General features: G+C 51.1%; 1 protein-coding gene across 1 annotated transcript; it reads right to left on the minus strand.

Moving 5' to 3' along the window:
- Positions 1–10,909: 10,909 nt before the first annotated feature.
- Positions 10,910–55,128, minus strand: TBX5 (T-box transcription factor 5). The gene is made up of 9 exons (XM_035017063.1): positions 54,661–55,128; positions 52,762–52,946; positions 50,997–51,091; positions 48,729–48,848; positions 47,742–47,889; positions 43,888–44,040; positions 36,183–36,274; positions 20,971–21,197; positions 10,910–11,915 (listed from the first exon to the last, which is right to left on the minus strand). The coding sequence occupies exons 2-9, from the start codon at positions 52,906–52,908 to the stop codon at positions 11,341–11,343; spliced, it is 1,557 nt and encodes a 518-aa protein (XP_034872954.1). The 5' UTR covers positions 52,909–52,946; positions 54,661–55,128; the 3' UTR covers positions 10,910–11,340.
- Between the last annotated feature and the right edge of the window lie 15,911 nt (positions 55,129–71,039).

Here is a 71,039-nt window from a genome sequence, read left to right on the forward strand (position 1 = left end):
CCTGGACGTGGACCTCTCCTTGTGGGCTCCCCCGGTGGGCTAGTTTAAGTATCTTCACAGCATGGCGACTGGGGCTCAAGAGCGAGCGTCCCATTGCAGGGGCAAGTAAGGCAGAAATGGTCTCACTGTCCATGACCTCGCCTTGGAAGGTTTTCCCACTGAGGAGGTCACTCCGTTTCCCCCACCCTTGACCTGATCTTTGTGCTAGGGAGCATCAACCCCGCCACAGTCTATTTGCCAGAAGTAAGCCGCCACATCCAGCTCACAACCAAGAGGAAAATCAGACTCCATCTCTTGATGGGAAAAGCATCACGGTTCTAGAAGACAATGAGGGATAAAATTGTTGCTATGGCCACTTTGGGAAAAAATACAGTCTGCCACATGGGACCAAAGAGAGTCCATTGATCTGTGCTCATGACGCTTGGCTTTATCACCTTAATTGTCATCTGTGAATTGCATGTATGTTGCAGCCCAAGATTCTTTATGGAACCAGGCAAGCTTCATCAGCGCTGTTTTCCAAGTGCTTTTTATGTTTGGTGCTGTACAAATAGATCCTTCCTTCTCCTTCACCGGTTTAATTCACAAACAATGCATTTATCAATATCTTACAAGTAAAGAAACCAGAGCGCAAGAAGCTGACGAAGTTCACCAGATTCAGCTTGGTGGAGAAGAGACAGAGGAGGGGCTCCATCCTGGGCAGCCCGAAGCAGCTCTGCCAGGTAGAGTCCCCCCTACACTTTCATTCTCGTCCTTGGAGTCTCACTCAGCACCAGGCTCCTGACTTGATATTGTAACACGAAGACGGTAAAAGAAGCCCTTCCTTCCCCCAAATATCTTCTCTGACCCCCGAGTGTTCTTATGTGCAACTTTCTCTGAGAAATAAGAGAGTATTCATTGGCCTCTGCATATATATCAAGATTAACATTCTCTCCAACTTAGATCAGCCAGCCTGTGGGGAGTTGGGGAATTTGGCCGAAAGTCTCTGAGCACCCACTTCCTGCCAGGCCCTGAGCTAACTCTCAGGAATCCAGACACGAGACATTTAATGTCACACTGGCCTGAGATGCGTTTGAAGGCAGGGACCTTGCCATTTGGGCTTTGTAGTTGGGCACTTGGTGAGCACCTCGCATCGTGAATGGAGAAAGTGGAAGTGTTTGTCTATTTCAGCAATGAAGCCTTGGATGAGTGACCACCTCTCTGAGCCTCCATTTGCTCACCTGTAAACTGGGGATAAGAACAGTCCCCGCACACCTCATAGGACTGTATCAGAAATCTCGTAACTTCTAAAAAGCTCAAAAGCAAGTCTGGCGCCTGTTCCTGATCATCATGTAGAAGGCTCAGCACACAATCAGCCCTCAATCCACAGGGCTGTGGAAGCTCTTTGGAGCTGGGTCTAAGCTCAACTGAGGTTGATGGCAAGAGGAGGGAAAGAGTGGATAAGGTCATTGGTCTTCTGGCTTTCCCACCTCTGCAGGTGGCAGCCTTGATGCAATGGGATGCAAGTTGGGGACCCGGTGATTAAGGAACAAACAGAAATCCCCCATGTTCTTTTTTGTTTTGTTTTGTTGGTAAACTCTTGATCCTTTAAGCCAAGTTCTTTAGCCAGTGTGTGAATTCGTGGATCTAAGCAAATGCAGTCAATGACCATCAGAGGTTGCAACTTCATGGGTGGGTGCCTGGTTGAGGGCGCCAGGTAAGAAGGTGGACCAGCAGCCTGAAGAATCCGAGACATGAGCTCAACAGACCAGGCGTTGCTTGCTCTCTGTGGGCCCGGTTAGCACCAACCTCGACTTTTATTTTCCATGTAGAATGCGGCTGGTGAGTCAGGAGGAAAGGAGAGCTTCATTATTTGCTTTTTGTTAGCTCTTGAAAATATCAAGAATACTTGGCCCTCAAGACAAACCCCAGCTCTAGGCCTAAACGCTAAGTCCAGATATGTTATATATTTATTCAAGGCAGCAATTGGCCAGGAAACAACTATAAAACACACATTTTGAATAAAAGAGGGAGATTTATGGTGCATTTGTGAATCTGAGTCATATCTCTCTGCCTCCCCCAGGCCAGGATCCCTTAATCACTAACATACCCCCAGCTTGTACACTCGGTGGGCATAGAATTGCTTCCTTCTGGTCCCGTCCCAGTTAAAGATGTGATGGGGATCGTGCTACTTTATCTGACAGTCAGTAAATGAATTGCCAATTCATTCTGAACTGCGATGGGGGCTGGTTTTTGCTTTGGGAAGAAAAAAAGTGGGGTCCTTTCATATGTATCTTTGATCAGTCGGGACTTGACAAATTATTTTCATAGGAATTTCTCTGTCCTTAATGCCACAGGGAAAAAATGGATTTACTCTAAAAGAATAGCTTTTATGTTTCAGAAATTAGAGCAACGTAAAAGTTTTCCTGACCTCTCACTCTCTCTCTTCTTTCTTTCTCCTTTCCCTTCCACTGCATTTTTCTCTAGGGAAAAGAGGCAGGTAGCAGAGAGAGTGGCTGGGCTTCCAGCTGGTTGAGTTACTTCAAGCATATAAACATAACAGGAAAATAAGCTTCACCCCCTGTATACAATTGGTATTGAGAAAGCCAAGTCAGCTCTTCGGCCCCAAGCTTCCCTTGTGATAGCTGACTTTTTTTCTCCTCTGGATTTTTGTTTTAGGCACAAAGTTCAACCTGAAGAATACCTGAATTGTGTTTCAGTAGGATTCAACTATACTGCAACTATCTCATGCCCATGGTTTAGACATTGACTTATCTGAAGGCAGAGGGCTGGAGCAGAACATCTCTAAGTGATTTCCACATCAAGATTTTTATCAGCTATGGCACAACGTTAAAGAACAGAATTATTGAGAATATTAGCAGTACAGAGCTGCCATGAATAGTTGGGCAGGCTGCGCACTGCCACAATTCCGAGAGGCACCATTTAGATAGACTGTCATTGTGAAGGCTATGCTCTGAGGGTTGTGTCATGCTCAACCTATACAACTGTGGGTGACAGCTTTGAAAGGGAACTCACAGAAGTGAAGGGAAGATTGGAGAATGACAGTTATAAGAAAGGAACAATCCTTGGGGATGCAGGTGGAAGGAACTAAAAGAGAGTTTAGTTAGGGCCCAGGGTGAGTGAGCACTAGCAGTGTCAGTCTGTTCATTTCTCTGCTCAAGATTCTCTCTCTGGTGGGGCACCTGGGTGACTCAGTCAGTTAAGTGTCTGACTCTTGATCTCAGCCCTGGTCTTGATCTCAGGGTTGTGAGTTCAAGCCCCATGTTTAAAAAATAAATAATAAAATAAAATAAAAAGATTCCTTCTCTGGGAAAGACAGAGACAGAAACAATGAGCCTTTCTTGGGTCAAGCACTCCTACTCTCTGGTCTAAGGGGGTGGGGAGCCGTTGGATTAGCAGTTCTACTCTCTTACTTCAGGATTTCCTCAATGCAGACCCTGAAACAAGGATTTGGGAGCAGGGGTCTGTTTGGGTGAGAGAGAGCAGTGAGACAGGAAGGGAAGGGGGCAGGGGCTTGTTTGAGGCCGTGAGACTATTTAGTGGCAGAGGTGGGGCGAACACCTGCACAAAACTGTATTTGTTCTGGATTCCTCGTGTGATGGCTATTGAATATTTTTCGACCTCCTTGCATCCATTTCTCCTTTTTTTTGAAGAAGGCACCCCAGTGTTTCGGTGGGGTTTCTCTTTCCCTCATGGTGTGTGGTTTTGGTGGGTCTAAGCAGGTGCTGTGAGTGCCCGGGCCTGACTCCTGGGCCTAGTCCTGTAGGACTGGTGTCTTTCTAAGACAGAGACACCAGAGCTCAGTCTCCCTGTCTTTCCCTCCCTCCCTCCATGCACACAGAGGACAGGCCAGGTGAGGACATGGCAAGAAGGTAGCCATCTACAAGCCAGAAAGAGAGCCCTGCTCAGAAACCAACCCTGAGGGCACCTTGATCTTGGACTTCCAGCTACCAGAACTGTGGAGAAATCAATTTCTGTTGGTTAGCTGTCCCGTCTATGGTGTTTTGTTCCCACGGCCAAGCAGACCAAGACACTGCCCTTCCTAATAGTCTGCCCTACGGATTTCAGACTCACCTACCGGCCCCCACAAGCACACGAGCCAATCCCCTGCAGTAAATCTCTTACTATATATCTCCATATCTCTTACTTGCTCAGCTGGAAGCCGGGCAGAGAAAACTTAAGAAAAGGCTTGTCTATGACTTACATACACACCATATGCAGCCTGGTCTAAACATCAGAGTGATACAGGACCCCGTGGAGGATGAGAAGTCACGCAGGGCAGAATGAGGTCATCCCATCCAAAGGCCCCCTAGATCCACCCACCCCCAGCCCATCATCAGCCAATCGCAGACACCGGAGCCCAGCCGAGCCCAGCTGAACTTGGCCCAGAACCGCCAGGTCCATTCAACAATGAAACCACCCAGCGACTGCCTTTGGCTCAGGTCATGATCCTGGAGTCCCGGGATCGAGTCCCGCATCGGGCTCCCTGCTCGGCGGGGAGTCTGCTTCTCCCTCCGACCCTCCCCCCTCTCATGTGCTCTCTCTCATTCTCTCTCTCTCAAATAAATAAATAAAATCTTTAAAAAAAAAAAAAAAAAAACAATGAAACCACCCAGCCACTGTTTTGCGCGTGCACAACACTAAACAGGTGATTGACACAGGCCGCAGGGGCTTTGTGGTGGACCGTTTGGGAGCCCTCACTGGGGCTCCAGACCGTGGCTGGATGCTTGAGGTCGGGTGCTGTCAGCGTGCACTACACTGTCCCCCTTTACGCCTCAAATCTGAGGTGGCCAAAGAGGATGCAAACAAGGCGTAAGTCACCTGCCACAGAGTCCTTGACTTCTCGCCGAGCCCTGCTCTCTGAGGAGCACTTGTCTTGAGCCACTTACGAATTCATTCACGACATAGTTGGGGAACACCTTCGGAATGAAAATACAAGCAGGCAAGACTGGAACGTTCCAGCGCTCACGAAGCCCTCCCGACCCCAGGAGAGAAGATACAAGATTACGCAAGTAAGAAGAGTGAACGGCGGTGAATGTTCGGGAAAGGGGAAGGCTCTCCTGACTCATCTGGGGTACAGCAAAGCCTTCCTGGTGGATGTCAGGGCTGAGCTGAGATCTGTCTTTAGGCCTCTGTTTATTAAATGTGCAGAGGGGCCAGATGCCCTGCGGAGCGCATTCCACAAGGGCTCCCGTGTGATCCCTGTCCCACGCCTGCGAGGCTGATCTTATCACCCCCATTTCTCAGACATGGAGACAAAGCCTCAGGAAGTGAGTAAGTAGCTCACACACCCGGGGTTAGCGGGGCGTCCGAGACCAGGGAGCCCACAGGCCTTGCCCTGCTTCTAGCTGCAAAACTGCTCAACCTCCCCTACGTTCCCTGAGGTTGAAGGTCCAGAATGTTGCCCTGGCACACTCCAGCCTCCCTGTCCCTCCCTCTCTTCTCTGGGCCCCCAGGGAAGGGCAGAGACTCCCTCACATTCAGGAGTCAGCAGCACGCGATGGTGGCCAAGCCACTCATAAGCACAGTGACCTTGGACATGTCACGGACACTCTCTGCTTGGGTGCTTCCTCATCTATAAAGCAGGAATAAGACAGGTTCCTACCTCCCGATAAAGGGGCTGTATAGGTATGCTGCTTGCTGTGGGGACCAGCAAACCGTGTATGGTCAGGAGATGAAGCTGTTCTTTATTACTTCTTCTGCTCCTAATAGCAAAAGTAGGGGACGTCAGCCAAACATTAAAGCTCAGCCCGGAAGAGCCTCCCCCTGCTCTCCGGGCCACTCCCAGCGCCCAGCACTCGCCTCTCTAGGCACAGGGAGCAGGTGTTCTTAAATGCATATATTTGGCAGGATTCATATGCATGACTGCTTTTTTTAAGAGGTTGAAGAAGGCATTCTGAGGTCAGAAAAGAGATGGTGCTGGGTTGTCAGCCTTTTAGGGATGTAGAAATTTCTGGTCCCTCTTGGTTGCCACAGAGGATCCAGGGTTGGTAGTCACTTACGATGCCAGCTATTGAAATCATCCTTGAGATGGTGCCTGCGTGGAACAGCTGTGTTTTAATTATTGTTCAAAGTGATGATGATGGTGATGACGATGATGGGGATATTTTCCTAACCCTGGCTGAGCTGAGGTCCATTATAAAAATAATAGCAATCACAGGGGCCAATTTCCCAACCAGCAAAGGAGGGGCAGGGGTAAGAGGGGGAAAAGGGGACGGAGGACTAGCAATAATAATTGATACTGATTCATCTTCTTATCAGCCAACCGTTATTGCCCTAAACCAGGCAGTGTTCAGAACTTCATACTCACTCTCTCACTGCATGTCCACTAGAACAACCCCCCCGGGGGAATACTCTTATTATCCTCATCCCATATCCAATAAATGAATGAATGCAGAGTAGGTCATTATCCTCATCACATAGAGGGTAAAAGAGGTTAAGTGACTTGCCCAAGGTCACGGAAGCAGTGAGTTGGAAAGTGAATTTTATAAGCCAGGTCAGGTAGAGAACAAAGGTGAGATTCTTAAAAGCACCTGAGCCAACAAGTTATGTGTGCGTGCGTGTGTGTTGTGTATGTGTGTTTGCACGTGGGTATATGTGTCTCTGTGTGTTTATATATGTGTACATTGTGTCTGTGTGTTGTGTGTATCTGTGTGTTTGTGTGTATGTACGAGTGTTTGTGGGTCTATGTGCACGTGCACGTACCTGCCTGTGTGTTAGATTTGTTAACAAGAGAATCAGAGTCCACCCCAGGACGATAGCCCAACCCACCAAGAGGAGCAAGTCAGCAAGGGGCAATCCCAGAAAAGTGGAAACAGAGAAGCAGCTGGGTGTCTCCTTGTTTCTGAGGTAGAATGTTCCACGATTAGCGGTCAGCTGACTAGTACCAGTACCCAGCTCTGTCACTTCCCCGGGGCCAATGGTGCTCCTTATTGGATCTGCATCCCTTCGTCCTCAAAGTCGACCCAGGGGGCCCCACCTTCCTCACAAACTCGATTTGACCATGGCCAAGGAATACACTAGATTTTATTTTACCAATTCTATTCCTCATTATAAAGATAACTAATCGTCATCACAAAAAAAAAATTGAGAAATACCCCAAAACACAAAGAACATGTGAACACTCATAGTCCTGCCACCATTATTATTTTGTTCTACAAACTAAGTGGTTTTTTTTCCCTGCAAGCCGAATGAACACAGTTGCATTTAATAAGACTGAGAAGCTGCCATGCGCGTTACTTGTAATCAGCTTCTTTTAGTTACAATGTATCTTAAATATCCTTTTCCAATTGTCTTCACAAATGTATTTTTTAGTAAGCCGTGTGGTCTTCCATTGCATGGGTGTACACTAATTTATTTAACCAGCACCATATTAGTGGATAACAAGTCTGTCCCCAGTTTTGTATGATTTTAAAAATCATGATTAACTTCCCAGAAAATTAGTATGATGCACATCCCTGATTATTTCCTTAGGACCAATTCCCCCAAGTGGAATTACCAAATGAACCGATTAGTACGATTTTAAGGCTTCTGATATCTTTTGCCAAATTCTCCTCTTAAAAAGTTTATCTATTTTCATTCCGGCCAGCAGTTTCTGGGATTTATTTTCCCATTAGCAATAGGTATCATGATTACTTAACTATACATTTGCTAAGCCAATGCATACAAGTTAGGCTTGTGTTTCATTGATAAGTCTGTCTTTTCAGGCATTTATGGAACATGTACTGTGGTAGGTACTTTATGGTGCATTTCTACAGATATTATTCACTTAAACTTCAAGGGACAATAGTCCTTTGAAGCAGGTACCCTATCTCCTTTTAATGAACAAGGAAGCTACTAAGGCTTGGGCAGACTGAGGTTTATGCTGAGCTCTGCCGCACACCAGCTGTGTGATGTTGAGGGTGGTGATCCCAACCTCTCTGAGCTCAAGAATACCAATGATCTGAGTCTCTCAAAGTTCCAGTGATCCTTCTAGTGATCCCATGACTTTGAGTCCCATTCAATGTTGGACCAGGAAGCAGGAGGGGACTTTAACACTCCTCTCTCAAGTACAAAGAAGCCTACCAGCTCACAGATCCAGTCCTTTGCAGTCATGGGAACTAACTGGAAAAGAGCCTAACACAATTAGTAGGTGCTCAACAAGTCAGGGTGTCTACCACACAGGGTGGGACCTTAACACATGCTTGTTGAATAAATGAATGAACGCAGAGTAGGTCATTACCACCATCCATGAACCCTACAGCTCATTCTTTCATCACCATTTCTGCCTCAGGATCTTTGCCCAAGCTGTTCCCTCTGCCTGAAATGCTTTTCCTCCCAACTTTTCATCTGGCTAATTCCTACTTAGCCTTCAGGGCTCAGCCCAGAAGACACCTCCTCCAGATCAAGTGGGGACTCCTTGTCTTATCCCTTTATGACATCATGCATGCTGCCTTCATACATCTTGCCTTTGCAATCCATCTGCAATCTGATCATGCAGATTTCATAAGGGCTGTGTCACTAAACCATACACTCCAGAAGAATACAACCTCTATCACCTTGTTCACTACTGTGTCCTCAGCATTTCCACATGTCCAGTCCAGAAGAAGCATCCACTAAATATACTACAGGAATATGGCAACTTACACCATGTCTCTTGACATCGGAACAATAATAAAACTACACAAATATTTGCATGTGACATCCTTAAGCCTACCAATTCAGTGGAGAGATACTTTGTAACCATTGTTTGGAACCCAAAGAAGTTAACTTGCATCTGTTATGGAACGAGATGTCCCTTCTATGAAACTTGCTGCGAGCACGTTTTGAGTGATTTTCCATTGGCAGCAACTGTTTGAGCGCTGCGCTGGAGGGGTGTTAATTCAGTATTCTTGTGATGTTCTTGTGAAAAAATAAGACTGACTACCTTGTATAGTTGCTAAATGAGTTTTGGAAGGTAATTTTTTCAAATGCAACCTTTTTTTTTTAACCCAACAGAATAAATACCTATTTAGGGTACAGTCAGAATTTATTCAGTGAAACTTTAATTCATTCTCTGCGGGGACAAGAATACATTGACTAGTTTCTCCACTGTACCTGCAAGAAACTGAGTTGTCATTTCTTTGTAATTAATTCACATGTCTTGGGAGTTCTTTGCCTAGGAAAAGTTCCAGAGGGATCTGATTAAATGAATAATTTGTAATCAACAATCTAGTTGTTCCTGTTTCAAGGGGATGTGATATATCTGATGGTTCTTGATCATTTGGAAGGTACAGGCATTGAAATTATAACAATTTTGAAAAACTGCAACATGAATTTACTCACAAATCTGCTGCTCTGCTCTGCCCTATATGTATCATACAGGACAAACTCACACATCTTAAATTTGGGTGTTTTAAATAAATAGCCATCGAAGGTCCCTAAGGTTGCTTGCATTAGGACCTCCAAAAACTTGATTCCAGCAATTAATTCAAAGAAAGAGATCCTTCAGAAAATCAAGTACTAGGTGTTAGAGAGTATGACCGATATTTTTTGGTCAGTTGAGATTCCTGATGATCTTTTTTCTTCCAACGCCGACACAAATTCAATGAAAGCAAATAATTCCATCCCAGGGATATAAGCCAAGAGATAAATATATTCAGCTCCATCACACTCCAAGTACGGGATTCCAAATACTCCCTGAGACCAGTTGGAGAAAGAAGATGGGGTAAAAATTGCACCTGCAAGACAACTTTTTCCCATGTCCTCCACCTAATTTCCCCTCTATTCAGTCAGTAGAAAGAACAGGGTAAAAAAAAAAAAAAGGGTATTCAAGTCCCTTGTACTTTTTAAGCACATGGTATTTATTAGGCATTAATTGGCACACAAATATACGAAACGAGTACTTAATTCTCACCCCACCCCTTAGCAACATAAAAAGGACATAATCGAATGAGGACACTCACGTACAAACATACTCACACACTCGCACGTACTGGGACATACTTAGCCTCACATATTACCCTGTTCTCTTTATTAGGGTCAGTTTAAAAAAAAATTTTTTTTTAATCAAGAAAGCAAAGCACATTCGAAAGAAAAAAAACGCAAACTTGGTTTTGAGTATTAATAAAATTAAAAGCTCTTGGCCAGCTCTTATGCTGGATTTCATTTCATGTTATTACTTAATTAGAACTCCTATTTATAAATAAATAGTACCAGTAAAATATTACATCTGAAGAACCCTGCAATAACATTTTACTTACACGCTTATTTATTTTTTTTTAATACTGTTTTCTGCTTTCAATAACCGCAGTTTTGTGTCGGCATCTGGTGTCGGTGTGATTTCTTTGGAGAGAACCAATCGGCGAGCACGTTGGGCCCCTTCTGTAGGAACAGTGGGTTCTGCTTGGCATCCGGGGCGGGTCGTCGGTGATGGAGGTTTGGGAGCTTGGGGCTGGCTTTGTGTTTTATCAGGACCAATATTTACTTTGGCCTTTTTGCAACGCTTGTCAGCACAGAGCTTGCTCCTTGCTTTATCACAGTTCTGCCCACATGTAAACCAGGGCTTTTCAAGTTTTTCAAAGCAAGCTTTCCGGTCGGGAAGCCATAGGCCACGTTTTAGCGACAGACGGCTGGAAAGACACAGAGCTGGGAAGATGGGAGGGCAGAGGGAGATAGGAGGCCAGATGGAGGCCCGCGTTATAAGGAGAGGGCCACACTGGGCTCTGTGATGATGGGCAAGAGAGGAAAAATCGGACAAAAGCTGGGACCTAGGGAACTTTTTCAGGAACATCATGGCAGAGGTAGGTCATTTTTTAGTCAAGTGCAGGGTGGCAAATTTAGGTTTCAGGGGTGGTATATCTGGGGGGGATCCCCACAAGTACATATTTTGAAATGCACTTGCCTCAGACCTCCCCCAAAATAAGGGACTGGGTCCCATTAAGAAAATTGAAAGAAAAAAAATATATTATTATTTATTATATAACAATGTCAACATTAACACCAAGACAGGGAAGACTCCCATCTACGCCATTCGGCTAAAACACTCGGTAAGGCAAGGCTTTCTGGAGACCAAAAGAAGGAATCACCGAGGACATCTGCAGGTGGTGTGAACATGGCCGGCCGACGAGTGCGGTGGTCGTGGGGGGTGGGGGCTCCTCTTTTTTCGGTTGGTTTTGAGACAGAACAACAAAGTCACATTTTTTGAATTGTGGATTCAAGCGGCCGATTAGATCAGCGCCCAGGGCTCTGGAGTGCAGACGTGAACACTGAAATGAAAAATGCCGTCCGTGGGGTTCTTTCTGCTACTGTCTCTCTCCCTCTCTCCCGCTCTCCCTCTCTCTCTCTCTCTCTCTAGCAACCGTCTGTGAGGAAGCAGGCCTCACTTTAGCTGTTCTCACTCCACTCTGGCACCATGCCCACGCCGTGCACCGAGTGATACTGGTGGGGGGACAGGGTCCGCGGCACGCCGTGAGAATAGAGGAACTCGGACGGTTGCAGGCCGCCGGGGGACTGCAGGCCAGTCTGAGGCCCACACTGCCTGACCACAGGCTGGTGGGCCACGGAGGTCTGGTGCTGGAACATCCCCTCTCCGAGCTGCGGGGAGCCGTGGTTGGCCATGCCGGCCAGCCGGGGGACCAGGGGCCCCGAGGTGAAGTGGGCCGAGAAGTGCTGGTAGGGGAGCCTGTCCATGGGCTGCACCGTGGTAACCGTGCAGCTGCTGTAGGAAGGCATGCTGGGCCACGTGTTGCAGCTGATGTCCTCCAGGCTGGGCACCGGCTCGCTGGGCGGCCCGGCGCTGGCGTACATGCAGGCCTGCCGCTGGGCGGACTCTGTCCTGTAGGAGGCGCTCAGGCCCTGCTGCTGGGGGTAGCCGGAGCGGTAGAAAGGGTCCTCCTCACTGGGCGACGTCTCCATGTAGGGCTTCTTGTAGGGATGGTCCGCGGTGGAACATTCTTCATCTGCGGAGACAGGAGGACAGAGACCAGTGAGGCCGGGAACTGGAGGCGGACGCGGCCACAGGACTCAAGGATCCCGTCCGGGGGACTCTGAGCGCCAGCCTCCATTCTGATCACGAGCAGTGGGGACAGTAATGGTGGAGGCCTGGAGCACAGACCTTGACCCCTCTGAGCTCGGCGTGTACGTTCCACAAGGCGGGACATGCTCTGCGCTACCCACCACGGTATTCCCCAGGATCCAGAACCTGGGAGCCAGAATAATACTAAGACCGTCCACGATAACAGTATGAACGCACACAAACGGCATTTACTCCGCCTGGGGCTGTTCCGAGCGCTCTCCGGAAAGGGACCCCATGCAGCCTGCTCAGCAACCCCATGGGGTGGGCTCTGCGAGGATCCCCATTTTGCAGATCACAAAACGGAAGCCCAGAGAGAGGTCAAGCAACCCGCCCGAGGTCTGCAGCTAAACAGTGGAGCGCGGTGGGTTAGAATTCAAGTAATCGAATTACAAGTCTCTGCTCTTCAGGACCACACTACCCAGAGAGGCACGTACTGAGTATCTGTGCAACAGACAGAAGGACGGATGGACAAGTACACAGATGGACGGGAGCTCGGGCAAAGCCCCGGATCCTTCCCCAACGCCTCTGTCGGCAAGTCCCAGTTAGGATCTGTTAGAGTCGGTACAACTTAACGGGTCACCGTTTCCTTATTGAAAAAGTCACTTCCCTTCCCCCCAGACACCAGCTAGCCCCCAGTGTAGGGCCGTGGAGATCATTCTTTCTCTGAAAGAGGGTCTTCCGTAACTACTTTGGGGTCACTGCCTCCTTTGGGAACAGTCACAAGCGCTGGGCTCTCTCCTAGAAACACACACCGAAACACAACGTTTTGAAAACCGCCTGTGTGCCTAGGACAGCTTTGCACTAACTTTCGGGAGCTCAGGGAGCCCCTAAAATCCAGACCCCAAGTTAAGAAGTGTAGACGTATCTGAGTTTCAATCTGGTTCTCCTACTTCCTATCTGCGTGCCAGGAGCAGGGCTGGCCTCCCTGAGACCCACGCTCAGCTTGTCTAAATGAGAGTTAGTAATACTTACCTCACCTGGCCGCTAAGAATTCAATAAATCAAGCACGTAAATCTCCTGATACCTGTCATCAAGAGCAGCTCTTGTTGCGAGGGAAACACCACCAGTCAGTCTCTCAGCAGACCTAACACAGATTAACACACCTCCAGGTGTTTCCTCTGGGGAAGCAATGCTTGAGAGTTTCGATCAAGGTGTAAACCTCAACACAGATTCATTCCTTCGCTGGGATTTTATCCACCAACCTGGAGATTTTTCTGTCCTCATCTTCCAATCTCTTTCGAATCAATACATGTTAAGAAAAAGTGTCTGTCGTTGGGGGGTGTGAAGAAAAAGGAAACACTGGGGCATCCCTGCACCTGCTGTGATGGTCAGTGGCCTGGGGGCAGGACATGAAACTAAATAATGGGAGGAGATCATCGTGATTAGATACTGAGCACCTACTAAGCGACCTTTCCCTGGTCTCACAGTAATTCCTCCAGGTGGCCCCTCTTGCGCCTGTCAAGGGGCAGAAACTGAACTCAGGGAAGTGACCTTCCCAAGGTCACGGAACTGGGAAGGAGCACGGGCTGGAATCGAAGCCACGTCTGGCTTCCTTGCCAACCACACCTTGCTTCCAGCTCTCTCGATTTCTCACAGCGAATGCCACTCACCTAGTCATCCAACAGAGATGTGCTGAGCCACGACCAAGTGCCAGTTGCTGGGCAAAGAGCAGTCAATAAATAGCCAGGGTCCTGCTCAGTGCACTTTGGAGGTGGGGGGGGGCTCTCCATCCCACCCTGAGCAGTGACAGTGGGAGGCTGACGCTCGGTGAATGGGAGGTGGTCCTTGCATATAAAGCTTCACCCCACAGGGAGTCCTTTGGTTTTTGCACAGGATTTTAAAACAGCTCCCCAACTCGAGTAGGAGAGCTTGGGTTTGGGTTCCACCGAATGCTTCCATGGGCATCACACCCTGAGTAACACCCATAGGCGGGTAAAACTCTGCCCCATCTAAACCCATCTATGCCGGGACTGGACCCACCTCCCAGCAAGCACATTTATTTTTAGCTAGACTCTTTCTGGGACACATCTGGGCCCCATAGGACGCCCAAACATTTGTCCAAAATAAAAGCCAAAAACGCAGCCTCTCTTCCAGGTGCTTTATCTACATCATGCCAACCATCCAGATGTTTGAAGACATCCAGATGAGCCCGTGGCCACTTTTTCCACCTTTCAATGGGGCATTTGTCTTTGGTGTCTTGAAGACATTGCTACACTCGACCTTTTCTGTCTGCCCCACCTCCTCCCTCGGTTCTCTCATGCCTCCATGCTTCCTTCCAACCCCCCCCCCCCCCCCCCCCCCGCCCCAGATCCATAAATCTGAATGTTTCCATTATTGCTAGAATCATAATCTTTGGGTTTTCCATTTAACCAGGGCGTTCCCCTTTTCAATAATCAAGAGTACAGCTGCAGGGTACCCTTGGCAAGAGAAAAAAAACAAGGCAAACTAACCATTCCCGAGTTTCTGATCCCCTTCCAGATTTGTTACAAGCAAAAAAAGGAAGAATAATATGAAAAAGGCCGGAGCACATTTTGGAAAATCGTAAAATTACACATTCCAGTCTTTAATAACCCGAAGATCTGATGCAGAGTCCTAAGAAAAGCAAAAGACTGGCTTATTCATGAAAGCGGGTCCCAAGCGTTCTCAAATTCCTCTTTGGACCTCATCACATTGTAAAGAAATTCCAAAGCACAGATCTAAATTTCAGGTCGGTGGTGATCAATGGTTGGGATATAATCCCTATGTTTGTTTTGGCCATGGTTTGGTTTCTTTCTCTTTATTGGGAGCTTGATAATTGCTCAACAGCAAAGATCTCTTTCCCGGCCGAGTCGTGTTTCCCTTCCACGGCTGGGGAATAGGTAGTCAAGCATCAAGTCTTCCATGAGATGGGTCCAGAGCTCAGTTTCAGAAAGGTGAGTAGTAAGAGCGGTCAATTATATTCCACCTGTCCTGAACCCAACTGAGTCTCTTGAATAACAGGAAAGCTCTTCCTGATTCTGAGCACTGATCACCACATAGCACCGCGAAATATCCCGGCACCTTGCATTTTTCTAGTGGTTTCTGATTCTGGATAAATGGCTTTAATGATCTTTCCAGAGCACAGATTTTAGGGCATGTCTCTGACTCTCCCTGCCTATCTGACCTTGCATGGGCCACTGCACCATATCCCAATCTCAGTTCTTGACTAGGTAGGGGGATAATGCTTAGATTCCTTGCAGGAATGGAGATGATAATAAAGTGTTCAAATCTTATCTGTCCAAGGAACACGGGTCTCCTCTTTTTTCCCTCTTAGAAGATCGGATGGATGGCTGTGTGGAGGCTGTCCAATGCTTGAAGGTGTCTGGGTGGATCCCAGAGCAGGAAAATTCACAAGGCTGCTTTTAAGTTGCTCATCCCATTAAGCAAATATTGTCACTATTTCCAAATGGGTCATTTCTCTTGCTGATTGGGTTTGTTCGGATGAAAGATCTGGGTGAACCGCCACTCCTGGGCTGAGCGACCTTCAGCAAGTCAGAAGTGGAAGTATGATTCAGGCTTTCTGAATCACAACACAGTGCTCTTTCTGACAGACAGCCTAAGTTTTTCAGCTTCCGTGTCCAGGAAAGATGAAAAGATGGTAACCTTGACCTGGTGGGTGGATGGATGGGACAGCCTAAGCCTTTCGGCTTTTGTGAAACTCACTGTGTCCAGAAAAGATGAAAAGATGGTACCTTGAGCTGGTGAATGGATGGATGGATGGATGGGTGGACAGATGGATGGATGGTGTGTGTGTGTGTCCCCATAATGTTAGCTCTTAGCTCAAAGTGGAACAGACTGAATCAGTATTGTGAGAAGATTCTCAGTTGGGAATCAAAAGACTCGGGTCCAATCCTCACTGAACCACCATCTGAAAATCATGACATTTATTTATTTGCTTATTATCTGTCTCCCCAAGGAGAATACAAATTTTGGGAAAAGAGGGACCTTTGCCCCCTTGCTGTCCCCTTATCCCACGTACAAGGGACAGCGCCCGGTACAAAGTAAATGCTCAACAAATATTTATTTCACGAACGCATCCTGGATCTGCCACTCACCAGCCACACGACCTTGGGAAGCCAATCCAACCTCCTAGTCCCCTGTTATGCCCTGCAAAATGGGGATGGAGGGCACCACTGCCCCCAAGCCCGGCTCAGGGGCTGGAAGGAAGGTCCAGTGAAGGAAGTAGTGTGAAATTGGTCTAAAAAGCACACAGCATGGACAAAATGCAACCCACAGAACCCTTTACTGTATTCTCTTCCTCCCCCCGCCCCACTTCTGACTTCCCTTTGAATAGCCAGGGCAGTAGATGGCTTTGCTCAAATCTTTATTTGGGTTGCCTCTGGTTTCTAAGGTTGGGGAGGGGGGCGGTTATCAGGGTGGGAGGGGGAAAGAAAGACAGACAAGTGCTCTCCCAGGCCCCGGGGTCCTGGATTTGATTGAGTGGCATTGATAAAAGACCTTCCTGGCTCTTTCGGCTCCATCCACAGGGAGAGATAGTTTGGAGACAGCTGGGTCCAAACACAAGAAACCCTCTGGCCTGCCTGGCCCTTTGACATTTCGTTGGGCCTGCCTCCTGGGCTCGTTGGAAAGGAGACAGACAATGAGGGGAAGTCAGATAGTGGGGCAGGCAGGGGCCGCGGGGCGGGGGGGGGGGGGAACCACCCACGGAGCTATCACTTCACGGGAATCCCAAACTGGAAGGAAACCTTGCTGATTCCTTATCACCTTACAATGGAGGCTGATGATGAATTGCTTTTTGTCGGCACGCGGGACAGACAGAGCTCGGCTGGAATGCTCCCTGTCCCCGGGAGCGCCCTTTTGGGGGTGGAGGGAGGTGAGAAGGGCAGAGGTTTGTGGCAAGGTGAAAGGGGTCCTGCAGGGTGCACGCCCCCTGCAGCCCGAATGCACGGACCGTGGCGTGAACTTGGGGTGGGACCACTCACGAGCCGGGTGATGCTGGACCAATCACTCAATCTCCCTGAGCCTCAGTTTCTGCATCTGTGGAAAGGGAGTCATTCTTCACCTTGTTATCGGCAACGGGTCCCTGGGGCCTGACTGTACCCACACCTGCAGATCTTGTGCCGGCAGCCGGGGCTTAGCACTGTCATTTCCCGCCTCAGGGCCTGCAATAGCCTCTCAGCAGAGCTCTGGAGCCAATCCTCATCCCCCCACCCCCCACCCCCCAACACAGCAAAACGCCTGCTTCGAAACAGAAACCTCATCACGTCCCTCGTGGGTCAAAACCCCTCCGATGGCTGCCTGTTGGGGTCAGGATAAAATCTAAAGTCCTGGGGTGCCTGGGTGGCTCAGTCGTTTGACCCTCTGATTCTTGGTTTGGGCTCAGGTCATGATCTCAGGGCCCTGGAATCGAGCCCCTCATCAGGCTCCCTGCTCAGCATGGCGTCGGCTTGTCCTTCTCCCTCTGCTCCTCCCCCTGCTCATGTGCATGCTTTCTCTCTTTCTCTCATAAATAAACAAATAATCTTTTTTAAAAAAAATCTAAAGTCCGGGCGCCTGGGTGGCTCAGTCGTTAAGCGTCTGCCTTCGGCTCAGGTCATGATCCCAGGGTCCTGGGATCGAGCCCTGCACCGGGCTCCCTGCTCGGCAGGAAGCCTGCTTCTCCCTCTCCCACTCCCCCTGCTTGTGTTCCTGCTCTCGCTATGTCTCTCTCTGTCAAAAAAATAAATAAAATCTTTAAAAAAAAAAAAATCTAAAGTCCTTAAAATGGCTTACAAGGGCTGGCAGCGTGCTGGTTCCTGCCTTTCTCCGTAGCTCATCTGCCTCCCCTTCCCCTCACTGTGTTCCAGCCACAGTAGCCCTGTGTTTGCTCCCCAGAGGGGGCTGGCTCCCCAGTTTCTGAGGGGCTGCACCCATACCCTTCTCTCTGCCTGGATCCCGGGCCATCTCCCCTCTTTCTCCTTCCAGCTTCCGCTCTGCAGACCTTGGCTTAAACTCCCCCCGATCCCCCGGCTCCTGCATCACACCCTGCATCATACGTACGCATTGGCACATTTCTTATCTCCTTCACAGCATCGGATCACCGTTTTAATCAAGCAGTCGTATCACCGTATATAATTACACATCTGACCCACTTGCAGCCGTGAGCTTCCTAAGTGCAGAGTGGTGGCCAGCTAACACGCATCGAGCACTTAGATGTGTGGGGTACTCTTCCGGGCGCTTCGCATGAACCCTCTCGTTCCATCTCATCACGACCCTACAGGGGAGGTGCTACTGTAATCCTCATTTTGCAAAAAAGGGAGTTGAGGCTGAGAAAGCAAGCAGCTTCCCCGTTGCCATGCTGCTGGAAAGCGTCAGCTGCTGGGATGTCCTGCGGCAGACTGGCCACCAAGTCCGGCTTCCCCAGTGGCCACCTCAAGTCGACCCTGAGCTCACCTGAGGATCCCGCCAAATACCCTGTTGCGGGTCATCTGCTCACATCATCAGAAGACTTCATCCCCTTGCCTTCAAAGCCTTCTCACGCCACCCTCCAGGAGAAAAGCCTTTATAAGGATGATGCTGTAGATACTGAATCTTAAAAAGTACCTGGATTCTTTTTAACTTCTTCCTCCCCTTCTTTTGGCCTGGCATTAATTTAATCGACAGAACTCCCTAATTCAAACCTGGTGAGCTCTTCATCAGTATGTTTGACTCAGTCTCCAGGCCAATCTCTAGTGAAAAGTGGCATTCTGAGATTATGGCTGATAAGCAAAGGTAATGGGGACCGTCTACAGTGTGACTCGGAGCTCAAGGAGAGCCTGCAGACCAGGCATGGGTTCAAATTCCCACCTTCGGGAACCACGAGCACATGATTTTACCTTTCTGAGCCTCAGTTTCCCTGTTTGTAAAGTGAGTGAATAACAGCACATACGTAATAGTGTTGTCAAAAGGCTATGGCATAGAACCTAGGCAAGGCTTGCCTTCAACAGGACATAGATCCGAATCTTCATGCAGTATTGTGCCCCAAGGGACATGCTTAAACCCTGCTCATGCCTGAAGAGGCTGACATGTTTGCAGGCATCTGGTCTCCAGCCCAGGCGGCAGTGGGCATGCTGGGAGCCGGGCCAGGGGGCCCATTGGGGTGATATTATTGTTCAGGCCTTCAAGATCCAAGGAGCTTGGATGGGCTTCAGGTTAAGTCTGGAAACTTAGCCCCGCCCAGGGCAGCTCCCCAGCCCCAGGCTTGAACCAATGACAGCCCTTCTCTCCTTCAAGACGTGAGATCGGTAATGTCAAAGAGTCAAACTGTGTTACTTTCCTTGAGTAACCTCAGCTCAGAGAAGACTGCCAAAGCATCCATTTCCCATCAGTTCTTGTTAGTGAGCTGATTTAAAGGAAGAAGAAGATGAAGGAGAAGAATGAGAAGAAGAAAAAGAAGAAGGAGGAGGAGGAGGAGGAAGAGGAGGGAGAGGAGGAGGAGGAAGAAGAAGAAATAGTCGTTCCAGACACTGGGCGCTGGACTTCTAAAGGCATCGAGTTGGCCACTGAGGCTGGGAGGTATGAGAGACCCCTCTCAAAGACTAAGATCTGGGCCTGCTGGAGCAAACCAGTGACTGCTTCTTGGGTTAACCTTGTGCTAAATATGGCAAGCACACTTTCATGAGATCTTCACACCACGCCTATGGGACAGGTCTGATCATGAGACCAAATCTACAGATTAGAAAAAATAAGGCTTAGAGCAGTTAAGGAACTTGCCCCAATCATAAAAATCTGCAAATGGCAAAGGTGGGATTCATCCCAACTGTACGTGGTCCCTGCCCCCCCATATCTGCTTTCTCGAAACTTCACCCAGATAAGCAGCCTTCCCTTCCTCTGTGGATGCTCTCCCTGGAGCCATACCTGCCACTCACACAATCAGACCTAACACCTGCTGGGTGCTTACTGAGTATCAGATGCTCTGGGGATCTCAAGCACCATTTACAAGGTGAGAAACTGAGGCATAGAGAGGCCAGGACACCTGCTGAGGTCACACAAGAAGCTGGTGGTAGAGTTGAGGCTCAAGCCTGTGTCGTCTGGCCCTGTCGCCCATGCTGTCCCCACCTTGCTGGTCTGCCATTCACACAAGTGACCGTTCTATTAAGCTGAACTCAACCACATCTGCTTTGACTCTGGCTCAAAAAATATGCCACCAGAAATTTCCTTTTGTATTACAGCCCTCAACTCAGATGACTAAGGAAAAGTCACCCATTTCTCATTTGGCAAAGAAGACAATGAAGGGTCTCAGACAGAATTTAAACTAGATTTAAAGACAAAATGCAAAGGAGAGAAGATCAGTTGTGATTTTCTTTTTCTTTCTTTTTTTTGATTTTGATCTGGAATGAGAGAAGAGCTCAGAATCCACCCACCGAAGAGAAACCCTAGCACGTGAACCAAAGCACATCCAACTATAAGAAGGCTCTCTGCAGCCTGGCTTGCAATACAACCACAAACGCTAGAAGCAGCCACCTTGGCCACTCATGGGAGTGAAAAATAAATTCTGCTTCATCCTTTTGAGGCCATATTTTCTCTTCAGCAGCTTTTAAAAAGCACAAGGCAGCTCTAGGTTCATGAAAAGATCATCTACAACGTATTCCCGAGCTTAAGAAAGGCAAGTTGCAAAATACAGACAGTATAATATCAACTGTTAAAAGTAAAAAGAAAACTATTTTTATGTGTCTCTGCACACATGGTGTGCGTGCACACACATGTGTAAATGAATTAAATAGGACCGGACAGTTCAAATAAGTTTTCCCCAAGCAAGGGGCCAGAACTGGAGGAGATGTATCAAAGGAGATCCTTCCCTTTTACTGACATGGTTTGAATTTCTTACAATTTCCATGTATTTTTATATTGCTTACATTTTTTAAATAAATAAATGTAGTTGTGTGTACTTTTTTTTTCCCCAAGGAAAGGAAGGAAAAACAGAAAAGGGTCATCACACTCACCTTTCCTCTTGGTGCAATGGTAAATCTGACCGTGCTCCTGGGGCAGTGGGTATGGGTTGGGCGGGGGCAGGAGGTCCTGGGAGGGGCCGGACACACCATTCTCGCACTGGTACTGGGACCCCAAGTTGGATGAGGCAGAGAGAGCTCGAGGCTCACTGCTGAAAGGACTGTGGTTGGAGGCTACTTTTTGTCTTACTGTGCTCCTGGGAACCACAGGATATTCTTTACTGAAAGAGAGAAGATGGGAAATAACATTGATCAGTGCCCCGATACAGATCCCCCCACTGGCTGAACCACAGGGTCAAAGAATCCACCAGAAATGCATCACAGAATAAGAAAAAAAGGAGTCTTTGATGAGCACAGTGATCTAATTATACCCAAGTGCTTCAAACACCACAGACACATATATCCACGCATTAACTTTTCATGCCTTATACATTAGGCAAGTAGGTTTATGAATAGTTCTATGTGTATGCCAAAAATTAAATGAGCATCCCCCATGAGGAACCCCTCTTCACATGGCATTTTGAAATATTTCAACCTCATGTATATGTCTCTGAATTCCCTAATTCAAAAGCTAGAAGAGTGAAGCAGTCACTTAGACTGAACTTCTGGGTTTCCGTCTTTAAAACAGGGCTGAGGTCTTGGTCCAACATTAGTAAAGAAGTTGCTGACCACCTAGGATAGTCAGGTATGATCTTCGGCTACCCTAATCTGGGTCGTTTGCTGCCTACGCCTTCGAATTTCCTTTTGAGCAGGTGTACTTGTCACCACTGACAATATTTAACTTATCCTCCATGCCTGGCTAGTAAAAATTCCCAGTTCAAATGTTGCTGAGAGAAGAAATGAACTAACACGTGTGAAAAACTGAACATAGCAAGTGCTCCGCAAATGGCAAGCATCATCATTATTGCCATTGTTTTGAGAGAGTAGGAGAGAAAAAGAGAGGGAAAGAGAGGAAGGAAGGGAGAAGGAAGAGCAAGGATAAAGGAACCGAGCACAGAGCATGGGGTCTAAAATTAGGCAGATCCAGATTCACATCCCATCCCCATCACTTACAGACTGTGTGCGCTTCGGAGCTTCAATGGTCACACGAGTGAACCAAGCAGAATAAAATCCAGTGACATCCTATGAATAGCGTCCTCCCAACGGCTCAAAATGTGGTTCCTCACCCAGTTAGGATACACCATCCACACGCCCTTGCCTTCAGCTTTCATACCAGTATTTCCACTCTCTTCCTCATGATAGCCTGGGGACTTCAACTGAAACCTCTCCTGGGAAGGAGGGAGGTGTGCTCAGCAGCCCCAGGAGCCCCATAGGAAGCCAGGTGGGTAGGGAGGGTCAGAGTGGGAGTCTGCAGAGGAGCTGGGAGGAGGGGTGGCTCTAAGATCAAAGGAAGAATTGAGAGAAGCTTAAGAAGAGAATGGTCTGGCCTGGAACACGTGCTCATCCCATGCAGGGGAGGGGGCTGCCAATGTTTGGGGTGGGGAGTGGAAACTGTGGGCAGGAGAATCACAATTACACTGCACAGGACAGTGGAGGGGTGATCCAGCGCATCCTTTCTGGAAGGCAACTGGATAGCATCCCTTTTCTTAAAAATGTACAATAACGTAGATGCAGCAATCCAATTACTATGCGTTTTCCTAAGAAGTTGTTCAAGTCAGGGGCACATGGGTGGCTCAGTCAGTTAAGCGTCTGCCTCCAGCTCGGGTCATGATCCCAGGGTCCTGGGATCGAGCCCCGCATCTGGCTCCCTGCTCAGTGGGAAGCCTGCTTCTCCCTCTCCCATTGCCCCTCCCCCACTCATGCTCTCTCTCTCTCTATCTCAAATACATAAAATCTTAAAAAAGAAAAAGTTGTTCAAGTCGATGTGCAAAGACATAAGCATAAGGCTTCTCTCTGAGCACTGTTTATAACAGGGAAAAAACGAGAAACAGCCTAAATGCCCTCAGGAATGGTTAAGTAAACTCTGGCAGAGATGAGAATGGAATATTACACAGGCTTCAAAAAGAATATGGAGACTATCCATACATGGATGCAGAAAGCCGTGCGAGATGAACCAAGGTAGGACACAGAACATCATCTAACTTATGAGATAATTACCAGGGCTCCCTTCAGGAGCCAGGGATATGGGAAAACTTTTAGGGCACTTACTATTTTGTGCAAAATGGAAGCGCTGCTTGGATGAAAAGCAAAATAGAGATGAAGACAAAGATATTCAAAGGCCTCCCCATGCTTCTCCCAAGAAGACTACTTGCAGGTGGGAGGGGGAGAACTGGATTTGAATCTGATCCCAAGTCACCTGGGAAGTGCGGAAAAGCTGCTACTTCCGGGAAATGCCCAGTCTTCATAAAGTCCCCAGAAACGAGTCCCTCCACCGCCCCCCACAGCCTGTAGCACACCCAGGCCAATGTCCTTGCTAACTCTGTGAGCTCAGATAAAGCAGGTCGCCTCACTAAGCCTTAGTTTCCCCGTCTGTGAGTTGAGGAAAACACAGAGATGATGCGGAGAAACCACACCATTCTACCCTGAGCCCCCCGATACCTTCCTATCCCTGAAGAACCCACTGGACCCTGATTTCTATTTAGATATTTAAGAATCTGGACGTAGTGGAAAGAATGAAGATGTTGGATTCGGGAAGATATGTGTTCTCTAAAAGATCCGCCATCTAATGCTGTGTGGCCTTGGATGAGGCACTTAACCTCTCTGAGCCTCACGAGACTGTTGAAAAGATCCCACCATATGCCCTAGAAAATACCTGGCACTTAGTAGAAACTTCTGTTATGCCTTCACAAAAATGACTCATGCTTTCAGCCCACGGAATTTCTCAGGAGGAAGCCTGTCTCCTTGACTTGGGAGGCCTTTCCTCAGGGGGAAACTTAAGGTTCTAAATTTGGATTTGTAAAATGACATCTTTATTTTCATTAATCTTAAATTGAAATTTAGCATTCCTTTCTGTTACAAATGTAGGCAACAAGCCACGGTTGTATTAGCAGCCCTAGCGACTGTCATCAACAGAAATGAAATAATTTCATTTCCACCGCAGCTGCTGTAGATGCCTCAAGATACTATTTGTGCTTATCACAGCTTCAAAATCACAGTCCTTTTAGACCTGCTACTAGATCCCGTTACTTAAGACATTTATAAAGCGCACGTAATCCCATATTGCCGTTTAAAAATATTCTGTTAACCACGTTTCAGGAGAACTGGTTTTCTTTTTGCAATCTACGCATTTGATAGGATGCATTTAATCCCATTATTCTGAGAAGTGTGACCCATAAGTTTCACCAGACCACCAGAGAGGCCCATGGCACCAACAGGCTAAGAACTCCTCCCTAGAAGAAATACGTATCAGTAAATCCCCAACTTAGTTGTGACTTTTGCCATAAACCAACTATTCTTTTATGGCTTAAGAGTCCACCTGAAATCAGGTCAGGTACCAAGAACACTAGATCTAACACAGCGTGAAGGATGCTGCATTGGCCTTTCCATCCTTTCTGTGACCCTATGAAGTAGGTACTGGTTTTATCCCCACTTTCCGCGATGAGGCCACCAGGGCCTTGGGAGGTCAAGCAACTCGCCCGTGGTCACAGAGCTAGAAAGAGACACAACCAGGATTCTAACCCAACTGTACCCTCGCTATTCCTAGACAGGCTCCTGATTACTTCTTTCCATTTTTAGGATGTAATATACTTTTAGAGGAGCAGGGGGCTTAGGGCCCAAGATTCCTCTCCTGCTTCTCCCATCCCTCGGGGGTGCAACGATCTCCACCCTGGCCCCTGACTTTGTTTGTCATGTGAAAGCACGTCAGAGTAGCCAGGCAGGGGACACGGAGTGTCTGCCAAGTTTCCATGAGGCTACAGAGCCCTCACAACACCCAGGGGTCCCCTGGCCGAGCTTTCCTGTGGCATGTACCACTTCCAAACCAAAGCTGGAGCCATCCTGAGCAGCCACACCACTTGGAATCACCCCCTGGGGCCAGAAGTCTGAAAGGAATGATGTTAGCTTTACAGTCCTCTCTGCGGCTCCAGCTACGTAATGGAAAAAAAAAAAGGAGGAGGAGGAGGAAAATTATAATAATAATAAAACATTATAAAAGTTGTCAAATCTCACCGGCAATTCTATTTAGGTCTGCTTAGTTCAGGAACGGAGCTGCCCGAGCTCCAACAGGAAGGGGGAAATCTCTTTTTAGTTTTATATTCTTAATGGGGACGGTTATTTTTTTTAATTAAAGAAAACAACTCCTCCCCGCAAAAGAAAAAGTTGGCTGAGGGATTTTACAAGAGAATGTATCAATGGATTCCGTGGAATTCTCCCTTCCAGCGCTGCCAAATTGCAAAATTACTCTCTAGAAAGGCCAAATCCTGCTTTTGATTACTAACACTCCCAGAAGTGGAAAAGCCATATTATCCCAATAACCACTCATCCCTCGCAGCTTGTTTTTCTCCAGGGCGCTTGAAACATTCTCCCCACCGTCAATCATGAACCCATCCCCGGCTGCCTGCAATCTACGTCCCCAAGTCCAACTGACAGGTGGACTGACAGCGTGCAAGCGTGAAGTGCCTTCTCCATCAGCGTGGGGTTACAGAGGCAAAGGGAAGAAGACACCGCAATCACACAAGCTGTGAGCATTTTTACTGGGCTCCTCGATGCACCGACCAAAGGAACATGATCCGTGGCAGTACGACCCGCTGTGGACCGTCCTTGCAGTGGGAAGACAGACCCTCCCCCCCTGCAGCTCGAGAGCATCCGTGAGGAATCCAGGGCACAAAGGAAGCAAAGGAAAAGTTGAAAAGCCCCTGTGTGTCTGGGAAGAGGGGCAGCAACAAAGTGCTTCTTCCTCAGCCCGATCCTCATCCTCGTCGCCCCCACCTCCAACTCCTCATCAACCTTGTTCTTTGGGGCCTCTTAACGCCCCAGCCGCTCTACTGGTCGACTTCCTGCGTCCCCTCCTTTGATCCAGGCAACAAGCCCACTCCACTGGTATGATTAGATACACTTTAGAGGTAAAGACATTGAGGCTCAGAGAGGTTAAGCCCCTGGCCGCAGACTGCATAGCTAAGAAGAGGATAGGGTCGCGCTTGGCCCTGGGACAGTGCTATTCCCAAGCTCTTGCCAGTGAATTTCAACTTGATCACAGGAGCGGGGCTGCCTTCACACCAACTGGCCTCTATAAGGCCGCCTGGTGCTGAAAGCTGGCCCCGGGCTGCATGGGGCAATGTCAAGTTCTACTGGTCCATCTGTCCATCCTACTGTTTGAACAACCTTTACTACACCAAATGTCCAACACCGCTGCTCTCTGCCATTGGCCGCATCCCCGCCGATGCTAGCCGGGGGGCGGGGGGCCCCCAGCACCTCGACTCTGCCATGGGTGTCGGAGCCCGCAGACCAGCTCCTCCCTGGCTCGGGCCCCCTCTCACGTTCTGTTCCACGTGAGCGAGTGCAGTGAATGATGCCATTGTCGCCGGGTCTGGTTGTAAAACGTTACAAGGGAACACAAACCTGCGGCCAAACTGCATCTATAGCCCGCCAGCTAACGAACGCCCCCGAGAACGTTTCTCACTGCGGCCAACTGAATTGGTCTTTTCACAGGACAGGTGGCAGGGGCGCCGGGGTGCTGGGTGCGGGGGGGCTCACTCAAGTGTGGGCAGCCCTTCTCAAAGGACCGGAGGGAGCAGCGCGCCGGGGCAAGGCTAGGACTGCAGGATCCCCGGTCTCCCGGGAGCGAGCTCCTCCTCTGGCCAGCACCCTGCTCTGCGATGGAAATTCAGAAAGCGGCCCCACCATCCCACAAGAGCTCTCACTTATGAACAGCTCTGGGGGGGACGCTGTTCTGATCTAACGTGCAGGACCGCCCGGGCAGGACTGAGCGCGGGGCAAATCATCATCGCTGCCTCCTCCTCGTCTACGAAGTGCTTTACAGTCCTTCGAGCACTCCGTTCACACCAGCCAGCAAAGCTGGGGAAGGGCATGCTGAGAACAGGGCACACAGAGAAGCCGCACACCTTTCCCTGCGCTGATCCCACCAAGGCCGTAGGATTCGGGGGGCACCAAGAAATGCCGAGATGGGGCGCCTGGGTGGCTCAGTTGGTTAAGCGACTGCCTTCAGCTCAGGTCATGATCCCAGGGTCCTGGGATCGAGTCCCGCATCGGGCTCCCTGCTCTGCGGGAAGCCTGCTTCTCCCTTTCCCACTCCCCCTGCTTGTGTTCCCTCTCTCGCTGTGTCTCTCTCTGTCAAATAAATAAATAAAATCTTTAAAAAAAAAAAAAATAGAAATGCCGAGACATCTCCCTCTCCGGCCTTGAGCAGCCCCCACTTACGGCAACTTTGGTTTGAGAACCCGGGGCTCCCTTGTTAAATCTCTAGGTAATTTACTCTCAGGGTGGTCGTGTGGGGTTGGGGCTGGGTGGACATGCCTCACTTCTGTACTCGGCCTCCAACCTGGCCACGGTGGCGCTGGCTAGGTTCCACCTTTTTCTGAGCCTCACTCTTCTGTCTGTAAAATGGGAATAATAAGCCTCACTGCCTCTCGGGATTGTAAAATGGTACGATGCAGGGAAAGGCTGAGCATGTATTTGGGACACACGGCTCGATATACACCAGCTAACAAATCGCACAGGATTCTATTCTGAAGCAGAAGTTCTTACCTTGCAATGGCTCCGAATGGCCTATGAACTCCCTTCCCTCTCCCCCCAAATATCAGATATTTACTAGAACTTGTCGATTTTTCTAGGGAGAGGTCCATACTCACATCACCTACTCAAAAGCAGTCTGTGGTTCTAAAAAAGCTTTTGAGCAACACTATGGGGCCAGTTCCAGAATCACAGAGAAAGCCCTGGGTGGTTGCATGGACCACAGATGAGGCCAGCATTTGCTTCAGTCTCTTCACTCACAGAATGCGAAGCACAAGGTCCACGTCACACGTCCTTGTTGTGAGCCCCCAAAACAAGAGCTGGGGTGTGAAGCTACAGACAGAAACTCGACATTTTGGTGCCGACTCCTAAAACTAGCCATTTTAACAAGTTTAACCATGCTTTGTCTTAGTAGTTTTGTTTTGTTTTGTCTTGTTTCTGTTTTCATGATTTTGGAGGGAGGACGGGAAGGTGGAGAGGACTTTCCGAGGTTCAGCCTGGGTCTTTCTGGAAGCCGGAAGACTGGAAAGGCCCGGACTTAACAGACCTTTCTCAAACTGCTTCCTATACTGAAGGGGATGGTCTTGAGGCCTTGGTTCTGAGAGGCATCCCCTGGGGGCTCGTCGGTCATACAGAGGGAAGTCAAGCAGCTCCTGGTGACCTTTAGCTCAAATGATGACCTTGGCGAAGTCACCCAAAAGCAACCACTCCTGCAAGAATGCTAAGCGGCCTGCATGCTAATATAAAAATCTGTCTCTCCCCCTCAAAACAAGCACAAACATCTATGAGGGAGTGGGTCTCCAGGGAAACAAGCTTCTAATGTGAGACTTACTGGGATGGGGTAGCTGAGATACAGGGCTGAGGGTGGGGACGGGCAGAGAGACACGAATGGGTTTCAAGCTTGACTGTAGAGTGCATTCATCTGGGGAATTAAAGAAAAAAAGGCTGACTCCTGTGAAGTCGGTGAAAGGGGTTAAGCATGTAAGTATTTTGATGAGCACTGAGCAACGTGTAAAAGTGTTGAATCATAATACTGTACCCCTGAAACTAACAGAGCGCTGTATGTTAATTATACTTCAATTTAAAAAAGAAAAAAAAATTCTGCAAAGAAAAAAAATACCAAGGCACCTGGGTGGCTCAGTGAGTTGGGCATCCGACTCTTAATTTCAGCTTCGGTCATGATCTCGGGGTTGTGGGATCGAGCCCAGCATTGGGCTCCCCGCTCTTTAAATAAACAAATAAATAAAATCTTAAAAAAAAAAAAAGAAAAAATACTGACTCCTTAGCCCACTCCCACCTCAAGAGTCTGATGCCATTGTTCTGTGGTGCAGCCTGGACTTGAGAAGTTTTTAAAGCTCCCCAGGAGAAAGAAGCCTTATGTGAAAGAGAACTCGCCGTAAGAATCCATTTACACAAAATTCTGAACAGACAAAAACTAACTTATAGTAAAAAAAAAAAAAGTCAAAATATGGATTGCTTCTGGTAGGGAGGAGGAATTAACTGGGGTGGGGCATGAGGGAAATGTCTGGGGTGAGGGAATGTTCTATATTACCACGGGGGCTTGGGTTTCATACGAATGTGTATTTGTCAAAAAGTGAATTGTGCACTTAAGATTTGTGCATTCCACTGTATGTAATTTTACCTAAAACAGAGATTCGTGAGCAAAAATTGAACCTTAATGACGTGCATACAGAAGTACAGAGGAGTGAAATGTACTCATGTCTGCCACTCAGTATGAAATGCTTAAAAAAAATAAGATGGATGGATGGATTGGTGAATGTCTGGCTGGATGGACAAATGGATGGATGGGTCAGTGGATGAATAGATGGATGGTGGATGGATGGATTGATGGATGGTAGATGGATGGATGGGTGGATGGATGGATGGGTGGATGGAATAGGGTAAATATATAGCAAAATATTAACTGCAGAACCTAAGCAGTGGGTATGTGGGTGCTCACTGTACATTTCTTCCATGTTTTCTATATGTCTTACATCTTTCATAATAAAACATTAGGGGAGCACTGCAGGTACTTCTCATGTTCAGCCAAAGTTAAGCATTTAGAGCAAAGGGTTATTTTTTATAAAACAGCCCAGCACATGGGATCTATTTCCAGATCTGTTTCACACATTTACCTGAATGCCCTTGTTCATTCTGCAGAGACAAGGGATTACCCAGGTGCAAGCAGGGGACCCCTCCATCAGAAAACCTGTCAAAGGGCAGTTTCTGAGCCCTCCCTAGAGCCACCGATTCAGAACCTCTGAGGATGAAATCCAGAAATCTGCTTTTCTTAACAAGCTCCCCCCACCCCCAGGTAATTTCGATGTCTGCCAAAAGTCTGAGAAACACTGCTTAAACACGAATGAGTGAGATGCCCACGGACACTGTCCCTGAAGAGCAGATATGCTGGGGCAGAGGGTGGGGGAGGAGAGGTGAGGACAGTGCTGCAGATGAACAGGAAAAGTTCGGGGTGGGGGTGGGGGGCTAGGGGGCATGTTCTCAACATCCATATCCTCAACGGACAACCATGAGCCAAGGTGGGACCCCTTGAGACAAACCTCACTTTCACAACTTAGGCTGGCTTGGCTTCCCAAACAAAACCCCCTCTTGTTTTCCATAAATTCACACTTCTCTGGGGGAAACTGTGTGGCTAGCCAAAAGTATGGCAAGAAGTAGAGAGTTAATGCCATCTCCAGAATGTTGTCTTGGAAATCACTCCTCATTAACCAGGCATTCCGATTACCTTTAACCACAAGCATGGGAATACAAGAGTGCTAAACTGTTTGAAAAGTGACCATTTGAGGTTAAGGAGCTGAACATTCATTTAAAATCAGGAAGCTAGGCCTGGAGGAGGAGGGAAGGTGCCGATGGAACGCTTTTGACCTTTTAGGGGCCCCAGACCCCTGAGTCCCTTAAAATGGTTTGCAATTTTTGTCTATTTATATCTAGTGAGTTTTTCAGACAGTCCCTGGCTTTCATTGGATTTTCAAAAGGAACCCTGATTAAGAAACCCAGCCCTGGAGGAAGAAGATGGAGGGCAGCAATAATAGCTCAGAGGCAGGTGATTCTCTCCATCCTGAAGAAACCAAGCTCACAGCCAGGCCTCTGCACCCCAACTAGCTGCGCGACCCTGGGCACGTCAACCTGGCCTTTGGCTTCCCGAGGGCACGGACCCCGTCTCAACGCCTGACTCAACCTGGCATCAGTCTGGGCCCGATGCCGGGCCAAGCGCTTCCACGCATGTGGGGGCGGCGTTAAAACATGGGGACACATTCTTTGACTCTCCTTCTGTCTAGAGGAGGGATCCCTGCCCCTGGAACTGCCCGCCCCCCCCTTAGTGAGTCCCGTTCAACCAACAGAAAGCAGCAGAAGGAATACTACATTTTTCAAGGCCTGGTAAACAGAGTCTCGTGGCTTCTTCCTGGTTGTCTTGGGGGCAGCCAGCAGCCACGGAAGGAGTCTGACTCCCCAGGGTCCGCCATGTTGGCCAGGCCTGATGGACATGCTCCAGGGGACAGCCCCACTGAGATCCCAGCCGAAAGCCAGCATCGGCTGCGGAGTAAGGCAGTGAGCCAAACTGGACGTCCGGCCTGGGGCCTTCAGCTACTGCCACCCCAGCCAACACCTGAAGGCAGGCAGGAATGGCCCAGATGAGCCCTTTCCGAGTTCCTGACCCACAAACCATGAACAAAATAAAAGTGCTTTGCTGTTACCTCTTGCTTCACCTTGCATACAGTGGCGACAAGCAATGGCTGGTCTTTTTACCATCAGTAATACCGACGAGCATTACCGAGCGAGGGTTAGCAGATTGCACCTGGATGAGATTCGGGGCACTCTGAATCTCAGACCTCAGGACTGAGGTCGCCTGCCCTTCCAGGTCCCTTTAGCGGGCTGTGGAGGCACAGGGTAAGTGGTCTTTGGCGGTCCCAGATTTACCATCGCACACAAAGGATGGCCTAGCTTGCAGCCCCTTCCCAGCCAGGCCCAGGGAAGCCCGGGAATACTCTGTTACGTAGCAGTAGTCATCAGGACACACTCATTACCTCCTTCCACCCATGCAACAGCCCTGGAGGCAGGTTCTGTAATCATCCCCCATTTTACAGATGAGGAAGTAGAGGCTGGGCAGAGTTGGGGGAGCCCAACTCTGGAGCTTTCCGCCAGTGGATCCTGCTCCTCTGGGTGCTGATTCACCTTTGCATCCTCAAGACCTGCCGTAGCGTGAGCACTTAATAAATATGTGTTCCCTGAATAACAAATGGACAGATCAAACACTGGAGAAATAAATGAATCTCCAGTCCTCAGTTTCTCCTTCTGCAAAACTAGAAGAGATGTTGTCTCCCATAGCCCCTTCTGTCTCTAGAATGCCATGTTCTCGGAGCAACTGCCCCCCCGGCCCCGGCCCCGGAACCACCCTGTCACTGTGCCACTCCAGCTGGCTTCCAGAGAGCGTCAGAATGTGACCCCTACTCTAGATTCGTAGATCCCTGCCCACTTCTACCCTGACCCAACCCAGAAAACCCTTCTTCCCAACACAAATCCCACTCTTCCCACAAGGCCCAGCTCCGACCCTCTCCGACCCTCCTTCCTCCATTGCCCCTCCCCCATCACCCCCACCCCCGCCCCCAGTGACCCAGGCCTTGGCCCTCAGCACCCTTGACTCTTAGAAAGTTCACAGCTTGCCTGAACACATCTTAAAGACTGAAGCCAAGGTCAAAAAAGCAACGTTCCCCGGAAAACCAGGGCCTAGGTCATTTCAAACAGCAGGAAGGCTCCCATGCCTTTCTTGTTAGGATGAGCATTTAGGGGTATTTCCCAAATTTCTGTCATTTGCGTATCACCTTGACAGGTTCACCAAACCTTTATACCAGTTCTACTCTTATTTAATATCCTTCTTTAAATAATCAGCCTTACTTCTCCCCCTCCCTCCCTCCCTCTCTCCTTCCTCCTTTAGAACTTAGTCTCATTCCAAGCAATACCATCTATAAAATCAGCCTGATGTGCCCATGTATGTACACATTCTAAAATCATCCCATCTGTCACCAGGGTGGAGGTCCTGCAATTTGGGAAATACTGTTTTTTTAGGGTAACAAGTTTTCTTAAGCCGCAGATTAACCTTTCGAAATAACCTTGGCACTTATTCTAATCTGTCAGCTAGAGACGGGATTTTAAAATAATTTTATCTTCTTCCTCGTGCTTTTTCCACAGCTCGCCCATTTTTATAATAAGCGGTTCTTGCTTCTGTAACCAGAGCCCATAAATGAACGGTGGAAAAATAACTAAGACACCATCTGCATTTTCCAAACGCAGACCGCGGGGCGGAGAGATAGCAGGGTGAGTGCCCAGACATTGGCCAAGCGAATCCAGACGTTACTGATGTGGGCTAACTGCGAGTCCGTGTCCGGCCCTCTCCTCTTCTTCCAACTGTTGGAATTAGAGGAAATGTCATTCCTCCTGCTTATTCCCCCCGCGGGGCCAGCTGTCACCGGGTGTGTGGGGGACAGGAAACAGGATTGCAAGACGAACAGGGAGACTGCCATTCCAGCCTGGCTGTTATCACGGCCGACTCTGGACAGCCACCTTCCCTACTTGTCACTAGGATTGGGACCACAGCCCAGAATAAATGTCGAACCAGGGCAAAACTGGGAGTACCTGGGAGTCTTCCCCCAAATCAGATACATTGTATTGAGCATGGACTAGGAACCAGGCACCCTACAGACATTTTCTCATATAATTCTTAAAAGAATCTTGGAAAGTGGAAGCTATCATTTACGCCCATTTTACAGGTGGAGATACTGAGGCTCTGGGAGGTTAAGTCACTTGCCCGAGGTCACATGCTGACAAATGCAGAAGCAAGGATGGAAGCCAGGTTCGTCTGAGTCCCATAGCCTTCTACTGGAGCCACTCTGCCTTACTCCGTCTCCTTCCCAGGGGCCGTGTGCACAGGACTGGGCAGATGACCCTGTTCACTCTCCCAGCCTGGTCAGTGCTTAGTTCAGCCCTCTGGCTCCCCAACGCAACTCCTAACATGGCCACAAAGACACACGTGGTTCTTAGGCTGCAGGTTTTAACCGTATATGTCAATTACATAGTGCCTACTAAATACCCACCACCCTTTCCCGCCTTTTTCCTGCAAGTGCCTACCCTAAGAGGACACCTAGATGACCCCTCAGCCAATCTGCACTAACGGGGGGATGATCGGGACAGCCAATTCAGACCAAAGTAGAGTCATCCACCTAAATACCTAACCGGCTGTGTTTAAAACTTTAGGGGAGAGTCCCCGGGGTGATCGACATTTCATGTCTCAGACACCTGCACTCCCCACCTGACTCTCCTCCGTGTCTATCATTCTATCCCATCAGCTCCCAAAGTGCAGGGCCCGGGCCTGACATAGGAAAGCAGTGAGGAGGGGGCCTGGGGATAGACATCCACAATCTGTGGCCAGGGAACGCTTCTTGGAAGAAAGGACAACTCCAAGGACACCTAGTGATGGGCAGGAGATGGCCGAGTGAGGAGGAGGGGAGAAAGCCTGAGGCAGACCAGACCTGCTGTTCCAAGGGCCAAAAAAGGTGGGAAGGATACAGGCGTGGAGCATCCCCTTCAGCATGACGGAGACAGAGAGGGGGCACTGGTGGGGGGCAAAGCGAGGGGGAGTGGCCGGGTCAGACGAGAAGGGCACGGCCCACCACGGGAAGGAGCCTGGACCTTATACTGAGGGCAACCAGACTTGGTGACTGGTTACACGTGAAGGGGCGATTTAAAACACCTCAAATCCATGATCTCACCTGTTCTTGACTTTGTGGAAAGGAAGGAAGACCCCTGGTTTGCAGGCTGGAACGGGGTGGCTTGCTTCCAGTCCCTACATGCACGGCCTCGACCCTCACCCACAGGAGGATGGAGGTGAGACTCTGTCAAAGCCTAAAATCCCTTAGTGACAACTAGCAGTCAGGACGACAGGGGAGCGTGACCACTGCAGCAACTTCAGCCCGGTACTCTGAGCCCAGGGCTGCAAACAGGCTGACCCCTCCCCGCCCACCAGCTTTCTGTGACACCTGTTGTCAACTTTCCCACTGAACTTGGACTCAGTCCAACTCCAACTTCAAAATGCAGACATTCGAAAAGTCAATTGTTATTTTTTTTAACAATAATAATTTAAGAACTTGGTTCTTTTAGCCACAAAAAGCATCTTATTAATCTGTGATGGGAGGGGAAACCGATTCTAAATGCTGAAATGCATGAGTGGGGCTGAGATGTGCACACCTGAAGGTCACAGTGTATTTCTTTTTTAAAAGCATGCAAAATTTAGGATGCCTGGGTGGCTCAGTCGGTTGAGCGTCTGCCTTCGGCTCAGGTCATGATCCCGGCGTCCTGGGATCGAGTCCAGTATTGGGCTCCTTGCTCAGCGAGGAGCCTGCTTCTCCCTCTGCCTGCCCCTCCCCCTGCTTGTGCTCTTTCTCTCTCTCTCTGACAAATAAATAAATAAAATCTTTTTTTCAAAAAAAAAGTGCTTTTAAAAAAAATAATGATAAATAAAAGCACGCAAACTTAGATCGGGGAAGCCCGCTCGCTAAAAACAATTTCCATGGCATGAATTTCCAAACCAGTGTGAAAAGGACAACACTGTGGCTTTTCTCTGTTCCTCTCTTAGATCCCTTATTTTTCTTTGAATGCGTATGTCTGTCCACCTCCCTGACTCACCCCTCTCCTGTCTTCCAGAAAGGATAAGGAAAACCTTCCTATGTGATCTCATTTTATTTTGAAACACTAAACCCACCAAAAGGGGGGGGTGACGGGGAACCCTTTCTTGGTCAAAGGAATCAAGATGTATTTCTAATTCTCTTGCCATATGGTAAGTTATTTTGGAAGCATATCAAGAGGTAGAGAGAATGTTTGACAAAATTGGCAATACTCATACAATCCTTTCAAATCAGACCAAATTCCCACTATGTACATTTGCTACAGACCCTTCTATTCATCATATCAGCGACTGTGACCACAGGATATGTAAAAATACCGAGCAATTTTTATCACCAGCTCCCAATCCCCCTGTGCCCCCAGACCACCACGTGGTGTCAAATTTGTCTGCATTTCACCCCCAGGAAATCGAGTCATTAACTTCCCTTTCATTTACCAAGAGCTGTTGCCAAAAAGAAAATCATTCATCGGCTGTGACTTATGGGAAGAAAGAGAGAAAGGACTGATTTCACGAGAAGGAGAGAGAAGGCAAAGAAAAGGGAGAGAAAGTTGGAGCTTTTCTTGTCCCGGGGCAGATGGAGAACGCCAAGTTCCCTGGTGCCTTCTCCCCCCTCCCATCTCCGGAGGACACATTCCCCCCACCACCACCACCCAGGGCTGTCCCACAGCGTAAACCACACGGGAGCATGTGGGGGTCGTCAGACGGTGGGACTGAAGGTGCCTATCTCGCCTTTCCTCGATGGCTAATGTGCCTGGGCCTCTGCGGGCAGGAAGGCTGGAGGAGGTAGGTTCTGGGCTGCTGCTGGCTCTCCTGGGTTCCCTGGGGGGGGGCGGGGGGGGGAGAAGGGCACGTGGAGAGAAGGGAGCCCAGCGCTCCACCTTCTTACCTTTGCATTCTTGACATTCTGTGTAGCTCCATGTCATCACTGCCCCGGAATCCTTTGGCGAAGGGATTATTCTCAATCTTTAATTGGGTGATCTGCAGAAAGGCGAGAGAGAGAGTTGGTTTTCACTTGATGGCTGGAAATGCAGCCTCTGGCGACCAAAAGAAGCAAATTAAGCCAGTCACGTCAGTGAGACTCACCACTTCATTCAAGGGGAGGCTTTGAAAAATGCCCTCGATCAGACCACTTTTTAAAAGGGGAAAAAACCTGGTTTCGGTTTGCCCGTTAATTGGAGTCATACTCTGCATCACTCCAGCTGGGTTGGTTTGTTTTTTAATCCTGGCATGTTGTGTTTCGAACACAATCTAGGCCTCAGCACTTGGGAGCCCTCCTTCCCCTCGGAAAGTTGGGCACGGGGGACGCGGTGTTGCTCGTCCCGCAGCGTGGTGAGCGCCGCGTGGAGAAGAAACTTGGTTGCTTTCAAAATTCTGTTTCTGTCTCATGCCTTGTTCATTTCAGCTTCACAGACCAGTTGGCTAGCACAGGTGGAAGATGGCACCCGATTAAATAAACACCCACAGAGAGAATTGTAACATACGTGATAGCTGTCTATCAGTTCCAAAGCCCTTCACTTTTCCAGATAAAGAACACAGAGCCCTCTTCTCGCGAATGTTTGTTGCAATGTACAAAACTTAGCAATAGAACAGGATCTTGGGTTCAAAGGTCAGAACTTCCACAGAAACCACCAACACATTGTCTGTGAGCGTGAGCGTAGAGTAACAGATCCAGATGAAAGAGTACATCTGTATGGAGTCTGCTAAAAGTATTTCCTAAAAGCTGCGTGTGAATTGAATTTTTATTTATCGGATCATTTTAGAACCACCGAGGCAGCATTCACGAGGTTCAATCACGCAAGCTTCACCTTCACCGTCATTATTGTATTATATCTATAATCTTATTATATAATAATAGTATATAATACATATTATTATTTATACTTAGAATGTAAAACTATTTCTAAAATATTATATCTATCTGTACACTGGTCTCTGCTTAGTATTTTGATTTAAATCTAACCACTTTTTGTTTACATTTATTTTATAAAAAATATGGTATCACTTCTCTCTACCTCAAACTGGAATCATGAGCTACTCAAAAAAGGAAAACTATTGTATTAAATTCTCTCTACTGGCCCCCGGCAGAAAGTTCTAAACCCAAGGTCTGCCCTCACTTTTTTTTTTTTTTTAAGATTTTATTTATTTATTTGACAGAGAGAGGCACAGCGAGAGAGGGAACACAAGCAGGGGGAGTGGGAGAAGGAGAAGCAGGCTTCCCGCTGAGCAGGGAGCCCGATGCGGGGCTCGATCCCAGGACCCTGGGATCATGACCCGACCTGAAGGCAGACACTTAACAACTGAGCCACCCAGGCGCCCCCCAATATTTCTTTTTTTTAAAAAAGATTTTATTTATTTATTTGACAGAGAGAGAGACACAGTGATAGAGGGAACACAAGCAGGGGGAGTGGGAGAGGAAGAAGCAGGCTTCCCGCCGAGCAGGGAGCCCAATGTGGGGCTCGATCCCAGGACCCTGGGATCATGACCTGAGCCAAAGGCAGACGCTCAATGACTGAGCCACCCAGGCGCCCTGGCCTGCCCTCACTTTGTTGCAAGGGGAAACGAGACACTTTCAGAGACATATTTAACACACACTGGGACTGAACTCTCTCCCTGATTGATGAATAGAAAGATAATCAAAATGAGAACAATTTTCTTGATCCCAACCTATGCAAGTACCCACAAAAACTACCTCAGCTACCCCCCACAGGAGAGTTCCAGACTTTGAGAAACCGAGCAAGTTCCTTTGAGAAACCAGGAGTAGTAACTAGTGAATGCACCTATAATTCATCCCTTTAGGGGCAGGCATTCTGGTATGTTCTGTTTCAGAAGAAATGGCCTTATAAGGTTTCCTTCTAACTCCAAGACTCTATAATGAACATGAAATTACTATATTACACACGTGTATGTGTGTGTGTGCTTGCCATAAAAAATATACATGAAATTAAAGTTTTAAAAATATGTTATATGATTCCAACCCTATGACATTTTGGAAAAGGCAAAACTATAGAGACAGCAAAAAGGGACCAGTGGTTGCCAGAGTTTGTGTGGGGAGGAAGGGATGAATAGGCAGAGCACAGAGGACTTTAAGTAAAGCTATTCTGTATGATAATGGAACGGTCGATACATGTCCGTGACTCTATATGTGTCCACACCCACAGAATCTATGACCCCCAAGAGTGAGCCCTCATGTAGTTTCTAGGTGATAACAATGTCTCAGTGTAGGTTCATCGATTGTAATAAATGTCCCAGTCTGGTGGGCGGTGGCGATGTTGATCATGGGGGAGCCTTTGTGGAGGGTGGGGGCACAGGGGGTCTAAGAGAACTCTGTATTTTCCACTTTACCTTGCTGTCACCCTAAAACCACTCTAAAAAAATAAGACATATTTTAAAACTTTTAAAATAGGTGTGTGTCTTTATGTATACACACATTCCCTCCTCCCTCATTTTTTTTTAAACTGGACCCATTCCTACAACTTTCTGATTTTGACTTGACCCTTCAGAATGAGTAGAAAAACCTGTAAAGGTCTCTTAGAAACACAGTCTTTAAAATGTGCACTCCCGAATCCACTTCTGTTTTGAGTCCAACAGGCCATTACCTAGTAGAGCTTTCTTTCCCACTCAGGCTTTATCATTAAAAAATGCAACCCAATTGACCATAAATCATGCTATTTTTAAAGGTGGGGGCGGGGGGGGTAGGATTCTCAAAACGTGAAGTAAAAATCAGATCATTCAAAAAGAGGTGGAGGGAATCCTCGCTGCACTTCCCTGTGAGTTTTGTAGGCAACATGGGTGTGGTATCGGGGCTGGATGAATGGCTAGTCCATGACATCTCTGTTCCACCAAGAGCTGGGGACAAACAATTACCGTAAGGGGAAAAAAAAGAAAAAAAAGAAAAAGGAGGGGAGGTGGGCTTTGGTATTTTTATCAGCAAAAATCTTTCGCTTAAAACCATCCCTTGCACCCCAAACAGGTCCTACTACTACCTAATGTTTGAGCTTCCAAAAAGATGTTTGCACAGGACAAGCACAGTTTGCTATACAGACACTTCAGTACGTTGATCTTACGTAAGTCTTATGCATAGACTGAGTATGGAGGTCTAGAAGACATAAGGATTATTACCCTTGAGAAATGTTCATACACAAGCTCAGCTGCAGGTGAAAATGTCCGCCTGAGTCCGTACAGACCCCAGCTCTGGAATTCCCTTCCAAACACGCTGCATGTTGGCTAGCTCCCTCATGGGCACATGATCCGGTCGGATGTCTGAGTTCTACTAAAAGGCTCCAATGAAACGGACTTGCACTCGTCGCACAAATGCACTCCCTCTCCAAGATCAGCATAAAACCGGATATCCGGGGGAGGGTGGAGGGTGAGGGCTAAAACAAATATAAATACCAGCTCCAACCAGTGAGACAGAGGTTGTAAAAATTAATGAGAATAATTGTTGTGAATTCTTGCTTTTGGAAAAAAAAAAAAAAACCCTCACGAGGGCCAAAAATCTTAATTATGTCTCTCTATTAGGGGTTCATTTCCTGGTCCGAACCAGAAAGCTCATACCTCATAAATACAGACTCTTTACACAATGATTTAAGCAGGAGGAAAAATGCCTTTTAACGGCAAAGTAAGTTAATATTGGGGGATAGACATGGCTTGCATACACAGCCATTGTTGCAAGAGCAGAGAAATGAGATGCCCACGTGACCTTTTTTTAACACCTAAATATTTCTAGGGCTTGTTCTGGGCGCTGCTGACAGCCTCATCGAAAACCTTACAAAAACGTGTTTCACAGAGCAAACGTCACTGCTGCGGAAGAGTCGAGTTTTTTAAATATCTTTTTCAAGCTGTCAGCCATCTGGGAAAATAACTCCCAGATCCAGCTTGGGATCACAGCTGGGCTGAGGAAACATGTCGTCGTGTCATTAGGAGCCGCGGGGCATACGGGTGTGTGACCCCTGCCTAACAAACAAAGGTCGCCAGGTACCTGCCTCCACCTGGGATACCGGTATCCGAGCAGAGAGAGAGCATTCTGAAGGCATTGGGCCACTTACACCAAAAATGAGTGTCCCAAATTGTCCTGGCAATTTAATTCCGTGGATTGCTGTTCTGTCCTCGCTCACGTATCCAAAGCATCATGCGGGGCAAAGAGTCCTTGAATTGATGGCATGTTCAGGGACTGAACGAACTCACCCACCAAGATGGACACTTGTAGTGGCTTTTCAAACACGGTAAGAAGAACTTATTTGAAAGCTCAGTTCTTCTGATTCTAGAATAATCAGGGAAGGCAAAGAGTTTCCCAGGGCCTGCGTTTTGGATGGAGTTGTCCTGTTATAAATGGATCAGCTGAGTAGTCAATCCACAGCATCATAACTCACCCTCTGCGTGAGCATGTGTGCAATGCTCTGTGCTACGCGTTTTCCAAAGATTATCTCGTTTAGTCCTCACGCTGATAAACATTAGCAATTCTTGTCTCATCCCCATTTTACAGAGGAGGAAAACTGAGTCCAGTAACTTGCCCAAGTCAAATGGATTTAAACCCAGGCAGCCTGCCTCCAGAGTCCCACCTGAACCCTAGGCAAGGGTGAGTAAGAGTGCAGGTGGCTTCTGCCCATGAAATCAAGAGTCTCAATACCTCGCCCAGGTGGGACAATAAAGCAACAAGACAGAGTCCACAAACCACACTCAGCTTGGCCTGAGTGTTTAAGTCACACGTCCTATATCCACGCGGGGAACGCCTGCAGCAGCCCTGGAAAATTTTACTGCTTTAGACTGCTTCCTGACGAAGAACATAGGGGCCTTTGGTACTTCACAACTAAAAAGTGGGAGGGGGAAGAATGACGGAAAGTTGTCTTCTATGAAATCCCTCTTCCGGATGTCAGGCTGGTGAAAAAAACCTTTATAGCCCAACCAATTAAAAACAAAACAAAACAGTACCCAAATTCCCATCTGTGAACCCGTTGTGTGGTCATCAGACACACATCTATCCGGATGCGGATTTGGAGACACACATTTTTAGACCCATGAGCATTTAGACACACAATCCCCTAGATTGCACTCAAATCTCACACATATACACCCTATTAGGCAGACACTCCTTCAAGCGCATAGATCACTAAATATATTCATTGGGAAGGACATTTTAAAAAAACAGAAATATGGGGGAGTGGGGTATATTCACAAGTGGTCACAATGATAAATACATGTCAAACTCGTCAAATTGTATACTTCAAATATTGCAGTTTATTGTATGATAGTTATGCCTCAAAAAACAAAGAAAGAGGGGAGCCTTGGTGTGGCTCAGTTGGTTGAGCGTCTGCCTTCGGCTCAGGTCATGATCCCGGGGTCCTGGGATCGAGTCCCGCCTTGGGCTCCCCGCTTAGCGGGGAGCCTGCTTCTCCCTCTGCCTGCCGCTCACCCTGCTTGTGAGTTCACTTTCTCTCTCTCTGAGACAAATAAATAAAATCTTAAAAAAAAAAAAAACAAAGAAAGAGACAGAGAGAGAGTACATGCTCTCCCAGATCTAGCCTTGCCTGACGGACCCTAAGATCATAACTACACAGAGCTTAGGGATTTCCCCCAAAGGCCCCAAGCACTCACATCTTTCTTTAGCAGGTCACTTTCATGAGTCTACCATTTCCTGTCCTTTCTGTGTGAGTCTGGGCTTTTTTAATTGAAAAGAAAGAAAGAAAAGAAAAAATATCTGATATATCTTTGGACCCTCTGTCAGGTCTAAGTGTGTGTGTGTGTGTGTATGGATATATAAATATATAGATGTGTGTGTGTGTGTGTATATACATGCATATGAGAGGGAGAGAGGGAGGGAGGGAGCAGTGAGACTGAGTGTGCTCGTTGCTATTTTTTCCAATTTTTTCCCCTGTGACTGTCACCACAAAGTTAAACATAGATTTACAATAGCCATAGAGGAAACAGGTTTCTAGCAGCCAGACCCAAATTAGCCTGAAATAGTTTTGCAATTTTCAGAGTATTTGACCTTAATGTTTTTGCTCTTGTTGGTTTGACAAGTCAGGGGTGGAATTCAGAAAAATCCTTCTTCCCCTTTAAAAAGTAATTGCATTTTGGAGAGAGCGAGTTTTCTTCTGGAGGGAAGCTCTCTCAAGGCTTGAGTCCCCAGACAGGACTTGCAGCCTAGAAAGGACCATCCATCACAACTTGGCCTGGTGACTGACAAGCTGAATTTGGACATTACCATCTTATAACTGCCTTGGCTTCCTGGTGGTGGGGGGGGGGGTGTTATCTGACACCCAGCATATAGGCGGGAGGCTTTAGGGTGCTAAACCCACCCCTCACCCCTGCCCTGGCCTCTTCCACCTGGCTTCACGGCCCCTGTAACTTCCCGCCACCCTACCTTGCAGGTGGGGACAGGAGCTGTGGAGGAGGAAGGGCGTCACCATCCCCATGTCCATCTCCTTATATTGCCCCAGTGACCTGCCCTCACTGATCCCATATGGAAGTCCCTACATTCGCCTTCAACAGTCCTCCAACCCAGATCACACTACTTAATGCTAACAACTTGCACCCCTACAGTGCCCCCTTCCCTGTATCTTGCCTTGCCAGATTCTATGTCTTTTCAGAACTAGGCTTAAGAATCACTCAATCCTGCCCCCCCCACCAATAAAATGAATCCAGAAGCACTTAAGTTTCGAAAGAACAGAAGTGAACCATGAGAAGTCAAGAGAAGCCCTTTCTCCTGGGAAAAAAGAATAGATACCCCCCCAACCTGCAGTGAGGGGGTACCCTGTTCCAGCACCATTGTCCAGCTTGGAAATGCCCAAATTGGGGCCTGGATTTTGAACAGCGTGGGAGTTGATGTTGACAGGATCGAGCTGTACCCTCCCACGTCTACACCACACTGCAGCCTCCTTCTGGAAGACTGAGGCATCCGCAAGCTGTGGTTTTGCTGCAGTCTCCTCTAACTCCTGGGAGCTGGGGCGGGGGGGGGCGGGAGGTGGCAGAGGTCGCTTGGGCTTTTTGGGTTTTTGTTCTGATTTTCAACAATGCCAACCCTGCCTCACTGTGGTCTGTCCAGGATCAGTAACCACGGAGACAATGAGAGAAGCATCTTGCAAATCCAAGCCCAAGGCTTCTGGCAATTTTTCACCTGCCCCAGGTCAAGCTGAAATGCATCCCAAAGGCAGACTGGAGGAGAGACCCTCACCTGAGAAAGGTTCCACGAAGGTGGCCCCAGGCCCCCACCCAAGAGCACGGAGCCCTGCAATAAAGTGACCTTTCTTCCTGCCGATCACTTCATGCGTGCAGAGAGATGCGTTCCTGTATTTGAATGCGCGGTCACCTACAGTCTGACAAGTTTGTTTCTAACCGGTGTGTGTGTGAGAGAGAGACAGAGACAGAGATACAGAGAAGAGAGTCCCGAAAAACCCTGAATATAGTACAAAGAGCTGAAACCCTCCGGATGTAGCTTGGTCCCTGCCCCAGCCCCCTGGGGTAGAAGCTGGTGCCCGCTGTGAGCGAATGAAGAAGCCCTTAGAGCTTAAGAGTTTCAGCAGGAGACCCCTGCATCCTCCTGCAAAGGCTCAGGCAGTGGCCCCAGCACGCTGGTTCCCGGGCCTCGGGCTTACCTTGTGGTTCTGGTAGGAAGTCACGGCGATAAACGCCGTCTCAGGAAAGACGTGGGTGCAGAACGCAGTATTTTTTGAGCCAAATCCATTATTTTCATCCGCCTTCACGATGTGTAATCTGGGCTGGTATTTGTGCATGGAATTTAGAATAATCTAAAAATAATAAGGAAAATGAGATTGTAAGAAAAATCAAAACCCCTTTGTTTCCCAATAAATCCCCTCTCTCCACCCTTAAAATTCACCTCCTTATACAGGCTCTCAAAAAACGGTCTGATTTTTTTTTTTCTCCTGTTTTGAAAAGGGGGCCAGTGATTTCATTAAAAAGAAACATTTCAAAGATGACAATTTCCAACCCAAAAAGCCAGGGTAATATTCCAGGAATCTACCCAAAGCACACACGGCAGTAAATCAGAATTCTTAATAAAGTTTGCTTAATAAATTAACTCCTGCATAGGGTACTTCCCCCCCCCCCCCCCCAATAGGAGAGAAGCAAGTCTGGAGCAAGGAACTGGTTTCCCAGGGGGAAGTTTAAGCGTCAATTTCAGAATGAAAGGGGAGAAGACACAAACGAATAAACAAACATTCCCCCACCCCCCAAAAAAAGAACCCCGCTAAAAGACGGAAAAGAAAAAGACCAGTGTTTGCAGAACTGGAGTAAAAATCACAGGCTTGGCCCTTTGTTAGGAGAACGTGCAAAGTAGAGTCAATGAAAAAAAGAAGAAGATAATGGGATGGGGAGTGGGCCTCTAAGGATGGTGAGATTGGAGGGAAGAAGCACCCGCCATCACACTGCCACCAAAGGAGGGCCTGCTTCCCTCCAGGTTCCCTTTCTACAACTTTATCAACGTTTTCGGGATCCACTGTGGGAACTATCTCCAGACTTGGCCCCAGACAGAAGCACTGCATCTACTTTTTTGGGAATGCGCTCTTTCTCCTTCCTTTCTACCGACTCAATGTTTGAGGTGCTCCCAGGGACAAGCGGGGTCTTACTGCTGCAGCTGCACCTTTAATAGGACGACTCTAATCAGTATTAAGGGGGAGAGGGGCTCCAGACTCCACACCCTCTCTGCTGGAGCGGGACTAGTCCTAGCGGATGAGCATCTTTGCTAATGAAACTGGCTTTGCTGTCTGGAGGACGCCTGGCTTTTGATGATTTCGGGAGGCTGCGGAGGCCAACATTTATCAAAGCGTTCGGATATATACCCACCGAATGCGCCAATCGCCGCGCTCAAGGGGCTGAAAATCTGGCCTGCTTTTGCCCCAGGACCGCCAACTGGAGCGGCGGAGACTGTCCCCGTGTCTTTGATTATTCGCGTTGATGACCCTGGGGCAGGGTCCTTGGGCCAACCCTAGAGACCCGCCCGGAGGAGGGGGAGGGGAGGTGGGGAGGGGCGAGAACCCGGGGCCCCGCGGCTCCCGACGACCCCGGCCGCGCGGCTCTAATCTCTGGCCGCCGCGGCCCCGGCCGCCTCCCTGGCCGATAGCGACGCCGGCCGGGGCGGCGTGGCGACAGAGAGACGCAGCGGGGCCCCGCGGGCCGCCGCAGTCCCCGGCCGGCGCGCTCATCGTCCCGGCTTAGCCAAATTGCTTTGACGGCCGGGGACAGTGTGGAGACGTCAGCGCGAGCGCGATCTAATGGCTCCTAATTTCATTAGGGCGGCTCTGGACTCCGAGTCCGGAGTTGGGGGGCAGGGCTGCGTGGCAGCGGGGGAGTCCGGGGCCACCCCGAGCGCCCTCCCTCTCCCGCGGGCTCGGGAGGACTGGAAACTCGCAAGGGTGCCGGAGCCTGGTTGCGGGGCCGCGCGCCTTCCCCAGGCGCCCACCCCAACGCGACCCCAAAGGGCACCCCCGGGACGCACGCAGAGAGAAAGCCAGGCGCCCGAGTGAGACAGTCCCGCTGTCTGGCACCAAGGTTCCACGGGGTCCCCCACAAAAGGGTCCTACCCAGCCTCCTGGAGGCCGCCAGCCAGGAGGGGAAAACCATCCCATTTCTCCCCGGCGCTTAACCTAGACAGAGTCCCGGTTCTGCGCCCGCAGGTACGCGTCACCCCGGCCAGCCGCCGCCCCTGGAAGCTCGAGGGCATTTCTGGGCGGGGATGCTCCCGCCCGCAGCAGGCTGCCGGCAAACTGCCTGGTTGAAACGCGGAGGAGGCCGGGCGGTTTGCCCTGAAACGCCCCTCTGCACCCTCTGCTCCTTCCCCACCGCGCAGGAAGGGAATGGGCCTTCCTTCTCTCTTCCTCCCAGCGGCCAACAGTTCAAGCTCCCGGGGGGACCACGTGCAGAGATGGCGGCGGCCTGCATCACTGTCCCAACGCCACCACACACCCTGCGGGTTCAGTGTTTTAGCCCTAAGGCCCCACAGGAGCAGGTTCTCCCTTTGGACATTCCCAAACGGTCCTCCTCCGGATCAAATCCATTCAAACCCAGTACCCTCAACCGAGGACCCTGTGTTTGTGGATTTTCCCTAAAGAGACCACATGGCAGGATAGAGACCACTCTCGGAATTAGAGAGATCAAGCCTCAAATCCCTGCTGCCAAAACCAAGCTGCATGACCTTGGGAGAGTGCCCTCCCGTCCCCTGGACTCCCATTTATAAAGGGTGCATATTTGTGTCCTCCTTTCTAGCCTGCTATGAAGGCCAAGTGCCCGAAGATGAAGGAGCCCACTTGATGGTGGAATCATCAAGCCAAGGGTTCTGAACACACTGAATTCAGAGACTGTGTCCTGTCCTGGTGATCAGTTATTGCCAATGAAAAGATCTAGAGACATTTTCCCCCAAATCGGTGTTTTGTTCTTCATTTGTTTTTTGTTGAGGAAGAGAATCTACTTAAAGTGAGAGAATCTGCGAAAAAGCTACACATTCTTTTGGAAGGTGGGAGGGGGCAGGACACTCAATGTCCCACATGCAGATTCAGGGGGTTCACCAGGCCGCTCTTGGGGGGCCCATGCGGACTCCAGGTTTAGGGCTCTGGTCCAGGTTTGCCTGCTCCGGGCATGGTGGGGGCGGGGCAGGGGGGAAGCTGGAAGTTGGGGGGAAAAACTGATAATCCCAAGCTATCAGCTAAAAAGGGGTACCAGGGGCGCCTGGGTGGCTCAGTTGGTTAAGCGACTGCCTTCGGCTCAGGTCATGATCCTGGAGTCCCGGGATCGAGTCCCGCATCGGGCTCCCTGCTTGGCAGGGAGTCTGCTTCTCCCTCTGACCCTAACCCCTCTCATGTGCTCTCTCTCATTCTCTCTCTCTCAAATAAATAAATAAAATCTTTAAAAAATAAAAATAAAAAGGGGTACCAGGGTTGGCCTCTGGCAGGTTGGTTTCCCCTTCTGTAAAAGAGGGAACAGGTGGCCTGGGGTCCCCCTGTCAGCTGGAACATCTCAATAATAAGGCAGGATGTGGAAGTGAGCAAGGAAGGTATCTATGGCTCCCACCACGGTCCAGCCTCTGGGCAAGCCTGTGCCGGAGTCCCCACTGGGTTAGAAGGACCTGGTTTTCTGAGATCTGAAACACCGAGCCCCCCACCCCTCATCACCGATGGGACTGAGGTCCAGACCAGGCATGTGCGCTTCAGTCTCCCCCAGGCCCTGGTCTCCAGCTACCCGGGGAAAGGCGGCCCCAGAGCATGGGACGGTGGCCACAGAGAGGACTGCACAGGAGAGCGGTGGAGCCAGAAGGGAAGAAGGACGGATCAGGGAGGCCAAGAGAGGAAAAGACCCAGGCGGGTGGAGTGGGGCGAGGAAAGGAAAAACGTGAGTGTGAGGAGCCAAGAAGAGAGAGAAACTCAGGAAGCAGGGGTAGGAGAGAGGGCAAGACAGACAGACGGACAAAGACTGAGAGCAGGCTGCACGAGGTACTTACGTGCCCGAATGGGTCCAGGTGGTTGTTGGTGAGCTTGAGTTTCTGGAAGGAGACCAGCTGCCGCATCCAATGCGCCCCCGTGGCTGGCGAGTCCGGGTGAACGTAAAGACGGCCCGGCATGGCGGGCTCTGCTTTGCCCGTCACAGACCTGGATCAAGGAGGGGCAAAACCCGCCTAGACTTAGCGCCCTGTCATGCTGGTGGGGTCCTGTGCCGGGCCAGGCAAGGGCTGCTGAATAGGGAATGATCTGGAAATGACCTGACCCTTGGGCCTCGCCTGGCCATCTGTAAGCCCAGGTGCCCAGAAGGCCTGGGGCCAGTGTCCAGGCGAGCCCCTCACCCGGCTCTTTCTTCTTCTACCTCACTCCTCCCCCTGCACCAGGGGTGCCGCTGCCGGGCCTCGCAGCCTCTTGCTGCCCATGGACCATCGGTAGGTTCTGGAAGCCTGGACAAAAAAGTTTAAGCGGAGTCCTTGAGGGCTTTCAAACGGGCCTTCCTGTTTGAGCCTCTGCACGTTTGACAGCTATGGGAGCAATCCACCCGAGGAATGGACCTCTCCTCTCTTGCCTGTTTAACTCCAATACCATGGCCTGACTTTGCAATTTCATAAAAAGGCATCTTCAAAGCAGGTAACTCATAAAAAATAACTGTAAATGGTTTTATGCCCCCAGAAATACCTCCAGCGCTTGGAAACAATACCCTTTTCTAAAATCCACAACCCGCGGGTGCAGCAACAGATACAGGCCCTTCACTTTCTCTGAGCCTCAGTTTTGTTGTCTATAAAATGGGGGCTAAAGGCTGCAGTGTCTTCCTCTCAGGGTGGTCCGGGATAGGAGCAAAAGCCTCTGGCCCACAGTAGGGAGTTCCAAAAATGTTTCTTGGTTCAATGCGGGGCGGGGGGGTGGGGGTGGTGGTGAGGGGAGTCTGGCTTTCCACTTCCCCCACCCCCCCCCGCCTTCCCCACCTGCCCACGCCGCTAGGTGCCTACCATTTATTATCTGCGAACTTGTATCTGTGGTCATCGGCCGGAACAATGTCCATGAGGAGAATGTATTTCGTTTTGGGATTAAGGCCCGTCACCTTCACTTTGTAACTGGGAAACATCCGCCTGGGAGAGAAGGGGAGGAACACGGAGAAAGGGAGGGGAAGAGAGAGAAGGAGAAAGAGAGAAAGAGAATATTACTGCCAGTACTGTAAAGAGCAGGTCTACACATTTTAATAAAAGAAGCAACTCCTCGAGAAGCGGTGCAGGAGAAAAGTGGCCCCCGCTCCGCTCTTGGCAAGATCCATTCCAGGTTTCCCTTGAAGTTTTGGGGAGGAGATAGGCCCCGAGGTGAGCAGGAGGCTGGTGACTATTTGTAACCAGGAGGAAAATAGAAAGCTGGAGGCCCAGGCTTCTAGAAAGAACCAGTTATGTAGAGGGCCCTGCTTGGAACCTCCATTTGTTCTTTGTAAACGCTCTTTTTCAGAGCCAGAGACCTACTTTATAATTTAGGGGTAGAAGGAGCTCTATTAGGGGAAAAGCTGGCCTCCCGAGCCCAGGCGAGTGCTGGGGCCGCTGAGCCCACCGCTGCTGCCTCATGAGGACCCCAGGCTGTGTGCGCCCTCAGGACTGCACACCCATGGGTGCCCATACACCTCCTGTCCTGGCCACAGTCCTCCGTCCCTAGAGCAGAGCTCAGTTGGTGACCTCTGCCACGAGGCTCTAGCTGAATTTTATTCCCAAATGCCCCCCAACTTCTCCAAGGCACCTGGCACTCTTCCTTGGAGAGTCTGAACACTTTGGCCCTCCGCGAAGAAACTCAAAACCCATCCGGGTTTGGTTTCGGAAAGACCGGGGCCGGAACCGCGATGGGGTCATGGGCAGGTGGGTGCTTGGGACCTGCAGGCTCTGTACCCACGCCCTCTGCGCTCTGGGGTGCGCACTCCAAATTCCCAGCCCTCCTGTCGGAGGAGGGGTGGCCGTGGCGTGCGCCCCGGAAAGCCAGCAAGGACAAGCTGCTGGACCCTGGCTCGCCCGGGGATGGCGGGAAGGGGGTGAGTGAAGGGAGGCCTTGGAGCCCAAGCCTGGTGGTGTTTATCTGCCCGAGCGCGTGCGCCTGCAGGCGGGCGCGCGGGAGGCTTCCCAGGCCTTTTATAGTTAAATCCCCTCGGCTCAGGCCGGGGGCAGAGGGGGCCGGGCCGTGTCTTTCCTTCCTCGGCAGAATGGGAAGAAGAGCTTAGTTCTTCAGTATAAACAGAACGCGCCTCCTAGTTCACTCAGGCCGAGCGGGGGAGCAGACATTGTTTAATTTCAAATAATAATAAATGTCACTGTTGTCAGTTTATTGCGGGAGGCTTCGGCCGGAGAACGGGGGGCGTCTGGTGAGACGGTTCCACCCTCCCCCTTCACACACTCCGTGGCTCGGGCCTACTGGCCTCGCCAGCTTCACAGGCGGGTTTCACACGCCAGCTCGGGGCTGACTGCGGGCTTTCTGTCCTTGGGGACACGGAGCACCGCGGGGGGGCCTGTGGTGAGGATGGCCCCAGGCCTGGGCACACTGGCACCCTGAGATACAGAGCTGTACGACCCTCCCCCAGCCTCCTCCAGCCGTCTAGCATTTCTAGCACAAAACTGTGAGCTTTTAAGAGGAACTCTGGGGTGAGTGTCTTGGCAAAACTGCCGAAACTGCCGTGTTTATCGGTGTCTGTATATAGAGCCCGGCCGAGCCCCGGTTCAGTTTCAAAGGCTTCGCCTGCTTTCTATAAACAATGAAAGAGGTAGCGAATACATTCGACGATTCAGAGTTTGGCAATCGGGTGGGACTCTGGACCCACTCCAAGGTCGAGGAGGGTGGGAAGGAGGGTGGGGGCCAGGAGTCAAGGCTGGAAGCGGGTCTCATCTCTGCCGACTCCGCACCTCTCTGGCTTCCCGTTCCCTCTCCCCCTTGTCCCACTTTCTCCCACTACCAATCAGTCCACTGAGCGGAGCCTCCCAAGCTCTCCATTCTTCTATACGAGGCGGGAGAAATGCCCTGTTTCTCGCAGGCGTTTCCCCCACCAGGGATGGGGGTCACTGGAGGACTTCTCCAGGCATCTTTAACCCAAATCAGGTCAAACAAAATACATTCATTCTCTCTCTCTCCTCTATTCTGTTCTCGCCTTTCTCTGTCCCTCTGCCTTCTCTGGGTCTCCATCTCTTGGGTCTCCGAGACACCTTTCCTTCTCCGTCTCCCCCACAAATTCCCCAGGCCCTCCACAAAGGTGGCCAGCTCACCTCCCAGCCTTGGTTATGATCATTTCCGTGCCTACTTCGTGAAATTTCAGCCACAGCTCTCTTTCGTGGAGAAACACCTTGATCCCTTCCATGCCCTATAGGAAAGAGAGAAAAGTCATACAGACGAGCCCCAGGAGCAGTGGGCCTTTCCTCCCCAAACTTTCCCCAAACACAGATGTCTCCTTCCCTCTGGAGTTTCTGGACTCCAAGGCTGAGAACTGCCCCCAGCTCACGGCAGGGCTGCCTGGACTCTGGGGGTGGGGGGGGGGATAGGAATCCCTGTGCAGGCCCCGTGCACCTCCCCCCCACGATGCACTGCTGTCTCCTGATGCCACCAACACAAAGCTAGAGAAAAGTCCCCAAACATCAGGGTGCTCTAGCATGCCCATGGGAGGACAGACTGAGACCAAAAAAAAAAAAAAAAAAAAAAAAAGGGACCAATCTCAAACCCTTTCAGCCAAGATGCAACTAAAAAACAAAAACGCTCGATCTCAAAAAGGCCACTCAGAACATTCTTCCGTAGACACCCGCATGGGCACACACAAACACACACACGTGCAAATCCCGTACATACGCGTGTTTAGTCTCACCATGGCGGTGCAAACATAGACATATGTGAATATCTCAGCTTAAAAATGTGTCTAGAATAGGTTCCAGCAGTCCAAAAAAAATTCAGATGTCTATATTAGCAAACCTTCTAGGTTCTCCTCACAGCCAACTTTGTTTACTTCGAGCTGTTTTTGATTCTGGGCACAGCCGAAACTATTCAACATTTCCACTTTCAGCTAAAAGCTATTTTACAAAACCGATGCAAGAAAATATATACACAAAAATCTTCGCTTTGCCATAATCCGTAACTGCCTTGTAAGTGGATTTGTTTTTCCAAAAAGAAAAGCAATCGAAGTTTCCCAAACTCTGTGCCCACGCCCTCTGCTTCTCTATAACCATACACGCGTCTTCCTGAGACGGGAAGGGCAAACACAGGTGATAAAGTAGCTAGGAAGGACATCGATCGATCGAAATCCCAAAGAAAGGATTTGGCTACGTCCAAATATCTCTGCTGGTCAAGTCACCCCGCTTGGCACCCCATCTGACACCCTGTGTAAATTATCAAGAGCTACGCGGGCCTCCTTGAGCATCCAGAGTGCCCAGGGAAGAAGGTACAGAGAGTGCGCCGAGGCCTCACCCTCCACTCGGGCCCAGCTTCCAGCCAGGGGATCCTATGGCTCCCAGCAACCTCCCAGCACAGCCGGGCGCTCCCCGCCACCGGCCAGGGCGAGCCAGCCCTCCAGAGCCCAGCCCAAGACAAATAGTGCAACTCCCGGGTCCAGGCGGCGGCGCGGAGGAGGTGGGCGGAGGCGAAGGCTAGGGAAGATCTGAAGAGGGGTCAAGCCATCGCTCACGCCGGCCTGAAGCGGCCGCTGACCCAGCCCTTAATGAGGTGCTCGGGGCTGAGTCTACACCTAGCGCAGGAGCACAGGAATGATCTGGGCTATTGTTAGCTGGCCCCAAATAGCCAGATAATTAAGCCTTCTCTAACAAGTTAAACATATGTCCAAATTCCTCTGGCCGTAAAGATTATCGTCACAATAAAGGGGATGGGAGTATACTGGGATCTGGGGACGCGGGGCATAGAAAGGTGGAATGAGCGGGGATAGAAAGGAAAGGGGACAATTAATGGGCAACGGGCAACCCACCCCCGCCCCTCCCCCACAGGAGGGCCTTCAGTTTCTGCAATGGGCCGAGAGGCTAGAGATCTTCTTACCTGCTGGGTGAAGGCAGCCTGCGGGGACGCCGGGGACTTGCTGGGGGCCCCTAGCGTGCTCTCGGGCTTGGAGTCGCAGGGCAGATCCTTTGAGTCAGGTTCCAGGGGTGTGTGCGCCAGGCCAAAGCCTTCGTCTGCGTCGGCCATGGTGTGCCCGGCGCCCTGTGCCCGCGAAGGGTCCTGCTCTGAAGACAGGAAGCAGAGAGAGAGAGAGAGAGGCAGAGAAAGAGAAAAGAAGGTTGGAAACACTGTTCTAGTGACAGGAGGGAGCAGCTGGGTCCCCAGTTTCCAGCTCCCAGCACCTCCGTTCCCCGTGGGAGGAGGTTGCCGAAGGTCCCCTTATTATTATCATTATTAGTACTTTTATGACCACGCACAACCTCTTGCGAAAGACCCGGGTCAGACCAGGCGGAGGCGAGGCCCGCATCTCCCCTGCGCAGGCTCCCCCACGATAAGCCAGCTGCCGGTCAAATTTGTCTGGACTTCTGGAAGAGCCAATAAAGATAAGACCTGGGTATTTTTGGAAGCCGCTGGGTACGAACCAAAAACAAAACAAAAACCTAGTGTCCTTTTGAGATTTGTTTTTCTTCGTCAAATTCACAGAAGGACATCACAGCCCTGTTTATTAAAACTCGCAGCAGGCAAAATGTCTGCAACAACCCGCTTCTTGCAAAACCAAAAACAGAGGAGGGGAAAGATTTTGCAGATCGAGAGACCAGGTCGGCAGGAGAATTCACGTTCATCCTTTATCAGTTACAGGCCTTAAAATTAAAAGTCCTTCAACAGTAAGAGTCCTCCTCCCTTTTCCCCCAACTTTTAGCAACGGTAAAAAAAAAAAAAAAAAAGAAAGAAAGAAAGAAAGAAAGAAAGAAAAGTAGCCCAACGAAAAGGGCAGGAAAGCGACGGTGGGCAGTGCGCAGGGAGGCGCACCCCGGGGCGCCGGCGGCCAGCAGTCGGCCGCCTGCCCCGGCGGTGCGTTCTCCCGGCGACCTCGGCTTCCTGGGCTCCCCAGCCCGGGGCGGCATTTTGACGAGCGGCCAGGCCGAGGGGAGTTTCTCCGAGCTTCAGCCGGGCCTGGCTCGCTGGAAGTGCAGGCCAGGCTTGGGGGGCGGGGGGGCGGTGGCGAGGATCTAATGGGTCCCAGATAAATTCTGGGCTTCAGGCGTTGGATCGGGCTCCTGGGTCGGGCGCAAGGGGTAGAAGGGCCTGGGTTGCAGGCTTAGGGGTTTGGAACACGAAAAATAACAGCTGCGGAACTGTTCAAGCCCAGAGGAGCGTGCCTCTCGCTCTGATCGCTTTCCTATCTCCTCCACGTTTCCAAGGAAGGATTTCCTCCCTCAAACCCCAGTGAGACTGGGAAGGGAGCGCCAAGGATGGCCCCCCAAAGCTTAGCAGCCGCTTCAGCCACACGCTGAGTCCCACCCAGGGCTGCGGGGGCTGGAGACCCAGAGCGGGGCCGAGGAGGACGGCATCCGAGGCCCAACTCCCAAGCAGCTTCCCTCACCACACCCTCGGGGCTCGGGAGAGGCGGTGCTGCGAGCCCCCGCAGCCGGCTTGCAACAAAAGAACCCGGGGCTGGTGTCCCCCACGTGCGCTCGCCTCCGCCGCCGGCCGCGGGGACGATCGCATCCGGCGCCCGGGTCGGGGTCGGCGGCGGCTCGGGGCTGGCGGGGGCGAGCTAGATGCAGTTTGACAGAACCAGGCCGCGCGTCCTGCAACCTCCACGCCGCTCCGGGGCCGCGCGCCTCCCCGGCTGGCTCCACGCGCCAGGAGCTCTCTGCAAGCCGGGCTCCGCAGAATCCCGGGCAGGGCTGCAGTCCCGCCGTCCGCGCCTCCCGGAGCCCCCTCGGCCGGAGCGCTCCCTCCCGAGCCTCCCGGGCCATCGGCGGGGACCGTTACCTCGCTGGGCGAAGCCGGCGCATTCACCACATCCCTTCTTGCTCCTAGCAGGGAAGCCGGCAGCGAGGCGGGGGCGCGGGCATCGTGGCTCCGGGGCTTATGCCGGGGACTGCTCGCCCAGACTAGCGGCTACCGCTGCCTCCAAAGGATCGCCCACCGCTGGGGCCTCGGCAGCGACTGCCCACCTCCAACACACACCTCCTCCGCTTTGCGCTCGCTCGCTCACTCGCTCGCTCGCTCTCCCTAAAGACTTGCAAGTTGTCAGGCGCCAGAAGGGTTCCAAGGGACACAAGCAACAGCCTCCGGGAGCACCCTCAACGTTAACACCTCAGGACCCTGCTCCTCACTTGCACCCCTGGGGAGGGGAAGCTGGGAGATGGGAGGGAGCTGTGGGGATGGTCAAGGTCCTTTCTGGGCGCCGCTTTCAGGGTTAAAGTTCTGGAATCCGAGGAAAGAGAGTCTGTCTGTCTCTCTCTCTCTCTCAGAAATACAAGCCGACTTAGCTGAGCTCAGTGACGTTGGGCTGCCTCGATGCTTACAAAGTACTGAAATTGCTTATCCAACTAGCTCCCACTGCACACAGCCTGCCTCTGCCTCTTTCCCGCCCCCCCTCCCTCCCTCCCTCTCTCCCTCTCTCCCTCCCTCTCTCTTCTCACTCCCTCCCCCAACCACCTTTTCCATCAGATTTCCCGAACACTCAAATCACAGCACTACTCTCAAACCCAGACCTGGAGATCACCCCTCCTCTCCACCCCCTTCCCAACCTCCATCCATCTCTGCTGCTCTGAGCTCGGCTCGGTGGCTACAAAAAATCCTGCACAAATCATCGCAAAACCGGTCGGCTTCTGCCCGGGAAGTAATCTCTGGGACTCGGCCATGCAGAGAACGGAGTCTGAACGCCTTCCGCTGCACACACACGCCTCGCGCCGCCTCTGAAAGCCTGGCCCACGTTCTCCCTCCAACGCTGACCTCAAGACAGAGCCGCGTGACCCCGCCTGGCCCGGCTGGCCGCCGACGGCCGCCCTGACATCTCTCCCCCTCCCCACTCACCACCCCGACTCCCAGCAACTCCAGGGTGAAGGCAGGGTGAAGGTGCATTGGGATGGGGGCCCAGATCAAAGATGCCAAGAAACTGCCGGGGGCTCCCACCCCCAGGGCCAGCAGACCTCCCTGGCTGGAGGTATACGCCAGGCGGTACCCAGTTTTATTAAAATAATCAAACAGTCATGGGAGACTGGCTGGGATTTTCATCTCCACTGGGCCCCTCTCCCTGCCCTCCCCCTCTCTGAAGTGTATTATTTTGCGGGTTGAAGAGGTCAATAGAAGCGTAAACACAGTGAGTAGGTCTCAGCCTGAGCAGACCCAGTTTGGGGCACCAAGTATTGGTGCTTGGAATAAACGTCAGGGTTCCCTTCCGTTTCCCACCCTTGCCTCCCGTACCCCCTCACCTTATTCTTTTCTGGGGCTCTGACTAGAGACTTGGGCCTGCAGGCCAAGGTCTGGGGAGAGGGATGGAGAGAGGAGAAATGCGCTGGAGATCAGCAGCCGGCTGGGTGTAACACCCCTTGCAAAATTACAAAGCGGATCGTCCATCCCTAAAAGTGGGGTGACCAGGGGGTAAAAAGCAAGCCCAGTGTCCTCGGCTACAGTTCTCACTCCACCTTCCAGGTTTGTTTGCAAACAACCTTTCACCGCAGCAGTTTATTTTGTGTGAAAACACCCTCACCCTTCCAGAATGTCAGCTCAGAGGGCTTTGGGCTTACTAAAGAGGTGACCCCGGGCCAAAGACTGGAAACAAACATGGTTTGAGGATGAGCTTGAATCTCTGCATCTCTGGCAAAAGGAAGGGGAAATCCAGAAAGACTTCTCCAATCCCTTTAAACTCTCCGAGATTTGCGGATAAAATAAATTCCCATAAATAATTTGCAGGCCCCTCCCGGGAGGGCAAATCTGAACTCCCCCAAGTAACTGCCTGGCCAGATTCACTTGGTCTTGGAGTGCAGGCTGTGCTGGACCCCAAGCGAAATTGGGATTTTGAAACCTCCAGCGGGAATCTATTCCTGCCAGGTGACACTCCGAGGCGAAATGCAGGAGAGTGCATTCTTATTTCCACCGTGAAAAACAGCATCTCTGGGAAGGGGTATTCAGCAGGGCCGAGCTGGGGCGGGGAAGCCAGGGGGCCTTTGCCAGGCCAAGTGCGGAGCAGAACCTATCCCTCCCCCATAGCTGTCCAGGGGGACACTCACCTCCAAAAATCCCACCTCTTCTTTCCAGCGCAGAAGCCAGCAGTGGTGCCTTGCGCAGGAGTGGGTGTTCAAGTGAAGAGTTTGCCAAGGGCCCCCAAAAGAGACCCCTTTAAGGCCAAGCCTTCTTCCAACGTCTGTCAAGAGTAGTATGTACCTCCCAGCTCGAGGCTGGTTTGTGGTCTTCGACAAATTAAATATTACTATTTATTACCAGGCATACCCCAATAAAATAAAGAGGCAACCAGGCGATACCGACTATCTCACCAGCCGCTGCACCTATAGGACTTGGAGACGTCACGAGTCACGCAACCGGCCCGCGCACTGTCACGCTCGACTGGGGGGCAACGGCGGGAGGTTCATTTCTGTCGGTCTTCGTCTATCAGCCCCGGGTCTGCGCAGCCCCAAGTCCCAGACGTCTCGGCCACGGGAATAAATAAAGAAATAAACAAACCCAGCGCTCTCTGGGGAAATGGGGGTGGTGAACATCAGGCACAAATAGAGCCAAGATCGATTTTCTTAGGGAGGGGGAGGGGGGCTCTTGGCGAAGGGAGGTGGGAGCCCACGTCGGCCCACGATTGGGAAGAAATCAAGTTGTTCCGGGGTGGACCGAGGTCCCTTGGAGGAGGCACGAGAGTCCTTTTATTATTTAAAAAATTACTTTTTTTCCGAGGAGGAGCTCTCCGCAAACGAATATCGAGACGCCGCTCCAGCTGGTTCTGTTTGGGACGCGATAAGTCAGCGCCGGCTTGCAGATCTGCATAGAAGTAATTACCGGGTTATCGCGCAGGGGAAATGCGACCGAGGCGTGGAAGAAAGAGAGGCGTCCGCAATGTTCTTGCTGAGAAAAAGTCCATTCTGCGAGAGCTCCTCTAGTTAGGTCTGGGGCTGCAACTCGTCCCAGTTTGGCTTGGCCGGGGCTGGGTGCGAGTGGGTGGTGGGGTGGGGGTAGAGGGGGTGATTTCTGCAGAGAGAAATTACAGCGACCGGAGCTGCACTGGGTGTGAGACGCTCTATTTTGTTTTGCAATAAGGATTGGCATTATGTTTGGTCTCACCAATGGGCATAACTTCTAAGCGCCCCGTGGCGGATGCGCTCGAGCTTTTGCGCGCATCTGGGAACGCGCCGGGTGCAGTTGCGAAAACGTACTGCGGGGGAAGAGCTAGGCCTGCCTGGGACTGAGCAAGCGAGCGCGGGGCCTTCCGCAAGGGTAAGCTCCCCGCCAAGGGGCAGAGAGGGAAGCGGTCGTCGGAATCTGGCCTTGCCCCCAGCTCCGGTGTTCCATCCCGGGTTTCACTCGCCCCTAACCCCCAGGGCTTTCCGAAGCAGGGCCTGGCTCCGGGCCCGGCCGTCTGGGGCCTGAGCGGCCGCGAAAAGTCAGGAACGCAGCCGACCGGGCAGCCCCAGGAGCCAAGGTCAGGCCCGCGGGGAGAAAGGGCAGAGGTTTCCAGCGCCAGGCGCGGGCGCCCGGGCTAGCCGGGCCTCAGACCCTGGGGCTTCCAGCAAGCAGGACCCGCGTCCCTCCGCCCGGCCAGGCCGCAGCGACTGCCCCCAATTCTCTTTCGTTTCCCAAGTTATTAACAAGGATCTCTTCTTCCCCGATCCGAGGCCCGTTGGGTGCAGCGTTGGCTCCCAGACGCCAAGACTGCAAGCCGAAATCCTTCGCCCGAGGCCTCGAGATGGGTCCCCGTTTGACCTCTGGGCCGAGGTGGGCCGGAAACGGAGGCCTGGGCCCCGCGGGCGCTGGAAGGGGAAGGCGCAACCCCGAGCGCGGCGAGTTCCTTTCCGTTTGGCTCCCTTCTCTCGCATCCCCGGCGCGGGCCCCGCCACCCCCCGGACCAGCTCGCAGAGGATTCCAAAGCCTCAGCTTCCCCTACCCGCTGTTCCGGACGCTCCGGAGGAGGCCAGACCACGGGCCGAGTAAATTAAAGACCTCCACCAGTGTTGAGCATCTCCATTCTTTCCCCCCAGTCATTGAGCAGTAAGTTCCAGAGCGAGGCGGCAACACGCGGCCTCCCCTCCTTCTCCGGGTGGATCGCCGCTTTCCGCGACCCGCTCCCAGCTGCGTTTGCGACCCCCCCCCCCCACGCATTTTCCTCATTGTGCAAAATTCCGGCCCTGATTTTAATATCGCCGTGGGTAGAAGAACAGAGGTTCCCACTTAAAAAGTCCAAAAACAAAACCAGGCAAAAGCAAGTGGAGACCACTGTTGATCTTCACTCCTGCCTCTGTTTTTGAAAAAGTCGAGTCCCAAACCACCTTCTTTCTTTCCTCCCTAAAAAAGAACTGGCTTAAGAAGACACTCTCTTTTCCGTTTCTTCTCCAATGCATCCCTGCCTGACTCGGGTCTGTCCTGGAGGCCAACAAGTAGGGCGAAGAGCAGAAGGGCCTGGGAAAATGAATAAGAATTATAACAAAAGATATGACCAAACTTGGACCAACTCCTTTTGCAAAAGAGGGAGTCAGACTTAGGGAGAGAAATTCCCTCGTTTCTCAGGGGGTCACTTCCCCTCCTGCCTAGTTAAATCTGGCTCTGTTATTTTTTTTTTTTTTTTTCCAGGACGGTGGTATCTCCCTTCCCAATTTTATAATAAAACTTCTGAGTTTTATTCCATTCCTAGTTTCTTTCCTTCGGACTGGAAGCATCTGGGAAGAATACTGGCTATTGATATTATTGTAATATCCAATATTCTCCTCCAGTATTTTCACCGAAAATTATTATTGCTACTGTTCTCCTTCACGTTGGTGCTCTTCCCTGTGCTTTGGAAACATTCCTCCCCACTCCCCCAAGTTTGGCGGATGAGGTACCCCCGCTCCATCAGGGTGATAAAATGAGAAATGGAAGTGGGAGCATCATTCTAGAAGCCCAGCTGAGATCTCAAGGCTAGAGCTTTGCAAACGCCCAAAGAGCAGAGAAGGTGGTAAGGCTCAGGATGCAAAGGAACATCTCTGTTTTTGCCTCTCCAATTTAGAGAGTCCTCCGTGGAGGAGAAGGGTGAGGGTCTTGAACTGAGAGGGAACCTGGAGCCACCTCCTACCCCATGGGCTGCACTGAGCCTGAGCGCTCCAACCTTATCTGCAGCCCAGAACCCACAGAAAGGCCTCCCGTGTAGTCAGCCTGTCCCCAGAGCCCCCAAAAGATGTGGGGAAAATATACTGAATTCCAGGGCTCTGACCCAGTACAATAGAGACCCGGGCTAATACCTCCAGGTCTGGCGGAGAGCCTGTCTGGGTACCCCCTCCCTCAACTGGAGGGTGCAGTGGAAATTTGGGAACCCACTGCTCTCCGGGACTCTGGAAAGACAAATTTTCTTTGGCAAAGGGAACGGTGTCGCGCTGTCGACACGGCAGACTATTTTTCTTGTTTCCTCACAAGGGGGTGGGGGGGAGAAAAGAAAGCGAGAAAGAAAGGGAAATTAAATCCACACGTGTTAAGCTTGCTCAAAGGGCCGGATTCAAAACCAGAGTCGAAACTGCGACTCCAGTTCTGGCTGCCCGTGGGCCTCCTTCCAGCCAGCCTGGGCCTCACGGAACAAGAGAACCCAATCTGAGGTTTCATAAAGCACTTTCTTTAAGGGGAAAGGGACACGGTTCCTGTCTGTGCTGCAGTGAGTTCGGAGGTGGACTGTTTGCAGCAAAGCAAACAAAGGGGATAGGAGTGGTGACAGTCCTCCCCCCCACCCCCCTTTAAGAAGGTTCAGCTTGATCCCTCCTAGTCAAGCCAATGATTCAGGTAACATTGACTTTATAGCCAAAACGAGGCAGGCCAGTGATTTTGGAAATTCCTAAGGTCTGACCAAACTCTCAGACTTGGACCTGCCTGGGTCTAGAGAACCTGAAAAGCTTGGACACTGACGCTGAATAGCCCGCTTAATCTGCACGGCTCCGCCCCGCATCCCTTGCTTCTCTCTTTCGGGGAGAAACTTGCCAGGACGGCTCCAGGCCCCAGCCGCGGGAGAAGCCCTGTTCGGGTGCAGGGGAAGTGGGGGTGGAGAGCACGCAGCGGCCTCCCCGCTCGGAGCTGCGAGTGAGAACTCTAGTAATGACCTTGAAGAGGTGAAGGGACGCGTGTGGGGGTGCGGGTGACGAGGGCTGCCAGACCCCAAACTGGAAGGATCCGTCACCAAAACGATTGCTTGGTCAAGACCTCTAATTTTTCTTCCCTTTCAGCCCGGGGCCTCGAGCGCCGCAGCGGGTCCCCTCCCTTCCCCCCCCACCCCCCGCCACCCCAGACCCCCTGGTCTCCCGGTGCTGGGTTTCTGGCCTTTGGGGGCAGCCCCGACGGCAAGGTCCGGAAGCGGGGACCCCAGACGCCCAGCTGCCGTGCGCAATCGCACCCGGAAAATCCTGGGGGTGAAACTGACCAAGGCTTGCGGTGGGGTGCCCCTGACAGCGGGGTGGCAAAGAAAAGTTCCCGGGCGACCGGTTCCGCGGGGGCCCTCGGTTTCCTGGTCACCATGGCAACCCCGGAGTCCCGTCGAACGCTCGGCAACAGCGCGGCGCCCGCAGGACCTTGGTGCTTTGGCCGCGGGTTCCGAGGCCTGCGAGGCTCTACCTCCGCCCGTCGCTCTGGGCTTTCCCGAGCCTCCCGCGTGGGTTCAACCAGCAGGGACTGACAGACTCCCCCGCTTTTTGAAACGGAGGAGAAAATCGAGGTTTAGTGCCATCTCTGCCGGGTGGGTTCGGGTCCGGAGCAAAAGCCCCCACTTGGAGCTGCTGGCCGTGACCTCAGGGGCGCGCGCTCAGGCGGGGCGGGCGGGCGGCGGGATGCTTTCACCCAAGCCTGAACCCCGAAATCTCAGCCAGGGACCTGGGACTCGAGGAGTGCTGGGTCTCTCCACACATACTATTCACCCCGATCGGCTCGCGAGGCTCCCTGCGGCCGTCCAAGCAACCCTTTTGCCTGCCTGGATTAACTTCTAAATGGAACGAGGAAAGTCAGGAACTCGAAATTGTGGCTTTCACGTCCGCAGGGCCTTACAGAGAGAAAGAATACATTATACCCCTTTTAGAGAAAACATTTTCCATTGTGGGTGTAATATAAACAACATTAAAATTGTATGTTGGGGTTCCATTGCTTTCTTCTTGAACCTGCAGGGCGAAATGCCCCCTCTTTTTTCTGGGGGTGGGCAGTGCATAATACAGGCGGACTTTTCTGTTTCCATTCTGGAGGCAGCAAGCTTAGAAAGAGCTGGGGCACTGACCGGCTTAGAGGCCATCGAGGGAGCCCGAAAGAGAGGGCCTCAGAGAGAAGGGGTGCAGGCCTGTGTGCGGGCAGAGACCCATGGCTTCAGGTTTGGGGTTTGGGACCACGACTCCTCTGGGGTCCTCCCCTCTTGTTTCACTCTCTGCAGGGGACACCGTCCATCTCCAGGCTGGTCAGGAAGGACAAAACTCCTCTCCCTCAGCTTCCACTGGGGCATCTAATGTCCCCAAAAGCTCCAGGCTGGCTTGCACTGTCCCCATCCACTCCTTTCCAGTCTGAGCCCCAGGCAGCCAGCAGAGGCAGCCCCCATCGTCTTTCCTTCCCAGCATTTTCCTTTAATATTTTCAGAAGAGTCCTGCTTGAGTCTCTACAGCCACGAAGGGAAAAATGTGGATATTCCAGGCTCAAAAAAGCTGCTAGCATTTGAGGAGCGGTAATAGCTACCATTTACAGCAGGCCAGAAGCTGTGGGAACACGGTTTCACTCATTCATTTAGCTCTCAATAGCTCGGTGAGGAGGTGGGCTCCTGGGGCTCTGGCCACAGGCACCGTCTGGTGGGATTTGAACCCAGGCAGTCTGACTCCAGAAGCCAGGAGTGACTCTTAACGCTCGACAAGACTTCTCTATCAAGCCAGGGAAGGGAAGGGCGATGGGAGGAGGTCTGTTAAATTGGGTGAGCGCGATGGGCACATTTTAAGCATCTAAAAGCGCATTCAGTCAAAGGACGGCAGTTGCTGGAGACTTAGCAATTGGAGTAAGGGCTCAGATCTCTCTGTCTCCACCCCCTCCTCTCATTCCCACTGAGGAAGCAGAAGAGGGCCTGTGTGGGCATGCGGAGCGAGATTCAGGAGAACCTAGCAGGATGCGAGAGAGGACGTAGAGGTGCTGACATTCCCCACTCTAAGCCTCAGATGTTCTGTTCCCAAACCTTGGCCATATTCATCACAGCCTCAACCCCAGTACACACTGTTCCCTGGCAGGAGAGAAATGGGGTTGGGATACGGGGCAGGCGGGGAGGACATGCCCCTGGTTGCATTTTTTAAAAACAGATAATTAGGCTCAGAGTGGGTGAAGACTTGCCTGGATCACACAGCCTCTGCTGAAATGCACCCAGCTCCTTGGCATTCCTTAGGCTCTGCACGTTTAGGGAGAGCCTGAAAGGGAACCCCGGCCACTTCCCACAGGTAGCTATGGGCTCAGCCTGCTGAGGGCGCCCCCCTTGGAGGCACAGAGGCCAAAATTTGCGGGTCCCCAGTGTTCCCCTCCCAGATGCTCAGCTCTCAGGGTGACCCTTCTGTCAGCCCAGACCCACTGGGCTTCAGGGTGTGTATGGATTCCATGGCCTCCAGGTCCCACTGGCGGGTCTCAGGAAGGTCCCAAGTCTTTTAGGAGCTCCAGATCCTGGGACCCAGAGGCCTGATGTTGGTCGTGAGGCCTCCCCACGTGTGGCTTTTCACTTTCCCGCTTCCAGACCCTTTTTCTTGCTCCCTGTTTGCCCCTGCCCGTACTCCTCCCAGGCCAGCCCCTGGTGCAGCGCTGGCTGCCACTAGTTAGGAAGGGAAGGACTTCTTTCGAAGGTGGGGACTCTGAGATCAAAAGTCTGAGAGGAGCACCCCAAAGGGAGGTCCAAGGGGTCCCCACTCTCCAGCAGCCCCTCTTCAGTTCCCTCCACCCGGGACCCGCCAGCCTTCCTTCCAGGCCAGCCTGGCCAGCCTGGCCAGCCTGGCCTTCCAGGGAATGATTCTTCCCACCCCCATGCAAAATGCACTCCCTGGGAGGCTGCCACCTCTCCAGACCACCCCCCCCCTTCTCCCACCCCCTCTCCCTCCAGTTGCTGGCAAGACAACACCAAGCTGGCTTGTTCTGGGGTTCCTCCCAGACCTCTCAAACACCAGCTCCTCACCACAAACAGCTTCCCCGAGGGCCCCACGTGCTGACTCCTGGTGCATCTTGGTGAGTCCCCGACCCCAGAACTCCTGAATCAGAGCACAGGCAAGGGTGGATCCTGCTGCATCCCCAGCCTCCTTCCCAGGCTGCAGCTCTTGTAACAAAGCTGGAGGGACTGCCCTCTGCCTGGAGCCATGGGCCGTATGTCTCTTCTGTGTGACTGAATATGACATTGTCCCTGAGTCTCTCTGTGTGACCGCGTGTCATTCGTGGAGAAACCGTGTGTCTTTCTGCCATCGTGTTAGTTTGTGTGTGTGTGTATGTCATCGTGTCCTTCTTTGATATATATTTTTTTTCTGTGTAATTCCTTACACGAAGACACCTATGAGACTGTGGTGCCGACCTGTGTGGGTGTGGGTGTGTAAGGCTCTGTGTGTGTGTCCCCTGCAGGGCAGCCGCCAGCCAAACATCACGACAGGTCAAGTGGTGTCCTGGGCTCATAACCCAGCGTTCAGCTCCCCTCCATTTTTATTGACCACTTTATGATTATTATTTTTACCCACAGCTCCAAGTGGAGACCTGCAGGCCTGGGCCCCCTGGAAGGCAGCTGAAGTCCTGCCATTCACCCGGGAGGCCAGAGGGGCTGTCCACAGGCGGCTGGGTGACCAGAGTCTATATTTGGAAACAAATTCCACACTCACTTCCTGGGAACTGGGTGAGAGGTGCCTGGGAGTGGAGGGGCCCGCGTCCTTAACGAAGCCCCCTGCCCGCCCCCACTGTGCTCAGGGGAAGCCCCACGCCCTCGGCAGGTTGGAAACGTCAAGTGCAAGAAGTGGACCCCGATACACACCTGGACAGTCAGCAGAGCCCAGTTTCTTCCTCTGCAGGCAGAGCTAAGCATGGGGGGGGGGGGTGCTAACACACAAGCACACCTCACCCCCCCGGGGCCCATCATGTCCCCTGACTGGGGCACACATTCCCCGGGCACACCTCCAGGGCCCTCCCCAATCCTGGAGGGACAGAGTTGACTCTAAATCCTAACTGTGTTTACTTGTTGGAAGTCGGTTCCCAAGGGATCCGGTGCTGCCACCCGGCTGCCCCCCAGTGCCTCACTCCAGGCAGCCTTTGACCTTGTCCCCCAGGTCGAGGGGCCTGGTGGGCTCCCCCCCACACACACCGATGGATCTGCTACTCCCTGTGGCCCCTGCAGACAGACAGACAGATGCCAGGGCAAGGCTGAAGGGGTGGCAGGGCAGCTTACAGAAGTCCTTCTGGAGCCGGGGAGGGGGCACGGCGCTTACCTGGGCTGCTGAGCCAGTCCCTGTCCCCCTGTCCCAGCCCCTCGTGCCCCTGAACGCGGTCTCTGGCCTCAGCCACTTGTGTCCCCCGGTGCTGGGAGGAAGCCGGCTACCCTGAGCCCGCCCCTCGCGGACGCGGCTGGCAGGACACTCTGTCTTCAAGAGGTCAGGCCATAAGATGCCCCGGGCCCGGCCATTTGGGACTCACTTAGAGTACACACAGTCGTGCACAGCCAGCCAATGCACGCGCGTGGGCACGCACACACACACACACACACAGTCTCCCACTCACCGGCACACCAGGACACAGCTACATCACACAAACACACAATCGTGGTCACACACACATGTGGACATGAATTCAGCCACACATACGATCATAAGCTGTCACACCAGCCCACGGTCAGCCACACCCCCACCACCCCGAGTCACACACACCAGCCCGTGAGCAGAGGCGCGCACGCGCTGTGCATTCATGATTCACGCTCAGTCCCCGTGTCCGCAGTCCACCCCACGTCCCTCCCCAGCCTGGACCCTCACGTCGCCTCTGCTGTGATCATGCACACAGGAGCACCCGGAGGCTGCCCCCAGCCCGGGAGAAGTACTCGGACGGGCACCACCAGGGATCAGTCTCCAAGGCCCGGTGAGGCTCCCCTGGACAGACCCCTTGATTCAACAGGTCCCCCCTTCCTAGGCTGGACAATACCAGTTCAGGAGAAAGAAGGCCATGCACGTTTTGCAGCAGGCAAGGGAGAAGCCCATCTCCAGATAAACCCTCAACCTCCAGCCCTCCTCGTTCCCAGCCCCCCGCCAACCCCTGCAGAGGCCCCGGGGCTTTGACACAGACCTGTCCCAGAGGGGGGGAACCTATAGTGGGCCCTGAGCACTAACTAGTCCAGCTCTCATTTTACGTGTGGGGAGACTGAGGTCTAGAGCTGCTGAGATCAGAAAGGGAATTGCCAAAGCTCCTCAGGATTTTGGAACAGAGCTGTGACTGGGACCCCTGTCTTCTGCCCACTGTGCCACTCACACTGAGAGATTATAGGGCACCCCCCCACACTGCCACCACCACCCTTCCACCCACTGGCCTGGTGCAGCCCCAAGAGTGAGCTCCCTACCCCTGAGCTATCTGCCTCTAAGCAAAAACGAGGCCTTAGGTCATGTCCCATCCCTGCTTATGCAGGCCCTCCAATGGCACCTCAAAAGTCTTAATGATAGAATCCCAACTCCTTCTCATATATTTAAGGCTTTGTATGAACTGGCCCCAGCTCACCCCTCTCACCTCGTCTCCTGGCCCCATTTCTGCCTCCACATTCCATCCACCTTCCTCTCTGTTTCTCATTTGCACCAACCTTTGGTCTCACCCCAGGGCCTTTGCACATTCCACTCCCTCGGCCCCTCCCCAGCTTTCCTCATGGTCATGCCTCCTATCATTTTTATTATGTGCTTGTTTATTATCTGTCTTCACCTCAGACTCTCAGCTGCTGAGAACAGAGATCATGGCACCCATCCCATTCACATAGTCGATGCTAGATAAATACTTGTTGAATAAAGTATGTGAAGGTAATAAACAGATAGACTCAGAGTCAAAAATGTGGAGACAAAGCACATATATAAGGAAACACTGAAGGGCACAGGACTACCCGCTCCATGCAATAATACAAGGATTGAAGTCTGAACGGTGATAAGTTTAGAGGGGGGATAAAACCCACAGCATAGTTTTGGCTTTCTGAGGCTTGAAGCCCTGAAATGCTTCCTCTCTCCCTCCCAAGTGCACCCCCTCCCTGACTACCCCTCCCTTGTCCTGTGGACCTTCCTTTTGTCCACCCTTCTATCTGGTCCCAGGAGCCTGGAGAAGGAGCCAGTAGATTAGTGAAAGTGGTATTTTTATAGACTGATAAAAACCCTGCTTATCTAGAAAGCTTTGTCCCATTTCCCCCAAGTATCCCTAATTGGTCATTTGCCCAATGTCCTCTCCACCCTCCCGGCCTTCTTGCCTCTGCTCTGTTCCCCGCGGCCCTTCCCTCCAGCAAGGGCTGCTCCACAGGAAACCTTTGCCAGGAGGATTTGTGGGATGGGGGGGTAAGAAGAGATGGGGAAGAGGGGTGGTGTTGGGGGAGGGGTCCGGCCTCCTCCAAGTGAGTTTGCTATGCCACTATTTAATGATGCCAAATATATTAAATTCTATACTCTAGCAGCCTCTTAAATCCGTTTATGGCTCATGCTAGACCCTGGGCTATAATAATAATAAAAGCAAAAGAAAGGATTTATGTAGCCAGGGTGTGGACCCGTCACTGGCAGAAAAGAAAGAACTGTTTCTAGCTGATCTTGTTGGCCTGTCGCCCACCCTCTGACCTCCCGTTTCCCTGGGTGGAGGCTCCCGGGGGCAGGGAGGGGGAGAACTGGGTTCCTCAGTGGACAGAGTTAGGAAGCTGAGGGAAATGTCCACTTTAAAAGGAGCATTTGGGGGCACCTGGGTGGCTCAGATGGTTAAGCGTCTGCCTTCGGCTCAGGTCATGATCCCAGGGGATCCTGGCTCAACAGGGAGCCTACTTCTCCCTCTCCCTCTACATCTCCCCCTGCTTATGCTCTCTCTCTCTCTGTATCTCTGTGTCTCAAATTAATAAATAAAATCTTTAAAAAAAAAATAAAAGAAGCATTTGCTGGGCTTTTCTCAAACCGATGTTTCCAGACCAATCCCTCCATTTCTCTCTTGGGCTCCTGGAGAAGGACTTTCCTGTGTTACAATACAAAGAGGAACAGGGACCAGGAATTGAGGTGAGAGCAGAGATCTGGGGTGGGAAAGGCCTCCAGGAGAAGAGAAGAAGCCCCTCACGGTTGCTTCTTCGGCTCCTGGACATCGTCTCGGGCTCAGGTCCCTTCCGAGTTGTGTGACCTGAGCAAACCTCTTTGCCTCCCCCAGCCTCGGTGTCTCCATCTGTACAATGGGTCTCCTAAGAATGCCAGCCTCAGTGGTTATTATGAGGGGAAAAGAAATGATATATTTAAACGTCTGGCGCTGGCTGAGAATAACAATGCATGCACTGAGCAAGGCGCCCTGCTGAAGAACGCGGACCCTCTCCCGGTGAGTGGAGGTGGCCTGGAGGTGCGGCCCAGGACCAGAAGAGGAGGTAAGGGACTGGGCCCTGGAGAGCAGTACTACCAGCTTCTGGTGTCTGGAACGAGGAGCCAGAGGTGTCTGTCCTCTGACCAAGGTTTCTGGAACACAGGAGGCTGGGCAAGGGCAGGAGAATGAGGCCGGAAGGGCCCAGCGAGCCCAGGCCTCAGTTCCAGGGGGAGGGGAGGGGACGGGAGGGAGAGCACCCGTTCTTTTGTGACTTCAGTATCGTGGGGCAGGGGCTGTGACAGCACCTCCCATACCTCTGCTAAGAACCTAAGCTGTGACCACTGACTCCCAGGCCCGGTTCCCCTAAGACACAGCCCTTCTGGTCATCCCCCAGCTCCCAGAACCTGAAGAAACGTTCACCGTAAATGGCTGAAAGACTGAATGGAGGCTGGCCCTCTCTCTGGCTTTGTGGTCCTGGGTCTGGGGGTCCATGAGGCCAGGGTCCATGGGGGAGTGAGAGGATCCCGTTTCTCTGCTAGCTGGCGTACAATTCTCACTTCCTGGGTGCCCCCTTATCAGGAAACTAGAGGAATAGATTGGGGGCTTATGGAAGCTTGATTGCATGTAATGACCCAGTTTACTCACGCCTTTGCATGGCCCCCGCCCACATTGACTCTGGACTCGGCCTCTGCAACTTGCTGTGGCCAATGGCGTGGTAATACACCTGACGCCTGTGGGTCTCTGCTCTCTTGTCCTTCTGCCATCTCCATGCAAAGGCAGGGCTAGCCTGATGGAGGATGGGACACAGAGCTGAGTCAACCAGTTGTCCCAGTCAAGGCCCCAGATAAGTAAGATAACCCAGCCCAGACCAGGAAAGCCACCTAGTTGGCTGCCGCTGACCACAAACACCTGAGTAAGCCCCACCTGGCAGACACAGCTGGCGAACCCAGTCACCCAAGCAAAATCAAGCACGATTGCTGAAGCCGCCATTGGAGTGGTCACTTGTTACGTGGCATTACCGTGGCCGTAAATAACTGATACACAGCCCTGATCTGAATCCAGCCCTGACTATCCCTACCTTCCCGCTTTTGCCAAGGAAAGGAGTTGTAAGGTTCCAGCTGCACAATTTCAGGCCCTAGGTTCAATTTCCAGGGTTGGTTATTGAAAGCGTCAGAAATAGAGTGGGGTAGGACACTACTCAGCCATCAGGAAAAATAAAAAATCGCCATTTGCAATGACGGGGATGGAACTAGAGGGTATCATGCTAAGCGAAATAAGTCAATCAGAGAAAAACAATCACGCTTGCACTGACATGTGAAATTTAAGAAAGAAAACAGGAGCGTAGGGGAAGAGGGGAGAAAATAAAACAAGATGAAATCAGAGAGGGAGACAAACCGTAAGAGACTCTTATCTTAGGAAACACTGAGCGTTGCTGGAGGGGAGGTAGGTGGGGGGATGGGGTAACTGGGTGATGGGCATTAAGGAGGGCACGTGATCTGATGAGCACTGAGTGTTCTACGAGACTGATGAATCACTGAACTCTACCTCTGGAACCAATAATACCTTATATGTTAACTAATTGAACTTAAATTAAAAACACAATAAAATAAAATAAAAATAAAATAAAAACAAAAACAAAAATAAAAGAAATAGATTGGGGCTTCGAGCTTCAAACCTTGGAAACTAGCATGGACAAGAAGTGAGGGCGCATTCCTGTAAGGCCAGGTCTACACTGAACCAATTTCCAGACCTGGGTTTAGTGAGGCAGGATGCGTGAACTCCCGAGAAGAACAATGGCAGGTTTTCCCTAGCACATGTTGCCACACCGCAGAGGACCACATCCGGTTCCTCCTTCCGCCACAGCGCCCTGGTGTCCTCTGGGAAATAACGCCTTCTTCCCTCTTCTGACCGGGAGATGGCCAATTAGCATAGTCCACCCCCCAACCACAGTGATTGGTTCAACAATAGGCATGTGTCCAAATTCTATCCAATCAGAGGTTCGTGGGGGGAGAGGAGGAGGGAAGCCTATTGCTGAGGCTCACCATCGGGGAAGAGCCTGCCCAAATGGGCAAGTGGGCTGGCATCTCTAGGACTCCGTTTTCTCATGTGTGAAAAGAGGATAATAATTACGTTCCCTTATAGAATTGTGGCGAGGGTTTCATGAGATAATGAAAAGTACCAGGCGAGTGATCCATAAATGTTAGCTGTTGTGATTAATTTGGTGCAATCTTTGGGCTACATCAGTATCTGACATTTAACCAGTAACTAAAAATGAGCAGATATCTAGAAGTGTCTCTATGATGCTTTCCATGTGCACATGGACTCCGGTAAATATATCCTAAGGCATATGCTCCCAGATGTACCAGTAAAAATGCAAGCTGGTCTTTCCAAGCAAAAAAGAATCCTGACCCTAATCAGGCATGTCCTAAGGCTTGCCCTAAGCGGGGGGAGGTAGTTTGAAATGAGCCACCCTGAACTCTCTCTGGTCACCAAAGGCACAGATGTGGCCCCTGCAGGAGTTCTTGCCTGCAATGAGCATCAGTTGAGTTTGGATTAGGTCTATCCTCAGGGTCACCCTCCCTGTCTCCCTTCCTCCAGGGTTGGATTAATTCCCTAAGGCTCCTGTAACAAAGTACCACAGATTAAGTGGCTCAAACAACAGATACTTATCATTTCAC

This window comes from Mirounga leonina, unplaced genomic scaffold (assembly GCF_011800145.1).
Source record: "Mirounga leonina isolate KUSES-001 unplaced genomic scaffold, KU_Mleo_1.0 Mir_171, whole genome shotgun sequence".
NCBI lineage: Eukaryota > Metazoa > Chordata > Mammalia > Carnivora > Phocidae > Mirounga > Mirounga leonina.

Coding starts and splice junctions, on each gene's coding strand:
- TBX5 (XM_035017063.1), bottom strand. CDS start 52,908: ATGGCCGACGCAGACGAAGGCTTTGGCCTGGCGCACACACCCCTGGAA. Junction 51,092..52,761: donor AGGCTGCCTTCACCCAGCAG/GTAAGAAGATCT, acceptor TCTTTCCTATAG/GGCATGGAAGGGATCAAGGT. Junction 47,890..48,728: donor AAGTTCGCAGATAATAAATG/GTAGGCACCTAG, acceptor TCCTTGATCCAG/GTCTGTGACGGGCAAAGCAG.